This window comes from Neospora caninum, chromosome XII, assembly GCF_000208865.1.
Source record: "Neospora caninum Liverpool complete genome, chromosome XII".
Lineage (NCBI taxonomy): Eukaryota > Apicomplexa > Conoidasida > Eucoccidiorida > Sarcocystidae > Neospora > Neospora caninum.
Window position 1 is genome coordinate 1,689,361 of NC_018398.1, and position 68,771 is coordinate 1,758,131.

The window sequence follows — 68,771 nt, forward strand, 5'->3', positions numbered from 1 at the left end:
TGCAGCCGGCGTATAAACTCCAGAGAGTCTCTTCCTTTCCGTTGCCGTCTTCCTCATCTGACCGCACTGGCTCAAAACAACGCATTTACAATTCGCGGCAGTAAGGGATTGGTTCCCCTGCTGGAGACGCCACTTCATTTCGCGTATGCGGAGCTCTCCAGCACTCTTCTACAACTACGGAAAGAAGCGTACGCACCGTTGCGTTCCCCGTGGAGACCACCTGTGGCAAAAGGAAGACAGTTTTTTCTCATTTTTCTCCCCAGTTTCCCCTCATTTTTCTGCCGTGTTCTGCATCCGTCCACGGGCACGTTCATATGCATTCTCAAGCGAAAGGCGAGAGTTTTCCCACACACGTTAGTACGGGCTCAGGCATGAGCCTGCGGCAAGGGATGAATACGCAGAAACCATACTGCGAGCAGGAGTAGAGAGACAGTCCTTGAGCTCGTACGTGGCGCCTGCTTCAGCAGTCAGATAACCGCTCTCGTCCGGATACACCACCCGTCCTGCGCTGTGCACAACATAGCCCTACACAAGGCAGGCAGAAGACAGGGAAACGACCAAATTAGTGACACACTGTCGCGTTGCCAGCTCGAAAAATGCTGACAGGTCTCGAAATTCCAAAGGACCCAGACACCAGAACAAAAAAAGTGCATATAAAAGAAGAGAGAATTTGCCATGGTTTCTTTCCTTCATATGTGCCCGGGTAGGTGCCTTCACCATAAACTGGTTTATGTCTACGTCAACATCGTATGCACTGCGGTTTGAAGGATTGATCTTCTAAAAGAGAGTGTTCCCTTTGCGCAGGAAAGCTCTGGGAGTTAAGACTAGACAAGACAGCGGCTGGATGACACCGAGCGCAGATATGGAGGAGCACGAAATCGACAGAGTGCAGCGTAACTTAAACTTCAAAAGATTCAGGCTACGATGACAATGGATACCGTAGGCAAACGCGAGGCTTGCGTCGATACCTCCACATCCCCTATCTCTGTTTGTCTCATGAGTGAAGTAAACGGTGCTCTCCAATGACGAATCGAGATGCTTCTTTCTGGCGAAAGAAAATTGCACTTACCGGGTAGAGCTGTTGAACGTTGACACGAGCTCCGGCGTGGGAGGTGAACCGACTATCTCCAATCAGCCATACAGAATCTTTCTGTTGGTCGTCTTTGCTACCGTCTTGCGAAGAACGACTCACGGAACTCGACGGAGACAACGCCGGCTGCTCCACTCCGGGCTGCTTGGCGTATCTTTTGAGTTCCGTCGACGAGGGAAACGGAGGAGATGCAGATTCCATGCTTATCAATTTCGGGGTCCGTCGAGAAAAGTGTAAGCAAAGCGAAAAAGCGTTGAATTCAGTCGCCTCTGTGCTGGAAAACACCCGCAAGGTTTTCCACTCCAAGCGAGACGTGGTTTGACGCTTTACCGAGACAACGCTCGATGCGACGGCAGGCAGAGGATGCTCCGGGACTACGGGACGGGTTTCTGGAAAAAATGGAACTTAACGGGCGAGAAGGCGTGGCAGACGTAAAATGACTGCAAGGCAGACTGGCGTCTCGATTTTAAAACCTGCAGAGCTCTGCATCGAGGCGTCGCTTGTGCCGTTTGCGGGGTGCTCGTGACCACTACGTAACTCCAGTATGCTCCGCTATTCGCATGCATGACTGAACCGCCAACCGCTCAAATTTCGGAGGCAAACATCAAGGTTGTTTTGAACACCGGCATTTACTAGTCGCCAGATGTTAACGATGCAGAAATTGATAGGAACAGAAGTTCGACGGGACGACCTTGAAACGTCCCAACATGAGTTTGGTAGTGGACATAGGTATCGAATTGGAAACTGATTGAGCGCTTCAAGGTCACGATACCCGTCACGGTGCGGTCGTACGAGACACTGCTTGTTGCCGAGGGCTGTCGATTTCTCTTTCCTCGACACAGACCCATTCTCGACACAGAGACCCAACACATAGGTGGAAACGGCTTTCCACTTACTGCACAAATGCGATCGTTTGAAAGAGCGAGACAACCGTCCCAGAAAACAGCTGCAGAGGCTGGCGCCCGAAGACTGGCCGGAGGGACGGTGAGAGACACCGTTTGTGTTCGAGTTCGAGATGCTCGCTGTGCGCAGGTTTTTCCTGGCTCCTCTCGAGAACCGATGAGGAGTCAAGTTACTTCTAGGTGCGAATATTTTGGCAGCAAGTTCTGGTGTGCAATCCGGACACCTTGCTCCATCGGCCGTAATCGTTGTTTTTAGTACACGTGGCGTTTCGTCCGCCAGATCCAGTCATGCCTTGGCTCCAGCTTGGCATTTCCGGAAAGGACATCCTCAGAAACCCATGCCACAGTTTGGAAAATATACAGCTGTAGATAGAAAAACAGGTTTTGTATATATGCCTACCCGGTATAAATATACAGGGGCGTGAATCGGAAATCAGTACAGGACGAGCGTGCACTTACAGACAATTGATTCCTTAGGAAGTTGCGTATGCCTTTTCATCAAAGGCAGATACGGCATGGCTTTATGGAAAGGTTGTAGGCGCTGAGAAGGCGGTGAAGTCGTGAACTCTTACAGAACGGGAATTGATTAAATGCCAAGTCGGTCAATGTAAAACCGGCATTTTTCATGTCCCTCCAATCAGCCGCTTTCAAAAAGTAAAGAACGAAGTTATATTTCCAGGATTGGATTTCCTTTCGCGACGGGCACAGTCGTAGTGAGGTATGGTGCGGGGACAGTTGAAATGAACTCCGTATCCTGAACAAGTTCAAAGTCGAGAGCGTCGCTGTTTACCCCCAACTGTTTCAGCCGGCTTTTCATTGCTAATACAGTATCATTGTAACTCTTTGCAATCCTCTGAAGCTCAGCCCGCAGAGTCTCGATCTCGTCGTTCTTCTCACAGAAGCTCCGACGGAGAAGCTCTTCAATATGCATGGCCGCTTCGGGACTCAGTTTCAAGGTTGTGACCAGCCGTTGCCGTTCACGGAACTTCTCTTCCAGAGACGTGAGCATTTTCTTGACTTTCTGCTCGTAGAGCATGACCTTTGCTTGAGTTCTGAGGTTCGTGTCACTTTGTAAGTTCCGTAATCGCCGGGTGTATTCCCCGATATCACGTTCTAACTTGTGCTTCTGCTGTTCCACCTGATGATTATGTTGTTTTGCTGCCTTCACCTTTTCTTCCAGCTGAGTATCGATTCACAACCCCAGACCGCTTGATACCCAATCGCATGCATCATTGCGTGGGAAACGCACTGACTTTTTTCTGGTACTCATCGCTAACCTCGACAGACTATTATCCGACACCATGCCAGCCTTGCAACTAGTGAGACGATGTGTGCTCGCATTAACACACGCTGTACAGCCTTCTCCAAACATGCAGTCGTCTCATTTGAAGCTATTGCGTCCAAAAAGCATTTTGTAGACATATTCTTTGGGAAAACCAACGTCAGCCGGGGTAGTGAATACTTAGAACCGCAAAGAGAAACTTTGACTGAGGAATTCAGTTCCGTCTTTCCCTCGGTTAGCTGCGCCACGTTTGTGTCAGCTGTTGCCTACCTCGGAGCAGGACAGTATATATATATATATATATATATACCTACCTGTGTATCTCGCGCACGAATATTTTGCAGCGCCATCTTGTCTTTGACATAGAAGCGGAGTTGTTGCTCGAGTTTCACTCTGGAGAGATCAATACAGAAGCCACGGACGGCAACAGCAAACCTGGAGGTCCGTGCGCATGGCGGCGTTTCCCCTTTCCTTTGAGCTGCCTCGGTTCTTTTCATTCATCACACACACAGTTAGCACTGCGCGACAGTATCCGCCTCTGTGGCAATGCCGGCGAAGCCATTCGCATAGGACTGGAGACACGGTCCTCCGGGGAACCATCGTGCGAAAGAAGTGACCAATGCAACAGCATTCTCACTTGAGTTGTTGTTGCTGGCGGAGAGGCTCTCTCAGTTGCACGTTTTCTTGTTGTGTCTCTTGCATCTGTTTATACGTGATCTTCGCCCGAGCCTTCATTTCAGTAATGTCTTTCCGCAGCTCCTTGATGAGTTGTAAGTTATCGTGTGTAATGTCATTGTAATACGCTGCATTCGATGGCATTGGGAACTGTAGCTCAGCTTCGCATTCGATCGAAAAACGAGGCACGAGCGGGGTGAACAAGAAGACCACTGTCAACTGACATGCAAATAAGGGTCTTCTGGTCAGGACCCCGGCCAGGACTAAGCGAGATAGCGACAGCACCCGGATGACCGCGATAAACGTGGCCAGCAGACACGCGCGTGTGATCCAAGGCCGTCACATACCTTTGATCTGCTCAAACGCGCTACGATGACTAGCCATTAACTCATTGATGTGAAGGTTCTTGCGCTCCTCCACCTCGTGAACTTCGACTTTCTCTCGGAGCTCGAGAGTTTGACGTGCTTCCTGCACAACAGTCGTGGACGATGAACTCTGGTTTCAACTCTGTCATTCCCTTCTGAATTCGTGGTCCTATGCCTCTTTCAATGGACGGTAATAGAGTAACGAGTGAAGAGCATGGGGCACCAACTGCGTATGTGATCTTTCCAAGTAGCATTGTTATATAGTAACAGAAGAATGGGATTGTTTTCGCGAGATAACGTATACGTACGCGCTCACACTGTATTCGGACAGTAGAACGCGCTGTACCGCACTGCTATTCGGCAGCCTTGTTCTGTGCAGTACAGCATACAGCAGGGCCTCACTGCATACAGCGTTTCGTAGGTGTCTTAGTTCCTACATCTTATTCAACGCCGCTCTCAAAAGAGCCGCCCATACACAGGCTGGGTCTCTTTCCAGCATATACGGCCGCTCGACCTCCACTGTTTACGAACTGATTCATGTGGATCCATTGCTCTATCTCTTCTCCATCATCTGGGGAACAAGATACCGTTTCGTCGATCGTCATCACTGCAATGCACTACAGCCCGAAACGCGTCCATGTTGCCTTACCTCAAACTGTTGTTCGTATTTGTTCCTCAGCTCCTCAAAAGAGCGCTGGAACCTCTCCCCAAGCTTGGTCAAGTGCTAGGACAGCACAGGACGGGATGAGACTAATCGCAAGCGGTGAAAGGATCTCTTCTTTGAGTCGAAATACTGTTATGCGTTGCAAGTTGTGGATGAATTTGGAGGACAATCACCGAACCAGTCTCAGAGGAGAATGGAGGAAACCACGGTAGGTCTAGGACAGGTCGCTCTTGAGAATTTTCGACGACAACCTCCGTACAAAGCAAGCACTTCAGCGGCAGAGGAAACATATGTGGGCACACAGCCACAGTCAGCATCAGGGAACACCCTTTTTCATATCAGTGCCAAGGCATCTCTAGGTATATATGCGTATACGACTGAAACTGGGGATGAGGGTAAAGGTAAAAAGAAGCTCTCGGTTCTCGGCAGGTGTCTGAGAAATGCAGAGACAACTTTGCCAGTGTTGCATTCTGTCCGTTTTGCTGCTGGTGCACTCACCCTAATTCGGAAATATGGCGACAGCCGTCTACGGCTGTTGCTGGCACAGTGCTGAAGAATCAACTGAATGTCCGTAAATGCCCCACGGTGCTCCCTCCAGCACATATCCGGAGCATTTAGTTCCCAGAGAGCAGGAATGACCTCGTACCTGCTCAAACGCGTTCTCCAGGTTGGAGATTTCCTGCTCTTGGGCTTTCAGTTGTTTTGCTGCAGCTGACTCAAGTTTCGAGAGAGTTTTGTGGTGTACATTTACCACCGTATCGTCCACAAAGTCCTCTTCCAAGACCGCATCTTCCCCTTTAGTCTGAATGTCTGTCTTCACTAGCTTGTGTGCGTGTTCTAGGCTGTCAATTTTCTGCTCGTACGCTAGAATTTCTGCACGGTGTTGCCGCACGATGTTCTCTACGCGGGCGTCGTGTAGGAGCAATTTTCGGTCTAAATCGGAGCTCTTGTTTCGACACGCATCTCGAAAACGGCTGATGATGTCCTGACCGCGCATAAAGAACCACACGGATTTTGGGGAGCTCGCCATTTGGCTTTTTCGTTTGAGAAGTTCTTCGCTTTTCCGCATGTATTCCTAAGAGGCGTCATAGCACGGTGGTCACTGGAACCGAAACGTGGTCTGTTTGTTGCCTACGCACACTGGGAGGGGTGTTGTGAGAAAGGAGTCAGTAGCTCCTGTGTTTTGCAGATGTGAAAGGATTGAAAGCTGCGTGTGCTAGGTGGTGTAATATTTTTTTGTCTCGGTGCACACGCGAAGCTTTTTGAATTGTGCAGAAGTGCCAAGTTAAGTGCTCACGCAATTAACTGCGGGTAGAACAAGGTTTTGTGTAGGAGATATTCGGACTTCCGCAGGTTTTCCGTCGGCAAGCGTAGCCCCTTTAGCATATAGCCTTGTCAGAGTTGAAGACACAAATGGTGAGGTGCCGGCCGTACCCTTTCCCACATTCAAGAATGATGCGTCTTTTTACCTTCTCGAGCTGTACATAGAGGCGATCGGCTTTGCATTTTGCCAGCTGTTCTCGGGCTTGCTCCACTTCTGCTTGAAGGCTTTCTAAAGAGATCCGCGAAAGATCCTCTTCTGTCTCACCTGAGTACACCGCAACAGCATACACAGGGAAAACGACAGTTCATGTCCACACGGCCACGTGAGGATGATCGGCCGGGGCTTCTTTCTTCTCACAGAAGAGCACGTTCCGTCATACTGGCCTCGACGTCACCATACAGAAATGGATATTGTTTGCATGACGCATGTTTCGGTCGTCAATGGACGTACAGTGCCCCACCGATACTACCAGGGAGGTCTCCTGTTTCAGGGACATACCGATGCTGGAGACCACCACCGAGACGTGACAGGTGAAGTGCCGCTAGAAAAGAGAAGGAAAGAAAGGAGAATGCAGAGGAGACGGAGAACCACAAGGAGGAGGAAAGTCTAAATGGGGGGGAGAGGGAAAAGGTAGAAGGAAAGGAGGGAAAACCAATCGAAGGAACGAGCGACAGCAGCAGGGAGAACCTAGGAGTCTCTTCTTTCGTAGAATCGCCTCGCGACGCCATGCTCGAAATCTCGGATGCAAAAGGCACTACGTTTGTTCGTTCTAAAACTTTGCAAAGCGAGCTGCAGTACTTCGCCGCTTACCCGCTTTTTCCAGGTCCGGTTTGACTCCTCCGGGTCCCTTACCCGGAGGCGGCTTCCGTGTGGACATTGTTTTCCGAATCAAGTCTCGAAGAAGCGGATATGAGGTCTTTCCCTAAGGAATGTCAATCTCTGCTAAGTATCTCTTGGTTTTTTCCGACACCATGAGGTGCTAGAAAACGCACACCATTGAGGGAGAAGGCGACTCCGGTGGGGCGTTTTGTACCTCCACGCCACTGGCTGCCCAGCAATACTCGATTGCTGAAGGGCGTCTGTCAGCACGGCACATAGGAAGCGTGCCTTGTGATTGCATGTCTCTACATCGAGTTCTCTCTCCTGACGTGGGTGTCGCTGCGTACATCTGATGGAGACACACTGCTCCTGAACTCTCCCGGACCTAGATTCGTAGGTAGGTTCAGTCGACCCGGACGTGTGCAGTTGCCAGCCTGTGGAGACCGCTTGCAATAAGAGCATCATACCGTCGATGTAGAATACTCCACGCAGATGGTGTCGAGACCCCCACTGACTTTGCAATGCTCTGCTCCCCGCGTTTGTTTCATTTTGCTACATGCTGAAGAAAACGGTGAGTATGTTGACTACGGAGTGATCCAGGCCGCTGCGGATGCCCCGATCTCCTCGAACAGCCAGCCCGTCGGCCTCCTCGGTCTCGATCTAACGGGTCGTATACTCTTCTTTCATGCAACCCTATGCAATGCCTTCTTTTTTCGGAAACACGTTGATCGGTAGGCTTTCTTTGAGAAACTCAGCTCGGCGGCTGCCTCGTGCCAAGACGTTCCAAATGGCCAACTCAAAGCTTCTTCAATGGGAGAAAGTAAACAGAACATGTGAAGCACCCCTGTTTTTTCTTGAGAGCAGCAGTTGTCGGCTTCCACTACTGCACTAGGTGTTTCCCCAGTTTCGATTTCCACTGATGATCCGTGGCCCCACGTTACGAAAAAGTGTAGACAATACAGCAAAAGCGAGGAATGCGTAGCACAAGCCGAGACCAACGGCCTTCTCTCGATGTTCTTGTTGAACATGCGGATATACATGTGAACGTACTTCTTTCGCCGTCCACACCATGAGTACGATCAGTGCGCTGGCGGAAGTAGTAAAATTGCCCAAGAACTTACTGTTTCAAGCAGAAGGTTGCAAAGAAATTCCAATTTTGCACTCAGGAAAATAACCAGCCCAGGTTAGGCTGGCATGCGAACTCTGCATGCCCCACCAAAAGGACCCTTCGAGCTGAACCACTTGTAGTTGACGGGATCAACTTGTGATCTGTTTGTCGAGCAGGTCACGTGTACATTGAGGGAGCTCTAAAATCCTCCTCAAGCAAGAAACCGTCGACTGCCGAGGCAGCGGAGGGACTCTACCCTTGCTGAGGTGCAAAAAGACCGGCAGAGCTGCATTCCTCCTGCTGAGGAATGGAAAGAATGGGGATGCACGAGTCATCAGAGAACATTCAGCCTTGTCCACATATCTGAAAGGCACATGAGTGCACAGGACTACACGGTTCGACTCGGACCCAGTTTTACATCAACGCATCAACGTCTCTTCTACTGCATCCAACTGAAAGAACACCTTTCTCTTTTATGCCGACGTACTGGGGCATCATCCATGAGGAAAAGAGCAATGTCTTACTCGTCTTTCTCATTCAATGGCCCTCGCGTGTTCTGTCGAAGCGATAGTGAAGAGATTAATATCAGCAATTCTACAGGCCGAATCCGATCTACAGGGGAATTTTTAGTACTGGCTAGCCTCGAAACGTTGGCGATTTTCCGGATTTGGACAAGGGAGAGCAGAGTTAACTGGTGGTTTCTTGGCATGTTAACAGGGAAACCGTCGCCTCGTTTTCCCTGGGGCGTCGCGAACTTCCTTTGTGGAGGCAGACTGGGACTTGAGAAATAGGTGCCGAAGTCGGCTACGGCTTCTAACCGGTGGCCTGTGTCGGGGGCTCGCTGCAGCTGAACGCACATCAGTCTGTACCTCTTTGTGGATGTATTTCACTGTACCGACCCGGCCTTGTTTTCTGAAAGATAGTCAGTTTCCCTGTCTGTGTTTCTAGTTTCTGCTGTGCTGCTGTGTATGCCTGCACCTTCCACGTCCCTCGGTCTACAGAATGCCACTTTGGTACAGCGATTCCGATACTTTTCCCATATTGACCTTACGAATTCTGCCTTGATCCTCTACGGAGGAGGCTGTTCAAGGTTGAATTTTGTAGCCGGCCCTGCCGCTTCCCAAACTCACCAAGGCGTTCGCCATACATCGGCCTGTGAACTTCAGATCTTTCTCGGCCCTCTCCTCCACACGGCTTCTTGATCCGTTTGTAAACGCACAACTCTGGACAGCCATGCTGTCTCCTGTTAACCCCGTGCATCTTCTTAGCCTCATTTCTCCAGAGGCTCCAGTCCGCGTATCCGGCAACCGCTCGGAAGATTCGTGCTCTGGCGAGCTGGACGTATGAAATGCGATTTTGCCAGTGTGTGTAGTGCCTCCTCCCTGTTGGCGCGCGAGGGAACCTCATCGCATGCAATTGTCTCAATTAGTCTTCGACATACGCGGCAGAACGGGTGGACCTCGGGAAACCGCAAGCGCAAAAAGAGGGCCCCATCATGGCAGCCACAGAGACCCTCTCGAAAAAGGTGTGCAGGGTGTCTGCAGTGAGGAAGTGATGCCTCCCTCGAAGAACAGTGTCAGCCAGGCAGAAACGCATAGCCGGCACACCCTCTGGGAATTCGAATTGTAGTCATATGCGTTTTGTGCTTCGTACCACAAGTATGCTCAGACATCCTGTTAGTTTCGTGGCAAGTTCGCTTTGCTTCTCTGTTCGTTCGCGGTGACTGGACGCAGGCTAAGTGGTCCGTCGAGGAAGTGGAGCGGGTTATCCTTGAGGTGGTTGAAGGTGAGGACGAGCGCAGTTCCCCCGGTGTGTTCCGGCCTGTGTCCGTTTAACAACACCACAGCTCACGAAAGAGCGTCAGGTGCACAAGCCTTGACGTCTTCCCTTCACCCCGCACAGCGGCGTTCGAGGAGAGAACTGTACACAGCTGTTTGTTTCTCAATAATACGCGGGACACCACTGGTTGACTGGAGATGAAGAGCTGCAGGCAGCTTTGTCGCTAACGAAAACGCCGTGTCGAAGAAGTTTCCGGCATGCGACCGACGAAGACTTCCGTACTTGGTGCCGCACGACATCCAAAAGTATAGGACACAAGGGCTGCGTATCCGTTGCTGAGATGTTTTAGAGTTTTGTCTTTGGATGCACCCGCGTTGTTCTTCCGTGTCAGTCCACAGACAGTCTACGCGAGGAACTTGCTTCCTCGGAGCATCTCCTGGGCAGAAACAGCTCAGGAGGAGGGACGAATTCACCGAAAAGACGCCTGTAGAAAGGGCGTGCATCTACGTCAAGGCCCGCGTGTGCCTGTGGAGTTGGTGCTTTCTCTGTAGACCAGCTGCAGGATGTTGAGTACGACGAAGGGGTTGTCTCCCAATGGGTCAACAACATCTGCGAGGAATGTTCGCGGCGGCTTGTGGACTTGAAGATGCCGTTCAAGTATATTGGTCCGTCTCCCACAGGAAAACTCTGGAAACGCTTCGGTGTCCTCATGCATCCCGTTCCCTGTTTAAGGATGGCTGGAAGGGCTGTCTCAGCAGTGGTTCGAATGTGACCTATCCCCAAACAGTGTTTCTTTCACACCTTGCGTTTTAACCCAAACAGAAGCCTTGGCGCTGCAAAAAGAGTCGCAGCCTGCTTACTTTCCCGTATGCAGTGCTCTTAGTCATACAACTATCCAGGTAATGGTAGCCGTACCGCAGATGCCTCCCTGAATTGGCTTTCACCCGCGCTGACAATGTGCTTGCCATCTTGTCCAACAAACGCACGTTTCATGGTGTACAGCTGTTTTTCCGGCGGTCAAAGGTTTGGCAAACGATGAACCGGTTGAAGTATCCAGGCCGGGATGTCCAGTTTATCGTGCCCCAGAACACGTCTTTCTTTTCTAGATACCTAGTGCCGGTAACCGTATTCCTTTTGCCCTGTAACCCAGCAACTGGTGCTTCGGACAGAGAAGATCGCCACTGGCGTTTTGTTGTGCGCCTTTCCTTCTCTCTCTCCCAAGATATGTTTCTTGTGCTTCCGACGTGGCAGACCCGAATGCAGCGAACAAACAGCTGGCTGTTTAGGCCCCAAACCCGCTCGTATGGCAGATCACTTTTCGCGTTGCTCATTCGGGCGCCGAGCCTAGGCCGTGCAGCAGGCAACGACCAGTGCAAGCGGATTTGCATCACGGACCCCTTCACGCGTTTCCTGTCTCTCCGTGTCGGTACTTTTCCATGTTCAGTGCAAACGGCGGTTCTACAACGAACGGGCGCGGGCATTCATGCAGGCTCCTCCTGTTTCTGGGAACCTGCCGACGACGGTGGGTCTCGCGAGTTCCCTGCTGTCCAGTCAAATGAGGACAGGGACAGACACAACCACCGAAGCACCCAAGTTCTAACTTTTTCCCCAGGCAGCCGCGCGCGTGTAGCATTTGTGGGGGAGCAAGTGCGCCAAGTCGCAGTGCGAGTGCCTGCCACATTTAACGTCTCCGCCTGTCTCTGACGTGTGGCTTGTTGCGGATCCTTCAAGAGGTTGTTCAACACATCGTCCTTTACCCGTCTCTTCTTGCCGTCTCTTCGCGACTCTTCAGGCACGATCGTCTGCCTCTGGCCGCGTGAGAGGCTGCAGAGTCAAGAGAAGAAAGGCGGCGTCCAGGCCTGTGTGGTTGTCTACGTTATCAGTCTCTAACCAGCGGAACCGTTCCCTGAAGGTTTGTGTACAGAATGGACAACGGAAGAACTCACTCAAGAGAAAACACAAAACTTCCCTCTCCTAAACAACGAAAATACGATCCCGCAAAAATGACAAAGTCTCAATCTGGGGCCATAGCGGACCGCTTCAGCCACTGCCGTAGAGTAAACGTACTTTCTGAGATCGTCTTAATACGAAGCCACAAACGGCAGTCCGGAACGCCAAGGAGGCGGAGCCGATCGACCGGTGTGTCTTTCGTCTCGCTAGCGCCATGTCTTCTCTGTTTCTCCGCACGGAACGGCAGAAAACTCACACGTCTAAAATACACGGGCTTTCTGTTGTCCCTGTGCAACCTGCGGGCGACGGCCTAGGCATGTATAGGGCTAGCGTTCTGCCGAGAAACGCGTCAGCTCCTTTCCCCGAAGTGAATGCACTCGTGGCTTGGAGCACGGCATCCTCGGTGAAGGCCGTTGCGCCCTCCCGCGTTTCCACTCCCCTGTGTCGCTCCTGCCGCGTCTGTCCCTCGAGCCATGAAAGTAAAGCTGTGTCTCAGAGGGCTGTCAAAGGGGAGAGGACGGGCACTGGAGAACGCGTGCCGGCCGGGACCTCCGAGAGGCACTGTCGCGGTGACGCGTTGCCTTCGGCTCTGCGACGGGGACATCGTTGTGAGAGGAAAAATCCTGAGAGCTAGAGTGTTCCGAACGAGTCTACGAGCAGGTTTCCCATAAACTGTCTGTCTCACGGGAAAGAACGCGGGCGGCCGCGAGGGCAGTTGAGGATTTTGAGCCGCGTTCGATGTTCACATCAATCGAAAACGCGGGGCTTCCATTTGCATCTCATCGCAGCTCTTCTTGTCACAAGGTACAAAGTCGGTCCTGTTTACTCTTTCTCGCGAGTCAGTTTGTTCTCGTGTCTGCCACCGCACTACGCTCCTGTCTGTCTCTCTCACGCTCGCGGAAGACGCTGCACAGCAGACCCATCTCAGTGAATCCCGTGTCCAGTGTCCTCTCATGTCTCGAACCATTTTCGCGTGGAGTTCATTCGCGGCTCCAGGCCTTGTCTTTGGTATCCGCAACGCGATTATGCATAGAGGCGCTCTACTTGCGACAGCCAGTAGAGGCACGTGCGAGGGGGGAAGGGGCAAGAATGATCCGTGTCCTTCACCTCAATATCCGTGTAAACGAGGGACCGGAAAGAAACCCTTCTCCCGCTCTGGCTCTGTCTCAAAAAGAGACAATTCCCGTTTGAGGCGGGCCGTCTCCTGTTCTTGAAACGGCTTTGAAAACACGTCGCAAGGGAGTGCTTCCCCCTTGTGTGCAACGTTGCTCCGACTCCCAAAAGAAGTTACCCGTTCACAAGCACCTGAGTCTGTTTACATCAACCTGAAGGGTCTCGGATGCTCACACCCCGCAGTTCCAGTGTATTTCTGGCCTCGTCTTGCATGCGAGTACACCGGAACGTTCTCCTTCCCGAGTACGGTCACTGAACCCTGAATCTGCTGCTCGTTGGCAGGCCTCTGCGCTAGTAGTCAAGTCTGCATGCAACACTCTGTGCACATCAGTTGCCTACAGCTTTTTTCGAATTCGCTGCCTCTTTTGGATGAATTTTTCTGCATGCCCTTCCCGGGTTCCGTTCACCTCATCGGCAAGCAAAGGATCACCCGTTCTCGGGCCTAGGCAAGAGTACTGCAGGCGAGGACGCTGGACCTCTTCCACTGTTTTTCTTGCTTGGCTCCGCCAGTTGACAAGAAGCCAAAGGAAAATACGAACCAAGATTTTTTTATTGTCGGCAGAGGCGAGCATGAGGCAGGTGAAGACGAGGAAAGAGGAGAGGTTGGACTTCTCCAAATGAAGGCCTCGTGTAGTGCAGACGACAACGTGGTTTCAGGCTCTGCAGTCATTCACATTCTCTCTCCATGTTTTCTTCTTGATTTTTCGGAGGCAGTCGCAGCGAAACATGAAGCATGACGTCCGTCCGTCTTGTCTCGCCTCCAGTCTGCACATAAAGACACAAATGCGCGCTCACGGCAATCGCCACTTCCCTGTAACAAGCAAACAGCGCCGAACCGTCAGGCATTCGAACTGACAGGCACTGCAGCTTACCTACCCAGTTACGCGGAGGATCCGACAGCGTATTGACGCTAAACGTGACGCATTGAAGAGTGTAAGTGAAAACGGTTTCGGCATCCAAATGCGCATGCGCAACGCAGTGCAGACGCCAGCAAGTCCAAAGTAGTTCTGACGGGATATATAGGTAACCCCCGGGCGTTACCGGAGATTCCAAGAGTCGCGTAGCCACGCAAGTGGACTCAGCAGGGAGGAACCATGAGGCAGAATTCGCTCTTACGTCGAAGTCGGAGAAAAAAGAATGCTGCAGAAGACCCGGGAGTTTCCTCTTGAGGATTTCAGCGATGGACACAACTTTATCCATTCCTCCTCCTCCAACGCGCCCGCACAATTCCACGTGACCGTTCTGAGGAACACAGGCACTCCGGGAAAAACGACTGCTGGAAGGAAGCTCAGATCACACATTCAGATCTCAGCGGAATGCAGCACAGACCGAGGGGAACAAATGCACGCACACAGGAGTGGACCTACGCTTACACGAAGACTCTCACAACAGTGCTAATAGTTTTCGTGAGCGCTTGCATCTGTACACCGACGTATACCTATCTACTAGCCTGTCGCCCTCGCACTATATATATATATATATATATATATGGTGTGCATGCACTGTGCAGTTACTTATGTGGATGTAAGGCGCAGATGTGTTTCACTGTTTTGAAACAAAGACTACTACGCCACGACTTCGAAGTCTGGAGTTCCCGCAGCCTCCTCCTTCCGGAGAGAGTCTGACTGCTCCAATCGGAGAGGCCCGATGGATCCCGGCGCCCTTCCCAGAACGAGGGAGCTTTGGCCTCTGGTGTCCGTCTTCGTCCGCTACATGTGAAGGAGCCCTAGGAACCGATAAGTTTTGGTTTTTAAGCAAAAGGCTAAAATTAAAGTTGAAGCCATGGTGAAAACGAGTTATTACAATTAGTAATAGCGTTTGTATATGACCAAAAACCTGGGTTTCTTTTGGCTCAGTGATCGACCGAGTACCCGTTCAAGAGCGTCAAGGGCGTGCTGGATGGTCTTGTGCATGCGTGTGCCGCCCCTGATCTCCAGTCGCCCATCTCGTCCGCGTTCTGGTTCCTTCCCGTTTCCCCCTCCCTCTCTCCGACCCTCCCCGCCGTTTTCTTCCCGTTCCTCGCTCGTCTCGGGTGCTTTCTCTCTCTCGCCAGCGTCGCTCTGCCCCCGCTGCGACATCGGCGGAGACCCGCTGCCTCGGGAGTTTCCAGGGACTGCCTCGTCGCTGGTGGCCGCACAGGCCGTTTCCGCGGCGCTAGGATTTGCCTGGAGACGGCGGGCGGACCTGACTCTCTGGACGCCAGTGGATGCGTCCATCGCTTCAGTCCCTTCCAGACACAGTCGCCCTCCCGTCCCTCAAAGCTGAAAAAGCCTCTCCCAGAAGCATTCCACGGAGCAGAGACCGGTGAGAAGCGCGCTCCGGTTCCGGTGAGAAGCGCGCTCCGGTTCCGGTGAGAAGCGCGCTCCGGTTCCGGTGAGAAGCGCGCTCCGGTTCCGGCGATACGGAGGAGCCAGAGAGAAGAGACAGCGGAATGCAACGGTCTGCGGCTGCTGCCACCAGGGGCGGAGCCGAGCGGGCGGTGTCCGCCGAGAGCCGCGCGTCCCACTGCTAAACTCAGGCAGCGAGAGGCAGAGAGGCTCGCAAACACGCGAAGCCACTGCAGTCAAAGGTGAGTCAACGGACAAGCGGGCACCGCAAAAAGGAACAGATGCAGGAGCAGAAAGAAGAGGACGCCTCCGCAGATCTACAAAAGCTGCCCTACCATCTTTTTTTCTCGCCCTGAGAGGAAGCACATCAAAAAGCGGCATTTCTCGTGCCCGAACGCGAGCAGAGAAGGTCAATCGAGATGCATGCACACAGCCGGCGGAAAAGCATGCGGCGTCTCGCATGTGCGCCGTTAGATGCTCGCCGCGAAAAACACGGCTGCAGGTTCTTCTGTCTCTCCTCTCCACGTCCTTTTGTCTTCTCTTCGCCCGTGTGAGCTCCCAGCTGGAGATGGCAAGGAGTCGACGAGCCCAAGACGGGAATCCCCTTTTTTTCGTGGCCGGGTGGCAAGAGAGCCTCGCTCGCGGGTACCGCGCACCTTTTTTACTTTCGTGGTGTCCGCACACGGACCGCGTCGTTCCCAGTAGCGAGCTGTTGTTGGCTTTCCAGAGTCTACACTTTCTTCTCTTTTTGTTTCGTGCTCGGTCGTTTCGCCGTTGTCTCGCCCCTTCTCAATGCGGCTGCCTCCGCCGTTCGCCGGCAACTGCGGATACAGCACAAGACACGAAAAGAGGCAGCGGCGGGCAAAAGCGAAAGGACGCGGGAGCAGAAGCAACGGAGGAACAAAATCGGTGGACTCAGAGGTAGAGCCATCGAAAGGACGGCGGGGGAGGCAGCCGGTGACGCAGGGAGAGAGAGGCAAAAGAATTGACGCGCGTGTGCGCGCCGGAGAAGGACGAAGTCGGCGTGCGAGGAGAGACAGCCGAACGGACACGAGGAAGAAAAGGAGACGAAGCGTGGAACGGGAGGAGGGAAGAGGTCCCCAGGAGAGAGACGACACAGGCACGGGGAAGCAGGCCAGGAAGTTTTAGAGCCGAAGACAAGGCCGCCGGATTCGTGGCTGACGACCGAGAGCCTGTCTCCGTCGGCCGCACCGTGTCTTCTCTGGCCCCCGCGAGTCTTTCCGCATCGCCGAAATGTCAACGGAGAGCGAGGAAACGGCGCCAGGCAGTGCGGAGCCAGAGAGGAGAGAAGAATGGAGGGCAAGACAGTCCTGGCGGAGAGGGGCGAGACAACGCGACGGCGTCCGAGAACTCAACGAGCGTCATGGAGAAGAAAGTCCCGCGGTTCTCTCCAGACCGTCTCTCGAGCAGAGGGAACAGGGAGCGACTACTCGTCGCGTTGGGGCTCTTAGCAGGGACGAAGAGGCGGGCTCGCCAACAGAGGACTCGGGCAATGCCTTGACACGCGCGAGTCTCTCTCCCTTCCACAGCCAGTCGGCAGGTGCTCCGAGGCGACGACGCCGTTCTTCTCTGGCGCCGCGCGACTCTGCCTCTCCATCCCCGTTACCTGTGTCTCGCTCTGCTTCGTTTCCCTCCTCGGTCGGTGCCTGGCAGCGCAAGTTTTCCTCGGACGCGTCGTCTTCGCCTGTCTCCTCGCGGCGCGCGCGCCTGGGGGCTTCGCCCTCGCTGTCTCACTCCGCCCCGTCCCCTGCTTTTCTGTGCGCGGCGCCAGCTTCAACTTTGTCCGCGGCCTCCGGGACTCTCCCTGCCTGGGTGCCAGACAGACCCGCGCACGCCTGGCCTGTTTGTGGGGCAAGAAGGCCTCGCCCTGCTCAGGGTGCCAGAGCTCGGCGAGCCTTTTTCGCGCGGTCGTTCTTCCCCACGGAGGCGCAGGGAACCAGCTTGGAAAAAAAGGCGGACGTTTCCGCTGCCTCCGCGCTGCCTCCGTTTCGCTCGACGCGTCCTCGTGCTGCTTCTACGTCGCTTCTCCGCTGTCTCTCTCTCTGCGCGGGTTCTTCAACCTCAGTTTCGCCACCGCGTCTTCCTGCCTTCCCCCGCCGGCGCGCGTCTCAGCTTGTGCAGGCGCGGATTTCCCCTCCCAGCTCGAGACGGGCTGCTTTCGCTTGGCGTCTCGCTGCGCCTCGCTTTTTTTCTCTCAGTCCGTGCCTGCGGAAGGAAGGGGGCGTTCACATTCCTCGTGCTGCATGCTCGTGGTCCTCTCCTGCGCATCTGTGTTTGCTCGGTTTCGCGTGTGTCCTTGTCTGTTTCACCAAACCCGAGCTTTTGCTTTTGCCTGTCTTGATCTGGCGGTATCTTCTCTCGACTTGCCTCTCTTTTCCAGTCCGGTTCTCGTCCACCCCCTTAGCTTGTCCGTTTCGCACTGCTCGCGCCTCGGAAGACCTCCGCCACGCCCTCCAGCTCCCCTCGCTCTTCGCCTCCTCCGCTGTGTCTCTGTGGCTGGCTGGTGTCGTCGTGCGTCTCTCTTCGGCGCGACTTTGTCTCTTCTCCCTCGACGCGGGCCTTTTGGGGGGCCTTTGCCGCCGTGCCTCATCTCCCGCCTCACGCCAACCCTTCCCGATCGCGAGTCCAGGCGGCGAAGCAAAATGTCTCTTGTCTGTTTTGTCTGCTTCGCGCGTCTCTGTTCCTGCACTTGAAACCAAGACAAGACGCGTGAGACAGCTGAACGACCGACAACGGCGCTGGCGAACCTGTCTGCGTCTTCTCGCTTTCCTTCCTCTCGTTTGTCGAGCGGCCCCGGTCGCGGGTGGTGTCTGGCTTTCGCCTGTCGTGCCGCATGGACAACGTCCCTGCAGTCGGTTCCAAGAGGCTAGAAACGATAGCGGTTTCGTCTGCATGCAGCGCACGTCTCGCCGGCAAACAGCTGCGTTTTCGTTCCCTCCGTTTTCCTCTCCAACGCCTCTCGATGCTTCGTCTTGCTCGTCTCAGTCTCCCTTTTCGTCTCCGCCGGTCGTCTTCACGCAGGGGACGAGCGATCGACGAGCTCCCACGGGCCTCCATGCGCGGTCCGGCCAAGGCCCAGGAGCGCCGCTGTGGGGTCTCTCGCTTTCTTCTCCCTTCTCCAGACTGGCGCCGTCTCCTTCCTTTTCTCCGTCCTTCTCGGCTTGTGCTCCCGCAGCTTCGGTTTCCGTTTCTCTGCACGCGGCCACCCTGTTGCGTCCCCGGTCTCCCTCTCTGCATGTGGGGGCGAGCCGCTTCGCTTCTTGTCTGGTTTCGCCAAGAGCCGCAGGCGACGCTCTCGGCGCCGCGCCGCCTTTCTCGTCTGCTTGCCTTCTTGGGCCTTCGCGCAGCCTCGCCTCCAGTCCCGCTTTCGCCCTTCGTCCGGCGGCTTGCCAATGGGCCTCTGGCAAGAGAGACGACAGGGTGTCATTGGACGCAGCGGAGGCGCCGTCCGAGTGCGTGCGCTCCTTTGCACGCTCCCCGCAGAAACGGGCAAACCTCCAGGAGGCTGTCACCTCTTTAGGAGAGACGAGGGCGGAGGAGGCCGAGCAAACGGAGAAGGCCAAGCAAACGGAGAAGGCCAAGCAGGAAGAAGGCACAGGCGAAGGCCTGCCACGGCGACTCCTAGTTCCCCGCCGCAAGCTCGACAAAGAGCCGCACTTAAGGCAGTACCGCCCTTCAGTTGTTGATGGTAAACCTGCGTTGTTCTGTCTCCAGTCCTCGATACACAAAACGTTTCGGCTTTTCCCCCTCTCTTTCGTGCAGACAGAGTCGCACATGCATACACAAAAGTGTGTATATAGGCGCCTACTCCGCCGATATATACGCCTATGTGTTGCTATGTGACTCAAACCTATCGAGTAAATATGAAACTAATCAGTTAAGACTGCATTCACGTACAGGGTGTCTTTTGATAGAGTAGATACGGCAACAAGTTATGGCGCATGCAGTCTTGACACTCGGACTTGCAGCAATTTTCGTGAACGTCAGGCGTTCCGTGCTGTCATTGGACACGGTAGCCATTTGCCTGTAAACAGTCTTGTGGTGCTGAGGGTTTTTTTGGCTGCATATGAAAGTCGGTGCACATAGCCACATTCCTGCATCTGCCTGCATCTACATTTGTCGACAAACATCTGCAAGTATATGATCACGTATTGTCCATCAATTTATGCATATATAAATATATATATATATACACATATAGATGTATGTGTGTGCCTTCCTAAGAAGGTGGAAGGCGAACGCGGCGCAGACGTGTGGGGGGACGTGATTTCGTGAGGCCTCGTCTCGTTCCGATACGAAAACTGTTCACTTTCTGCTCGCAGCCTGTACCGTTGAAGAGTGCGAAAAGAAAGCCTCAGCAGTTCCCAGAGTCCGTGGAGCTCTCTTTGCTTCTCGGGGCGTCTCCGTTTTCTTTCGCAGGAGGCCATGGCCTGGCGGAGACTCGCCCCTATCGCGTCGTCGCCCTCTTCCGCCCGGACATGCCTCTCCCGAACATCAAGGAGGCTGTGCGCCCTTACGTGGACCAGCTTCAACAGTGGCGTTGTAAGCGCAGAGACAAGGACCCGCGGCGACGCATTGCACTCCGCACCGATTCTCCGACTTGTGCATGCGTCCGTGGATTCCCCGCAGCTCTCACCGGGTGCCTGCATTATCTGCGTCGCGAACACGTGCATGCAAGTGTGGGGTCTGCTGCGATGTGCCTAGGGCCAGACTCGGCTTCGCGACGTCGTGCACGCATGCAAGCGTGCCTGTGTGGTTTACTCCCCCTTTTTTCGCGGACTGACAGGAGTCGCTGTGTCGGATTCTGGCGCTCGGAGGGATAGCGGGCGGGCTGCAGTGTCTCGGGGCAGGCAGTTTCGTGTGCGTGTGAAGACGCTCGTTTTACCCGACACCGTTTTCCTGCGTTTTCTGTGCCGTCTCGCGCAATCTGCGACGCGCCTCGCCTGTGCCAGCATCTTCCCCATTTCCCTTCCTTTCCAGGCCGAAACCTGCGCGTCACCTATCGAGGCTACCGCCGACTGGCGTACCGGGTGAAGAAGAAGGACAGTGCTCACGTGGTGGAGATGACGTTCGATCTCCTGCCTTCTGCGGTTCACTACTTGCATGTGAAGCTGAATCTGGACGACAACATCATCAGGTAAATGGGCGACGCGGAACCGGTTTTCTCCTTAAACGTTTGAACATACACCGTGGGGTGAACCAACGACACTTCCAGCAGCCAAGAGTCGAGATACGTCACCGGATGAGCAAGCGCAGGCAGCCTCGCTGACGCCCAGAAAGAGAGACACGTTACTCCTTGTGAGATCCAGTGAGGGAACCGCTGCCGGGGGGCTTCCTTAAGTGAAGGTCACCCGGCCCTTGCGACGTGCGTGCGCGAGACAGCGGGGATCTCGCCTGTCCGATACGTGCGCAGCTTTCTGGGTGGCCACTCAATCGGAAACGCCTGTGAAACGTAGCCCGAAACACACACGTCGTTCTGTCTGAAAGCAGGAGCACGTGGATGCCTGCTCGCCCGAACTGAAAAGGCTCGTTTGTGACCTGCGTCTGTCGACATTTCCAAGCCATAAACGAGGGTTTTTTGATTTGGCATTTTCGACTGAGTGAAGCGATCGGTGCCAGGAGCGCCCAAGAGAAACGCTCTAGTGGTTGGGATACTGAATAAACGACGGCAGTTATGAGATACAGCGCAAGCAAGGTGTCTGGCCACCTTTCGGGTCGGTTTGCGTTTTAGGAGGCGTAGTATGCGGCTCGTTGCGACCGGTGAATGTGTTTAAGAGAAGTGTAGGGACGTTCGTCTAGACGCGAGGAGACGGCCTAGCGTGGCTAGTACACGCTCGTCTTGTAGGAGGGGAAAGACGGTGTGATAGGTTTTCTGAAGAAACTTCGGTGCGTCTGTGTCGATCGCGCCCGGCAGGAAATTCGGCAAAAAGGGGTGTGGAGGTTATCCACGGAGTGCTGCTCCGTTTTTGCCGACCGTCGTGTCCCGAGTCTCTGCTTTGTGGTTGGGTGGCGGCGTGTCTTCGCGGTACGTGTCGCCGCCTTTCCGGCCTGTGTGGCGAGAGTTCTTCCTTCTCAGTTGAGGGCTTTCACCCAAGCATGTTTTCGTTTTCTGCCGTCATTCACACCGCTAGCCTTTGTACGTTTTTTGGCTCGCCTCCCAGTATACACAGGCACCTTCCTGTCCTCCGTTTGCGTTTTTAGATTTATGATTTTGAAGAATCCGCCGCTTCCCCGAAGCATCGTGAAGAGACGCCACACGATTCCACCCGAGGAGTTCGAGGAGCTCGTCAGATACAGCGGCCTCCCAGAGCCCCGATCTTGAAGGTTCTTCGAGAAGCAAGCGGAAGAGCTGAGGATGGAAGAAACTCGAAGGAGGCTCCGAACGTGAAAGCGAAAGAGATGACGCATGGGGGATAGCTGCCTGTCTCTTCGTTCTTTCGTTCGAGGGCCGTCGCGAAGAGACAGACAGTAGCACACGAAACGGTCAATCACACTGTCCGTGCTGGTCCAGGACAAACAAACAAGGGAGATCACACAAATATGATCACAGTGAAGGAAACAGAGAGAGCATGGAGCAGAAAACGACGGGCGAAAAAAGAAGCAAGCTACTAAGAGTAAAGGCGGGAATTGCACGGAAAGCTATCAGTGCCGTTGATAGCGATTCGAGAAAGAGGCCGCTCATCGTTTTCGATGCCTCTCTGTCCACAAGCCTCTTCGTTTATCAGCCAAGAAGAATCTCCTTTTCTTATTGCGAAAGCGTCTCGCGAGTCCGGCTATGTCACCGCCGCGACCGTCGCTTCGGTAAACAGTGTGTGCTGTGGGACATCTGTGAAGGCTATCAGCGCCTTGTTGGTAGCGCGCTATGCACGGCCTTCACATGAAAAAAAGGGCGTGGGGCTAGTAACTTGGAATCTTTTTCCACTGACAGCAGCTGTAAAAGCATCCTACGGAAATGTGCAAGTGTAGACAGGCAGTGCTCGCAGATGCGGTATAGCTGGTCAACCCCCCGGCGGGGCAGCGGAGGCATAGCGACGGCAAATGCTTGCGTGCTACAGGTCCGAGAGGATCACAACGGAGGCTTCGCATTGCTTCTCCGAATGGTGCAGTGTCGCTGTGAACGCGAGACAAACGTATCCTTTGCCTTCGGCGACCCACAGCCGCCCGTATCGAGCGGAACTGTGCACGCCACGCGGACCCATCTTGGGAGTTACTCGTATATCCCCTTACCCTGAGTGGCAGGTGCGTTGCCGGATATCTTGCTTCGTGACACAGAAGACTTCGACTCGGCTTCGGTCCACGTCGTGGGAAGCAGTCTGTGTCTAATCGCACGGCACAGAAGCGCGATGTGAAAAAGGGAGGCGACTTTTTCCCGTTTCGAGGTGATTGCCAATAGATGCGAACGGCATCCACTCGTGTGCGGTGCGAGAAGGCCCCAGCTGCGGCTGAACGACAGGAACGTGGGGACAACTACTCGAAACAACCGACAACTTTTTGTGGCGGTCGCCGTCGGCCTCAGTCCTGCAAGCGCAGAGAAGCCCGCTCGGGGCCCGATCTCTGGCGAGCAATCCGCCGCTTCGCGTGGTTCCACGGAAACGTACGAGCGCTGGCGCTAACCTCTGTTTCGAAACCTGACTTCGAATACGTCTCAAAATAGACGAACGGACGGAGCGGTCAACGCACAGTTTCTGATGTCCTGGAGAGGACCATCAAATGAGGAATCGCTGCAAATGGCACGTCGACGATGTTCCCAAAAACCCCCGGAAGCGCCCTTCGTGCTCGCATTCCGTCCACCACGTAATAACATCTGTGTGTCCATTCAGTTGGACGTGTATCTCTATACACATTGCGTATTCATCAAAAAAAGGGAACTCCTGCCAACTTTCTCCGACTTTCTATACAGGCTTGACTTCACGAGTACCCAGAATCCCCGCACACACATTCGGAAGGAATACGATACTGAAGAGCGGTTTCGAGCCATGTAAGCAGCATACCTACAACCCACGCCACGCGATTACCAAGATCCGAATGAAGAAGAATCAGATCTCCAGAGGTCCTCTGGAGTTATCTCTCGTTACGTCACTGCACCGGAGCGTGCAAAGTAGTGTACCTCCCCGTGCCAAGCCTTGCAGCCCATCAGCGTGTCCGCCTGACCCCACGCTCCACACATTCGCCACGCTTTCCCTGGAAAACCAGTGTCTCTTCCCTCCCACTTCACAAAAAGGCTTTGTAAGGAGGCTGCGGCAACTTCTTTGTACCGATCTCTATTGGCGGTTCGGAAGCCGTTTCCCAAGAACCAGCGCGATCTCCTATTTCCCAGTGCCTTTCGGCTCCGCTTTTTCGTTGCTCAAGGCACCCTTTTCGCAAAATGTCACACGCTTCGTCCCTGCTGGCTCGTTTTCACACACTCGAACAGGCTGCGGGAGCGCGCGTTGCCCCCCTCTTTCTATTACTGCGTCTTCTTCGCCACCCTCTTCCGGGTCTTCTCGCAGAGAGAGAAAAGCTGCATCTTCCCGGCGCAACTAACATGTGTAGTGTGCCAAAGAAGGCGCGGCGCGTCGCTCCTTTTTCCTGCAGAGACGCAGGACGGATCTGCCTTCGTAAGAACAACGGCCTCACTACCGCGTGACCCACACTTGAGCGCTTATTGTCCACAGCACCCGCCCCTCCACGAGATACCCCGACAAAACGCGCCTCCAAAAATACCGTCCACACCGGCTCACAGCCGAACCGAAAGCAACAAGGAAACGTACGTGGGCTGGCCCTTGCGACACACGCGAAGCAGAGCGTTGGGGGGGGGGGGGGGGGAAGAACTCCCAACTCGCCTCGGCCGCACACCCGGGATGACCAAAAATTCAAAGAGCACAGAACGCTCCCGCAACAAATACACCCGAGCGAACGATCTCGACGTGGAAAACGGCGTCGAAGCAAGCCCCACTCTGGAGCCTGCGTTGTCCTCCTGCAGCGCACGCTCCAACCTCTACGTTTTCCGCTGCGTTCTCCTTGGGACCACCTGCTGTCGCTTCGCCTTCTCTTTTGTTGCCTCTGACTTTCCTTGTTCCGTTTTCAGCTGCATTCGCCTCCGCCCCCGGCCCTTTCTTGCCCCTTCCCGTGTCGCCTTTGCCTGTTCTAGGTCCGCCGGATCGCTGCTTCGCCCTTCATCCTAGATCTCAAATGCGGTACCAATTCACACACGCCCTAAAGCAGAGAGGAACTTTTAATTTTCGACGGCTCTCCCCGCACGAACACTCCATCTATCGGAGCGCAGCCGACGTCCGCCGCGCTGCGTGCCCACCGCCCTCTCTCGCGTCCAAACTGGACGGCGAGTGGACAGCTCTCTCCGAAAGTGGAATCACGGGCTTTTCTGCGTCTGTTCATCGGATCTCCACGTGGCCTGGAGCGAGCTCCCACCCCTTCTACGGAGTGCTGTGGTTCCTCTCTACATGGCAATCCCTCCGGCACCGCGTAGTGTGGAACCACTCGCTCCGGGAAAGGGGAACTATTGCTCCGTCTCTTCGAGGGATGGCCCTCCACCTCGTTCTCCAGAGCCGGTGGCATCTGCTGCTCGAGTGTTACAACGTCTTCTCTCGGGTTAACTCCAGGTATTTCACCATCGGCTCCAACTCTGGTTCCGCCAAAACGTAGTCCTCTGGAGCCGCTGCCTCCTGGTCCTGGGGCACCACTGTCTCCCCCGCCTGGGGCACCACTGTCTCTCCCGCCTGGGGCACTGGGGCACCACTGTTTCCCCCGCCTGGGGCATCGCCGTCTACTCATCCTGGGGCGTCGCCGTCTCCTCATCCTCGAGCACCACTGTTTCCTGATCTTCGGGCGTCACGGCCTCCTCATCCTCGGGCGTCACGGCCTCCTCATCCTCGGGCGTCACGGCCTCCTCATCCTCGGGCGTCACGGCCTCCTCATCCTCGGGCACAACTGTCTCCTCCTGGGGCATCGCTCTCGCCTCCTCCTGGGGCATCGCTCTTGCCTCCTCCTGGGGCATCGCTCTTGCCTCCTCCTGGGGCATCGCTCTTGCCTCCTCCTGGGGTATCGCTCTTGCCTCCTCCTGGGGCATCGCTCTTGCCTCCTCCTGGGGCATCACTCTTGCCTCCTCCTGGGGCATCGCTCTTGCCTCCTCCTGGGGCATCGCTCTTGCCTCCTCCCGGGGCACCACTGTCGCCTCATCCTCGGGCATCGCCGTCTCCTCCTCCTGGGGCACCACTGTCTCGTCGTCCTGGGGCATCGCTCTTGCCTCCTCCTGGGGCACCACTGTCGCCTCATCCTCGGGCATCGCCGTCTCCTCCTCCTGGGGCACCACTGTCTCGTCGTCCTGGCGCATTGCCGTCTCCTCCTCCTGGGGCATCACTGTCTCCTCACCCTCAGGCACCACCGTCTCCTCCTCCTGGGGCATCACTGTCTCCTCATCCCCGGGCACAACTGTCTCCTGCTCCTGGGGCACAACTGTCTCCTGCTCCTGGGGCACAACTGTCTCCTGCTCCTGGGGCATCACTGTCTCCTCATCCCCGGGCACAACAGTCTCCTCCTCCTGAGGCACCACTGTCGCCTCCTCCTGGGACACGACTCGCTCCGAAAGTTGTGCTTGTTCATCTTCCGCAGTGCTTTGTTGTGTTGCTGGCGATTCAGAAAGAGGCTCATCAGCCAGGTTCATTTCAGGCACGTCGGTTTTTTGGCTGGCTTCTTCTCTCTGGTTGTACGTGGCAGTAGCACCAACTATTCCACCAACAGCAGGTTCCTTATTGTTCGTCCATCTGGGCGCGTATCGGTTTTCCGCCGTGTGGTTCCTCGTGGGCATAAGATGTGCCTGCTTCCACGCCGCTTCAATCCTGTCGCCAGCAAAGAATCTCTCTCCCAGAAAAGCATGCTGATCAGTGGAAAGCACAAGCACGATTTTGCGGCCTCGCAGTTCACTGGCGTACAGCCTTGGAACGACGCGCGTCTCCATATAGGAGCCCATGCGAGTCACGATGTTCGCCGTTGTGTCGCACTCCGTAGCCGCCTCCCCCTCACCGGCTTGTACACCCTTGACGTAAAACGGGTCATCGTTGCTCCCTTTTTGTCGCTTGTCTTCCGCGACATGCACTTTCCAGAACTGCTGTCTGTCGACAGGCAACTCGTGGTCGTTGGAGTCGCTATGCCTGTTCCGGAGGGAACCGTCGATGAGTTCTATCGACGACGTGGACGTCTTCCCAAACTTCACTGTGACATGGCCGATCCAGTTGGACGCATCGCCCGCACCGGACGCCCGACCCCACAAGCCGGCTTCTGTTGTCGCGGTTTGCATGGCCGACAAGACAGGCTGGTACTGCGGAAACGCCTCTGCGGCTGCCGCCTTTGCAGTCTCTTTCAGGCGCCTGAAACGCACACAGTCGAGCGACAGGGGACTTGCATTCGAAACATCAGCCACTTCGCACGTGAACACACACGCTTTGACCTTTTCTAGCTCCAAAAAGCGAAAGACGGACGACGCGCCGAACGGAACGGCGACGAGAAATACGGCGGCGCGGCACGAGACAAAAAAACGCAAGGGTGTCCATACAGCAGGCCCAGTGACAGGATCGGCAAGAACCCCTTAGGTGGGGCTGTCTCGCGCACTCCGGCGTCCTCGCGAAAAAAGCATCGGGAAATGGAGAAAAAACAGCTAGACGACAGCGGGTGGGAAAGAGGCTGCTGCCACATCCAGAGGCATATAACCGGTCGTGACATCAAAACGTTTGAGGACAGCGAAACTAGCCGTGACAGCGCGAAAACGGAAACTCCGGGGACACTCGGCGAATCGACGTATCGGCGAGCACGCGTAAACTGGGTAGAGAGCAGTGAGCGGCGGGCCGGGAGGAAAAAAGAATGTCTCCGACTGGCAATGACACACAGCAACGAAATGCGGGCGCTGACGAGAGGCGGAGCAAAGAAGAGTGTCTATCTTATAAGCGCCACACAGAAACGCACACCTGTCTTGAAGGGTGCGTGAAAAAAGACGCGCAACGTCAGGTTACCCATTACCCCTGGAACTGCGCAACGCGCCTCCACCCAAGGACAGCACGTGTCCTTCTTGGTTCACCAGGAACGCGGGAATACCACGAACGACACCGCACACATGCCTACCGAAAACGACAAGACCAGCAGGGAAACGGTAAAAATGTTCTTACGTGAGCTTCGACTGCGTGCGCGTCGCATAACCGTACGCCGCCACCGCTGCTTGACCAGCCGCAGGATACCCGACGAGGTAAAGCGCGCGTTCGAGAACCGACACGGGCGGCACAGCGAACTCCACGACTCCGCGGGGGCGCGACGGACACGTCGCAACCTGTACACGGATCAGCAGGAAGTTTTCCCTGCGAAAAAGCACATCAAGGTAGCAACGACCGCAGAGCGGAATTTGCACACGCCGTCGGATGGAGTGAGTGGCAACGAAAAGTCGACGGTGGATTATATGATGGATTATATGGTGGATTACATGGTGGATGATTACATGGTGGATGATTAGATGGTGGAGTCCGGGGCAGTAGTCGAAGAACAGCACGCAAGACGCAGCTGCGCACCGTTGTGCATGCACAGATCCACACGCTTCTGCATCTACGTCTACGCTTGGACGTCGGCGCGGCTGCATAGAGAGGCAGAAGCAGGAGGGTGTTTCCCAGAGCGTCTTGGTGTGCGGAAGGCTGCGCAGACACACTCGTAGTCCCAGCGAAACCATGCCTTGTCACCTGTTTGCACAGGTCGAAGCCGGCTGGCCGGCGATGCGAATCAGCCACTCTCGACAACAGTGAATAGACAGAAGGTAACGCGGGAGTCCCCAGGGGACCACTGCGCACAGGTTGGTGCATGGCGCCCGTCACGCCTTGGCAGGTCATGCCGTGCCCCCTCCACCACTTTAAAAAGGACACGCGTATATATGCTATACAGCTACAACTAATCGGTAACTGAGCGTAGAAACTGCGTTATCCCGCCATCCTCAGAACTGACTTCAGCATCCATATTTGCCTCGGCACGTAAAACGTACTGGAAAAAGGAGGTGAGAGGAAGGAAGAGAGGCGGCGCTTCGGGGGCGAAAGCGGTCTCGACATAGAGCTGGTATTTGTCCAGCATTCGCTTGTCGTAGGACGTGGCCCATGCCGCCGGGTTGGATACGTACGCCTCGTGCTTCAACGCCATGAGTTGCCTCCACTCGCGGATGCCGACACGGGCATGGATGAACGAGTCCAGAGCTGTACAGCTGGTACTCGGCGACTGTTCCGGCTTTGCCTGCTTTTTCTGCTTGGCCTTTTTGCCCCTCTTCCGCGTCTCTCCCGAATCCTGGCGCGTCTTGTACGAGATATCCGCTGTGCAAAAGCCGTCCAGATTCTGGACCAGCGTCTCGACGCTACGCTGAGCCAACTGAAGACGTCGCAACTCGCCTCCGCTCCCAGCCAGGTACCGCAGCGGCAGCCCACCTGTTCGCGGACCCAGGTAGACCATAAGAACTTTTCGCTTGCCCACTGACGGCGGGAACAGAGCCGCGCGGTCCTCGCGCCTCTGCGGCAGCTGCTGTCCACTCGTCTGGCCAGTTTGCTCAGAGACTGCATGCGCTGCATGCGCCGTCGGCGTTTTCGAGTCCTCTCGGACAGACCCGCCTGCCTGCGCCTCGTCACTTCCCTTTGACGTCCCTGTCTCTCTCTCCTCCCACCCCGCACGCGAACGTGCAGCGGCTGCCGCTTCCGTTTCCCCTTCCGCATCCGGACCGTCGACGCTGCCGGCGAAGATGCCTAGGTTCGAATCGACACACCACTTTGACAGCTGCCGACTTGACTCGTTTAGGCAGCACACGAACGGATTGAAACGGCTGTACAGCCCGCTTCGCTTCTCTTCGCTGGCTTCTTCCTCAGTCTTGCCCTCGCCATCGCGATTAACCCGCTGCGCTCGTGCAAGCATGGCCAGGCCGTCCACGGCTTCAAGTTGCCCCGGCTCGCCTTCCACGTCGCCCGCATTTCCCGGTCGCGCACGTCTCTGTGGCGCCGTGCCGGCGCCTCGCTGACCGGCTTCTCGGATCTCCACGTCCAGCGGCACGGCCTGGGTCTGCTGGGGACGCGATAGGGCACCTCCGTCGCCGCCAGCCCAGCTGCTCAAGGTCGGCTGGCCGAGCCAAGCCTCGAAGTCGCTGTTCTTGCGGAAGGGGGACAGCGAGGGGAAAGGCGGCTGGAAATCTCTGTAGGCCTTGATGAACTGGGACCCGTACTCGGCGTACGACACCAGAGGGCCCAATCCTGTGACGGGCTCCGAGACAGGATAGAGCGTCGGGACTGGAGACACGTGATAGTCGCCTGAGACGTAGAACGACTCGATGACTAGGCCACTGACTCTCAAAATGTAATAGCCTCCTTTCTTAGAAACGTCCGTTTCTCTGTTCACCTTCTTCCAGGTTTCTCTCCCCCGCGCCGACCCTGCAGCCAGACGCCGGACCCGCATACGCGCCTCGGCTTCGGTCGTCCCGTCGGCGAGTTCAGACGTCGGCTTGCTTGGATCGGACGCCTCGGCTGTTTCCGCCGTTCGGGTCTGGGCTTCCGCCTCCTGGCTCGGTGCGTGCGCCACCGCCGCGTTCCCGGTCTGCGGGTCAGCGGCGGGAAGACGCACTCTGGGCCGGCCCTGGAAGTGCTCAAAGACGAGGCGCTGCAGAGTCGAGAGTGGCGGCACGAGAGCGTACCGCGCGCGATCGTCCACGGCCGCTTCTCGAATGACCGCAGGCGGGAGCATTTGCGACAGATTGATCCAGTCTTCCGGCTCAACGGATTGACTCGCTCCCTCGTACGAATAAATCACCTTCACGCTCCAGTCTCTGCCAGAATCGAGCGAGTTGGTCGCGTTTTCCTGACCGACTGAGGGCCTCGCCGCCGCGCCGTTTTGACGCGGCGCTTCTTTCGCATCCCCCTGCAAATGGCGTTTGGCGCGCCCAAAGAGACCGCCGAAAAACGAACCGCCATGTCTCGGCACTTCGTTCGAACGCTCGCCACGCGGGGGTCGACGGGTGGTCCCTTTGCGCCGGGTGTCCCCACGACCGTCCTGGCCAGGCTTCTTCTGCGCCTCGTCCTGGCCCGCGTCCGCCCCAGCTTTCTTCTCTTTCTCCACCCCTCTCCTGCTTCCTTTGTGTCTCTGCGTCGTCTGTTCCGCTGGTCCCCCTTTCGATCCTTTCCACGATTCCCGCGCTTGCCCGTCCGGGGCCCCAGGTCCGCCCTCTGGTCTCTTCCTGTCGCCGTGGGCCCGGTCGCGCGCCGAGGCCGCGGCCTTTCCGCCCCCGTCACCTGCAGCGCCTTCGTTCTGGTCCGCGCCGGCGTCAGTTGTTGGCTCGCCAACTCCTCGTCTCTGAAGGAGGTCGATTGTGTGGCTCTCGTCGCCTTCTTCATTCTGACTCCAGGCCTCTCTCTCCTTGTCCACTGCTGCGTCCGGCTTCGCCGGGGCCGCTGTGGTGACGCCGTGGTCTCCTTCGAACTCTTCAAAGGATGCGGATTCCGAGGAGTCGCTCACCTCCCCGCCGAGCAACGACATTCCGCGTGTCACGTCGACCCACAGGGGTTCAGTGTCCAGACCCGCTCCGCGTGCAGTGTCTCCATTGTTCGGCCGCCCTGCCGCAACGGCCGTCCTCAGCAACTGGTTGACTGAACGCGGTTCGACTGGAAGTGGAGCCGGCGGCGCAGTCACAAACACGATCGGAAGGCTGCACGAAGCAAGGTCCACACACCGAAACTACGATGAGCCACGGGTTCGAACCTAAGCCCATTTGCGCGTTGTTTGACTGTGAAAGCGATGCGGGCGTTGCGCTCCGCGCTCACCCCGCCCGAGTGCTCGCGCAAGGGGGAACACGACGGCTCTCAGAACAGGAAAACAGTTTCTTGCTCGCGACAGCGAAACGGCGGGCACCGCAGCCGGTTTCAGCCAGCAACGCGGGCGCTTCTCTGCCCAGTCACGCGCGGGTACACACCCCGAACCACAGACGAGACGACAAAGGCCCACAAAACAGATACACCCGAGAAAGCCACAGACGGATGCCCAACCGATAAACGAACCGCGGAGAAAGTGCACGAACGAAAAACAATGGGTTCCACTGCGAGGCAGGTTGCCGGCGCTGAACGATGCGCATGCGTCCGAACATAAATCACCCAGCGCTAGTGGGGCGACAACGCCAGCTCACGAAGCGACGTGGACCTTCACCAAAACGCCTCGCAAAACAGAGCCGGTAGAAGAGAGCACACCTGCATAGTTTTCTATGCACACGGACACGCGCGACTCGAGATACGGTCGCGGGATGCCAACTGAAAGACCTTAGAGGAAACAGGAGGCGCCCAACGGCGCGCGCCAATGACCTGCGAGGACTCCCGCTAAGCCGTGCTCCGTGCACTTACACTTCCCACGACGGGTCTTGTTGCTTGGCCAACATATAGAAGAGAAGCTCGAGAACCTTCTTGGCCTCACTGCCGCTGTATACTTCACTGATGTCGAGAACCCCAACGCCATTCCGCTCCATTTCGTGCACCGCATCCGCCACCGCCGCCGACAGGATCTGCTCTTCCAGACTGGACCGGTTGATGCGGCTTTGCTCCGTTTGTTTCAGTTCCTCGACGCTATTCCTGAGACGGAATTCTTCCGTCCGCACATCTTCTTCGTAGGCAGCTTGCCGTCGGCTTTGGAGGAGTTCCACTTCGGCGACCTAAACGGGAAAGAGGCAAAATGGGAAAACCGCCCTGACGCGAACAAAAAAAGGCAGGACGGGGCGGTCAACGCCGCCCGAAGCCGCTCGAGAACCGGAGAGTCTACGACGCCAAAAAGGACCACGAAGACCTCCTGGCCGAAGCGGTCGTCGACGTTGACGCTGCCCCCAGATGGTGCAGTTGAGCTAGAGTCGCTTTTCGGGAAAACGCCGCCGGGGGTTCAAACGGAAAGGGCATGCCTCAAGTTACATCCCAAGTGGCAGATAAATGCACGCACGCACTAACAACGAGAAACCGAGTCGCCTACGTGGAACACTCAGACATCTGGGTACCTTCGCCACTACGCAGACGCGAGCACCTCATCAAAACAAACTGGCTCTTCCGCAGCCGTGACGCCTGGTCCATATCTTCACCTGGGACACTTGCATACGCGAGAAATCGCGTCTCAAAGAGGTGACGTTTTCCTGAACCTTTCAACAGAAGCGAATCTCTCACCCACACACTAGCAGACCCGTCGTCACAAACTTACGTTGCGGGCGACGGTGCTGTTGACACCGCTGGAGACATCAACGAGCTCATTGGCCAAGGCGACCGAGCTATCTGAGGCGTTCAAGAGGGCAAACGAAAGGTCCACCATGTCCTACGAAGAACACCAACATGATGGTCATGAAAAGCACAATAGAACTTGGATGGAAGACAAAAGGTCGGATTTCACATGAAGCGCGTCGTAAGTCTCCCCCATATAAGGGCGTTCCCTCCACACAGAGTTTCTGCTGTCTCTGGCTGCTTCCAGACGTAGACTGCGGCGCAGGAAACTTCTCCCTCGTCTCCCAGGTGGTGGCTTACGCTCCGGCTCTATGCCGGTCTTGATTCCGTTCCTCGAAGCGTTCTTCCCTCTTTACTTGACAAAGACGGGGGGGGGACGGTGCACAGGTCCCACTTGGCGTTCCGGAAGAAGCCAATCGGGGTCGCGTCTTCAGTGTCTTATTTTTTCAGCCGGCCGTCTCTCTCCCCTCTATGCGCTTTCTGTTCACACAGTTACCCTTTCTCTGGAGAGTCTAAAACGCCCCGTGTACAGACAGACGCCTTCGTTCCTCTTACCCGCCTGAGAGGCGTCAACCTTTGGTCCACAGCCTCTCGCAGCTGACTCTCGAACAGTGTGCTGTTGGTGCGAACGAACGTCGCGATGCGCGAGTCCAAGACGTTAACGGCATTCTCCAGCGTCTCCAGAAGCGCTTTGTGGGGGAGACTCGGGCCTGAGCACAAACCGCCGCAGAGGTACGCGCAACGTCTTTGCATGCAGGACACCGCAAAAAAGTGAACCGAATTGTGGATCCACTCAGGCTCAGATCTACGAAACGGTACGGCGGTATACGAGCCGCGGAACAACCAGCGGAAACACCCCCGAAAAGTCGAACAAAAGACAGCCGTAGGCCGAGCGCAGTGTTTGGACAACCGGGAAAAAAACACCGGCTGCTAACGAGTGAGGTCGGGCGTTTTCCAGCGGCGGTTCCTCCGCGAAATCACGTCGCAAGCTCTCCGCTTGACACATGGGATCTTCAGGTCAAGGATCTCCGGTCAGCGGCCGGCCCAAAACATTCCCGGGCCATTTGCTGAACACCTCCCCCCGGCGTCTCTGTGTGCAGTCCTGTGACAAGACCGCCTTTTCACAATCGCGGACTCCCACGGGGGGGGGAGGGGGGGAGGACGGAAAAGCGACTAACCTCCTAATGCTATCTGCTCGAACGCCTCGACATTTCGATGAGGGCGTAAATCATGAAGACCCTCCCGGTACATTTGCATGTCGCCTAAAACGCCTTCCAATTGTGTCTGTAGCCAGTTGATGTCGCCGGTGAGTTTTGAGACTCTTTTCTCCAAAGCTGCCTCCACCTTGTGAACCACTGTTGCCTGCTTCTCCGGATCCCAGCCGTCTGCGATGACCATCTCGGGTTGTGCCGCCGCTCCGAACAGGTCCCCGTTTTCACTTCCAGTCTGAGCCGCACCCTGGGGAAGGCCGGCTTTCAGACTTTTCAACAACTGCGAGGTGTCGGCTGCGTCCGCCGGCCGCGTCTCTTGTCTCTCTGCAGCTGTTCCTTGCCCGAGCTTTACCTGAACAGAGCGACGTCGCGTGGAAAGCGCCTTGCCAGCAGAAGACGCCTGCAAGGCTCGTCCCCCCTTCTTTGCGTCACCCAAACCAGGTTTCCGGGGCGAGGGCGGGTGGTCCACGCTACTGTCAAGAGCCGACAAGAGCCATTCTTGAAACGTCATCTCCTGAGGGAGACGGCGATCCGCATATCGGCGGGAGGCACGCGAGCTGGAATCCTTCGAAGAAATGGTGACCTCTGCGTTTTGCCCCGTGACGCTCCCCGGCGAGCTCCTGCCTGCAGGAGTGTCATACACAGCAAGTCCTTGCTGAGTCACATCTCCGTTCTGTCCCGCTGCAGAGAAACCTAACCGCTGGTCTCCTTTTCCGTCCTTCTTCCCGAAGCCTCCAACCTGTTCAGTGTCCCCGGAGCTTGAAGGTTCCGGCGAAGCCGGAGCGGCGGCTGCGGCGAAAATCCCAGGAAAGGCAACAAGCGCTTCATCTGGGTACGAGACGGGCGGCCAGGAGAAAGATGAAATACAAAAGCTTACGGTCGGGCTGATATCAGGCTTCGTAGGTGACAAAAGAAAAAGCATACCAATGAGAGGAATAACACACTGCAGTGAAAACAATCCAGATTTGACACGAAACGACGCAGCAGCATCTCTCCAACTTCCCAGCCCGGACGGCTCCGGCGCGGCGGGAGACGTTCCTCCCATTCTCTCAGAGGCTACCCTTCCCAGACACAGTCCAAAAATGAAAGACAACGGAGAACTGTAGAGAGAAAACAAAGAGTGGAGTACCAACTTGCACATGCTCCGACCCTGCCGGCGCCTCTCTCGGAGCCTGTCTCCGTCCAGTTTGACGCCGGCGTATCAAATGAAGATAAACGCCCTACAGCGCACTCCCCTTTTTTCCATTGCCTCCGTTTTTCGTTCTCCAGTTGCTGAAAAGAGGTGTACTTCTCCGACATCACAAAAGGTGTCGAGATCTCCGTAGTAGGGGGCGGAAGGGATGCAGAAACACTCGAATCAAAAAACAACAGAGAGCGCTCACTTCCAAAGCACGTGTTTCTCAAAACATGGGGGTGGCCCAGAAAATGAGAAGAAAAAGAACGACACTAGCAACTCACCGATCGAGCACCCGTCGACGGGCGACTCCTGGGTTCAGTCAATCCTTATAAGCAAGTCACTATGGAGACGGAACAAGAAAAACGCGTATCACGTGCGAGACGCATCTGACATGAGTCTTCTACGGTCCTCAGTGGTGGTCCTAGGGAGTTAGAGAAGACAAGAAGAAAAATAAGTTTCTGACAAGTAAACACTCTGTTAAAGTTTATGCGCATGCATTATAACGACGCGTCGCGAGTAGGCACCGGTCCCCTGCCACAGAACCCCCGAAACGATCCAGGTTCGAGTGTTCAAGGTTCTCTTCGCGAGTCCACCTGTGCGCCTTCTGGATGGTGTCAGATTGTGAACAAACAGTTCCAGATTCCCGCTACTTTCGAAAGAAGTTTAGTGTGTCTCTATTTTATGGGGAGGTTCTCTTTGGGTATCGCGCCCGCACGGGAGTTCCTGCCACGTCCCCGATGGAAATCTTCTGCTCGGGCGTCGATGGGGTAGCGGTGAGGAACTCGCCGTGTGGGCGTGGTGATGTTTTTGGAGACGCGTATAATGTTGTGTCTGAAAATCGTCGTAGCATCAGAAAGGGGCCGACTCTGTGGCGTGCAACTGCGAGACGTGATTGTATTGGTGGTGATTTAGCGGATCGGTACAGGATCTTGTGTAGGCACGGTCCACGTCCTTCGGGGCCAGGTGGAACCTCGTTTACCAAGCGAGATTAGGCCAGGTGTCATGGGGTAAAATAAGTGGAAAATCAAACACAATTAACACGCCAACATCACGTTGATACGCGCACAACAAGGTAAACAGTTGGGGTGGATATTTCGGTCGGCACACCTGCGGCGCTGCTCCTGGTATACAGCTATAAAAGTGTGCCATCTGCTTCTGCAAACTTGTACGTGGTTTAGCCGTGAGCACCGTTTCTTCCTAGCAGTAAATTACTCGCACACCTATTACAAGTTTCCATGACAAATTTCGGTTTAACAGGTTGCGTTTGCACTCTGTATTCTGATTGGTCGCGTATAATAGAGAAATTACTTCCACTCTGCGCGACACGTCCGTACATAACGAGCTGGCTTTGCAGCGTACACTTGAAGTCCTAACTGGATAAAGAAAAATCCAGAACAGGAGAACCAACTTGGGCAAAAGTTATACGGATAAGGGTGCGAAGACGAGTGGATCCCTGTCTGTCACCCTCTTTCGAAGCGGCAGCTTCGCATCAAAAAATTGGCTGGTATACAACCAGCTAGTTCCTGCTGTCTTCACAGGCAAACTCAAAAGCAGTGTGACAGCCTCCGTCCGACGTGCGCGTGATCCATGTATTGACGGCACGATCGAATCGTATGTTCTTTTCTGTTCATGATCGAGACGACGTCCGGGGACGTCTCTTAAACCAGAGGGAGCTGGAGAGGTAGGCTGTGTCCTCGAAAATGGGTTCATATTGGGGAAGCGAGATATCCTCGTTGAAACCTGCAAATTCTGCGGGGTAGCACGTAGGCGTTGCGCTGCTCGATTCGGGGAGTGGCATACAGACTGCTCCTTTGCAGCACGGCAACGGTCCCAAACAAATCTCTCCAACGGTGACGCAGCCTCGGGGGCGCAGCGCTCTCTCGCTTCTACCAGAGTTTCGCATGTGTCCTCGATTCCCGTGCTGTGAAGTAGAAGTCATGACAAGCGTTGAGTCGCCGGTAAAGGAGCTCAACGGCGTTATCATCGGAGACTCAACTAATGTACACACTGGGAACAACGAAGGGAAGAGCGAGGGGAATGGTCGGGGCAACCAAGGATATATCCAGTCGACGCTTGGCCCAGCAAAAGAACCCATGCCACATGTCACGGTGCTGTGGTTTTTCAGGCGATTCCCCGATGGTTCTCTCTGGTCACCATGTCGGTCCTCAGCGCACGCAGCGTCGTCAGCGCCTGCGAGCCCGTCAGTGGCAGCATCGGCTCGTTCCCGCTGAAATGTACTCAAGTGCAAATCATCTGAAAAATAGTGTGAGACCAAATGGGAAAATTGTCGCGGCGGGGGGGCACTTTCGGTGTTGACCTGTCCAAATACACCGGCCTTCTGTAAGAGAAGCAATATGGCGAGTACGATGTTTGCCACTGCACACAAACAGAGTAGCGATGTCACTTTGTTTGCTGAAATAGATGTAAGAATCCATCGCCCCATAGTTAGGCAAGAAAAAGATGTACTGCAAAAAGACGGCCTTCACGCGGCGTTCAATGAAGCATCTTTGTCATACACGTGTCGACGCTTAGAGCAGTGGAACATATGGTATTCATTGGCCAAGAAACGAGGATGAATGTGTGTCTTCCTGTTTACGACTACATTACCAGTACGCTGTCCTGGATGTATGAGTCCGCTTGTTTTGCAGTCATAAGACAACGACCGTCATCTGTGACCCCCCGTCTACTGTAACTCCTGAATTTTATTCATCTGTGTGCTTCTTCCAAAGCAGCATTCCGCTTTCGGGGATCATGGAGTAATGCTTTGGCTAGACGACTCTGGGGTAGCCGACGAGCTGAGCCAACGCATCTCAATGGTCCGTGGTGAGTCAATGAAATCGTGTCAAAATAGATGAACCATATAGCACAAGGCCGACTTCGCAAAAAGGCTCCTGGGTAAACAACAATTTTCAGTCAGCTAAGCCGCCTGCACGGAATGACGCTTGTCAATATGCACTGTTGCAATCCCGAGAAACTGAAAACCCATTTCCTCGGAGGTGACCGCGCACCGAAACGAGCCAGCGGCTACTCGCAGTGTTGTTGCCAGCGACGCAGGATGCTGTCAGTTCATATCTGACTAGCAGTGGCAGAGCATCACTCTTTAAGTTTTGAGAAATCTTCGGAGCTTTGGGGAGTTCCTCATTGCTGATCGGGACATCTTCACCCTTTCTGTATATAGTGAATTGGCGCTTGTGGGTGAAGAGTCAATGAAGTTTCCAAAACTGTTCAGAATCCGAAAGCGGGGGAAAGCAGCTGGTGGGGAGCCAGTGGATAGCGGAACACAGAGGCCTCGGGACAAACAGAAGACGAATTTCATGAATTATATATGTCGGATGTGCCCAGTCGATAAACAGTACAGAGCACCTACACTCGCTATTCAGACGGAACCAGGTGTGGTCCTGAAGCTGTAATAGCGAAAGAGCTATGCTTGCTCGTTTCTTACGAGGAACTGGAATGAGCAATCTGTCTTCCACAGAAACAAGGGTCAGTGGCGACACACCAACGCTACCCCTTGAGTAATGTGAAACCTCATACTTTCAAACTCAAAAACAAGGTGTATATGGTGAGCGGCAGCAGTCGAAGCTGTCTACCGCAAAGAAAGCGTCTTCAGGCTCCTCAGCAAGGGACTGAAGGAAGAGCAAGGAACGGGCAGGAGTGGGTACCCTGTGGGAGGATGCCTGTCAACGCCATAAGCAGCGCCTCCCTACCCTCTGTACTGCCACGTATGGCAGCCGTCGCCTTTTCTAGGGAGCCCCTCCTCAACAGTGAGACACCAGCTGGTTGGAACTCAAGTCAAAAGCTTGTACACCATACTAAAACGCTCTACCTGAGGAAGAAGGCCGGAGAGACGGCAGCATCTTGGCTGTGGTGGCAAACACAGAAACGCATCTGTGCAGCCGCCCGTTCAAACTGGATTTATATAAACGGCAAGGGCATCACGATTTTAGATCGGTTGGTATATAGAATATCCAACCTAACACGAATTGACTGTTAGATAATGCAGGGTTGAACTGTGTAAATATCATGGTGTTATGGCTCTATCGCAAACCATTGAGATTACGAAGTTATGGTTGTGGACTCGTGAGCGTCTTCTATAGTGCTGATGCGGAGAGCGCCCCATCAGCAAACGCCTGCGGGATGAGTTTCATGTGGCGTGGGTAACAGATCTGCTTGGTGCGGCTCTCTGCCCCGGGTCAAGGTAGATCACACGGTGTCAGTCCAATCTTTGGTTTTACAACCGGCGATGCTGCGATTTGGATTGCTTGGCGTGGACCAAGATTTTTTTAGTAGACGATCACGTCTGTGTTTCTACAGTCCGTGAAAAACTTTGGGAGTCATACTTGGGCGTTTCAGCAAAGCGCACACAAGCTCAGCACTCAAAAATCCGGGAAAGCGCCGACGCGTGGGGCAATTATACCTAAAAGCGCGCGTATCTCTAACGCCAGGTACCGACTCCCATCGCCAGGATTTGCGCAGGATTACAGCGATGGGTATCCACTCGCACCCAAAGGGTTTCATCCTATGTAAACGGTTAGCGAAAAGCAAACCTGGCGCTTCAGGCACTGAAAAACGGCATGCTTCCAAACACCAAGAAGCAGTACGGCACTGCAACGGCCTAGACCAGAACAGAAACTATTCCTCCACCGGCCGGACTCTCCGAGTCATTCCTATTGGCTGCATTCACTTACCACGTCGCATATATCAACGGAAAAGTCGGGAGACTTTCGTCCCACATGCCACCCCCCTTGGATGCTCTAGGTTTTGTTTTGCCACATTACACATGTATATCTCCGAAAAATGGCATGGTCCTATTTGATGTATTGAGCGATACATCAAACCAGGTTACAGAGGCCCACACGGCCATGTTCATTCCATGCATCTACCTCCCCGTTTCCTCATCTCTCCCCAGGAGTTTTGTTCACTTGGTAGTCAAAGAAGGGTGCTCGCAAGGCAATCTCAAGCAATGCGAGCTTCCCAGCATCTACCACGGGAGAGTCGAACGCACCTCTCTTCCACGAAGGCCGCCCGATTGACGAAGAAGACCCTGTTTCATTTCCCGAACTCCCCGCTGTGAAGAAAGGAGATAAGTCGTAGAGAAAGTGTTGACGTAGCTTCCACAGCATTTGCTGCTTTTCTAATATTTCCTTTTCCGGAATTAACGAGAGAATAAGCGAAGTGTATGGGGCGCGGCTCAGAGGAACGAAGACGGCGATTTGGATCCAATCAAAAAGACAACCCCCAGGGAGCCAGAGCTCCTCTTCGCCTGAAGCAAAATGAACAGGGACAGGACACGTGGCACTGGCATATTACAGAGAGTAGGGAAAGTCAGGTTGAGACAAGACGAATCCGCAAAAAGTCTAAAAGTATGCGAAGCAAAAGGGACACACGAGGTAAGCGCGAGGACACGTGTCCGCTTGCTCTCTTGCCCATCCGTCCACCCGCGCGAGGCTAGCTGTTTCTCTGTTTGAGGCTCTTGGTTTCTTGACCTGTCCCTCGCGCACTGGTCAGCTTCTGCACGTTTGTCGCTTCTTGACTCACCTCCAATTATAACAGGGATGCACGCGTGGGCGAGGGCCTCAAATATACACAGTGAGGGGAGCCAGCCTTCCTGAGGACAGAGGCAGAAAGTTGCTCTTGATATGAAAAAGCTCTTCATTGCGGCGTGCATCCAGGAGCGAAACTTTCTTATGTCCTGGGGGAAGCGCCTAAACTCTCCCCTCTCTTCGTCCTCCGCGCTGTCTTGAAAGCCGGGGGCACCGCTTTTGATCAGCCTGCTCTCCTCTATTCTATCCTCTTCTTCACCTCGCTTCGCGGTGCCTTCGGTCCGGGTCCCGGAATTCCCCCGCTCGCTCGCTGGGTCGGCCGCTTTTGGGGAGGCAGGCGAGGTGCTCGCCTCGGTTGGTAACAAAAAGAGCTCAAGGTCTAGGAACTCTAAGGGGTGCCGAGGGCGGGCTTCTTTCCTTGGACTGTCCTTCGTCCCATCCGCATCTCCGCCGTCGCCACCTGCTGCGCCAGCAAAGGGTGGAAACGAACTCTCTTCCTCGTTGTTCGCTTCCGCGGCTCTGCGGAAATCCAGGACGACCTGATTGGTCAGAGGCCCTCTAGACGTTGCGGGCGAGAACAGAACCACATCGAATTCTCGTCTTCCGAACAGCAAAGCTCGGCCGCCCTTCTTTCCTTTCTCTCCCCCGAGCCCCTGATTTACGTTGTCGCTCCCTTTGGGTCCTTCCGCGTGCTCTCCCGTAGTTTTGCTTGGAGCCTGCTCTCGGCTCTTTTGCGTTCCGCGCATCCTCGGAAGAAAGCCGCTCCCACCTTTTCCTCTCTCCTTCGAGCCGAGAGTGCCTTCGTCGAGCATGAGCTCGCCCAGTTCCATCGAGGAGTGCCGAGACAGAAGCTGAGCAAACGAAGCGAAAAATGACGAATCCACAATGCCGCTGTCCACCATCTTCGCTATGAGGTGCTGCATGCGCTCGACGCGAAAACGCGACACGGGTCTGAGTGTCTCTCGGAGTTGCTCGTCGAACTGTTCAGTTGTCTCCACGCCCAAGGTTCCGTCACTGCGCGCCCAGGCTCCAACGTGATCCCTTGCCTCCTGCAGCCTCTCCTCTCTTTCCGTCCGCTTGGCGGCGTCGCGCAACTCCGAGCTTTCTCCCAGGGCGGCGAAAAACGAGAGCGGAGAAGAGGAAAGAATTTCAGGAAGAAGCACCCAAGGCACAACGTGCAACACGAACGCTGCTGCGCTCTCGCATGCTCCCTCGATCTGCGCGGCGGACCGCCGAGCCTGTTTCCCTTCCGGCAGCTTCGACGGTGCTCGTGCTTCCGGAACTGCGCTAGCGACAGTGAGAGCGGCAAGCTGAAGGACGGTCACCGGAGGCAGAGCAGTGTCCCGGACGGGATCAAAGCCCTTTGCCAGGGGTGTTTGTCGATTCGCGTCCGCCGACGCCGAAGAACGGAAACGCACTGGCGCAGCTTCGAAGAAAAGATGAAGGTCTCCACGCTTTTGACTCGACGCTGACGGGTTTTCCTCTTCCGCCAGCTCCAAGGAGGCTGCTAAAGCAGAGAGGGAGTCCCACGTCTTGAACGAAGACGGCGCTTCAAAGGCGACTGGAGGCGCGAACGAAGACGCCACCCGAGCATCCAGAGCGAGACGCACCACCGAGGCTGCCTGGCTGCCGTATTTCATCGGGTTTTTTCCGGTGCTCTGATTTGCTTCTAACTGTGGATATGGGCCGATTTGACGCCTATTCTTCGCGGTCTCTTTCCGTTTCTTAGTGTCGTCTTCTCGCAGTTGCGATGCCGTCTCGATCTGACTGGAGGGTACGTCTTGTTCGCCGAACTCTGGGACGAACGAAGTCACGACAGATACAGGGAGAGAGGTGACCCAGAAGAGGCGCTGATGGTGAGAAGACGCAGAGGCGGATGCCGCGCCCGAGACGTCCGTGTGTGCGCGCCTCCCTTCCCTTCTCAAATTCGCTGAACCGACGCCTGCAGTCGCCAGCAGAAGAGCTGAGTGCAGCGCTGCGCCTCGCAGAGCCGCGCCGAGGGCGTGACCTAAAGAGACAGCACACAAAAGCGCCGAAGCCGCGGAAAAAAAAGGCGCAAAAAGTCGGCCCCATATGAAGCAACTGCCTGGCAGACGAGTCTGGACAGAGCCTCGGAAGGTCGAGATGGCAGGAAAACCACCGGAGTTCAGTGAGCGGTACTACGTGGAGCCGGAGAGAGAGCAGTGACGGAAAGGGGGAAACGCGAGAGCGCTCAGCCCCTTGCAGGTGATATAGGCAGGTATCCCCTAAAATCCAAGGGACCCATCTTGCTTCTAGTTTCCTCGCGCACGCTTCCCTCCTGGCTTACGACGTCGACGAAGAGGGTCGGCCTTTCCTCTGTCTGAGGTGGAGCTCTTGGACACTGCCGCTGTCCCTGAAACCGGCGCCTCCCTCGACTCTGTTTCCAAGAAACATGCAAGGATCGCAGCAGCTGCAAAAGCTGGAGAGATCGGCACCGCACCAAAAGCCGCAGCGCCTCCGGGTTCCCGGTGGGGGCCGTCTCCGTCCACGTTCCCCTCCCCGGTGGCTGCGCCGTGGAAACCAGTCTCCTCTCGTCTTGGATCCTGCACGGCCCAGTTCTGGGCGAGGTGGTTAACCAGCTGAGAAACGACGGCTTCTTGTTGAATCAGGAGACCCAGCCCAGACACCGGGTGACGAGATACGCGGCCAAAGTCTGCTGACTGTGCGAGTCGCGTGGCGTCCAAGACTGCCGCAGGGTGGCACGGGTCGGATGAGGCCGAGGCCGAATCGCTGTCCTTCTCTTTGTAGGAACGGTGCAGTCGGGCCGAAAACGAAGGCAGGAATAAGTCGCGCAAGTCTTGTAGGAAGGAGGCGTGAGGAAACTCCGTTGCCGCCTCGTCCCCAGACCGCCCCTCGCCCTCGCGTCTCTCTCTTGAGCTGCGGGGCACAGCGTCCGCCTCGACGGGCTCCCAGGGAGAGCGGGGTTGCTCTGCGAGTCGCTCAGTGGCGTGCCGAAGAACCTCCGCGTTTGGCAGCGGAAAAGGCAGCACAACACTCGGCGGCGGTGGAGGAACAGGACGGAGCGGAAGGCCTGATGAACTCATCGAAGGAGAACCTTCTCTCCTGGGCTGCGAACGCGTTCTCCGTTCTTCCGACGAAGATTCGCGAGGCGAGAGCAAAGGTGACGGCGAGGGAACCTGCGACAGCGCAGCTGCTGTTCGCTCAGCTCCGCCACGGGAGGCCTTCCCGCTGGCGGCCGAGAAGGGCCAGAGACCGCCAACGGGAAACGGGTAGTGGTGTTCGAGCTCCCGGAGGAGGTCCATCACGACGCGCTGCGTCTTCTCCACTGTCCCCTTTCGGTCATTTGCGCCAAATTTTGCGGTGGTGGCGATGAAGCTGGCAGTTCCATGGGCGTCGTCTTCCTCGCTGGAACTTGACCATTCCTGCTGCTTCCCCTCTGGATCAAGTTCGCCGGTCTTCGTCTGGAGTGCAGTGCTCGCTGCCAGCTTGTTGAAATCGCCTCCGAGCGCCTTCCTCAAGTCCCCCAGGGATGCAGGATGCCGGAGACACTGCGACAGGCGCTTTGCGGGATAAAGGGACACGTCGGCGTGTGATACGAAGATGTCCCCGAGGGGGTTCAAGTGCCTCCTCCAAGCTTCCAGGTCCTCAGCCCGCGCTTCGCGTTCGTTTCTCGGCGTACCCGCCTCGCCGTGCTCGCCTCCTCGTGCTGCCTCCCCTTGGGCTCCGCCACCAGAAAGGGGCGAGGCTGTCGGTTCCTCAACCGGGTACCACACACGGCGGCGGAGAGGCGCACCGGCCGGTCGCTCCATCCACGTTTTTGCCTCTTCGTCCACGACGACAAGAAATGCGTCGTCGCTGTGGGCGTCTCCAAATCCGCGGCCGTCTCCGTCGTGTCTCGGTCTGTCTCTTTCGCGAGTTTCTCGCCTTCCACCTGCGGGAGACTCCTGCGAGACTGAGGCTCCCTCTTTTTCCCCATTGTGGCGAGGCACCCGCGGGGCGCGCCAAGCCGAGCTCACTGGGCTCTTTTGTCTGTCGCGTTCTGGGCTGTCGGCAGTCTCCACCCACTCTTCGCTGGAGAGGCGAGCGACCGAAGACGGCTCGACGACGCCCGTCCTTGGAGTCTCCTGCGTGCGCTCGGAGCCCGCGTGGGCATGCAGGTTATGAAAGACCAAGGCAGTGCCCCGCGACGACCAGCGCAGCCAGTGGGTGAGGATGGCCCAGATGCCTGAGCTTGACGAAGAGTCTGGATCGACAGGCGCGGCGTCACGCCCCGAGTCTCTGCGTTTTCTTGGCGAAGGAGCCGCAAGTTCAACTGAGGGAGCGAAGGCTCTGCGCTTCTCTGAGAAGGAAACCGGTGTGTGGAGGACCACGAAGGAGCAGAGAAGAAGAACAAGGCAGATCAGACACGTGAACAAAATGTAAGCGAGAAGGCGACCGCGTGGCGCGCTGCGCCGGGAACGGGAGGAGCGAGGCGTGGATCGCCTCGACGGCCGTGAAGAAAAGCCATCAGAGGGAGAGTGTATAGCCGGTCCTGAGGAAGGCTTCAAAGCGTCAGCTCCAGAAGAATGGCGAGAAGGCGGTCCGAGTGACGGAGGCCGCGTGGTGTCTTCCTCGCGGTGCACTCCCAGCCGAAAGGAAGTGGCGGGAGTCGCAGACGAAGACAAAAGACGAGGATCCATCGAACGCAGAGCTGAAGCAATCTGCACAAGACGAGAGGTCCGACGGGACAGCAAAGGGACGGAAAACAGAGGGGACGGAAAGGAGACGGGTTGACATCCAACACATCGAGCAGACGGTCTGAGATCGAGGAAGGCGGTGAGGCGACGAACCGAACAAGAGTCCAGGAAGAGGACGGTGAAGACGGCGACACTCAAAGACGAATCCAGTCTGCACTTCGCCTGTCCAAGCGTCTGCGGGCCCTTGCTCCAGGCGTTCTTCGCAGCACATCCACGCTTGACCAGACGCCTCGTTGGGGCGAGGCAAGCTGGTTTGCGCTTTGCCGTCTGCGGGTACGGGGGGGCGGCTGCCGAGAACGGCGTGTGTGAAACCTGGAAGTCGCTGTCTTCTCTCCTATCCGGCGAACCATCTTCTTGTGAGCCAAAGGGAGGTCCAAGAGCCTTCCCACGCAGTTCTCACGAAGTGCAGACAAGGCCGCGACACGGAGAAGCCAGGGGCTGTGTGAAGGAACCATGTAGAAGGTGAGTTCGCTGGCGAACGAAATCGAGTAGCTCAGAACGTGCGCGCCAAGGAGCGAAGAAATGTGCGGAGAGAGCGGTCAATCTGCTGGAGCGTTAGAGCAGAGAGATACAAGATGTACATACCACAGCGCATCCAGCCAGGGATCTCAGATGGCGGCGAATTTTCGAGCCAATGTCTGATCTGTCAGGCCCCGTTTTATGCCCCTGTTCTAGAGCATTTCCGTAACCCCCGCTCTCGCTCGCTGTAGTCGGTAGTAGAAACGGAAAAAGAGACGCTTTCTGTCTCGGAGACATGGCGGCAAACCGTGCGGCTACACAAACGAGTTGAAGTTGTCCCTCTTCGCAACAAGAAAGAAACACACAAAGAGCCGGCGACGAGACATGCAAAGGTAAGGGGGAGACGGCTTCCGCTGCGACAGGTTGCATGCGGATCGCTCCGCGGGCGCCAGCTGCTCAGCCAAGGCCTAAAAATAAGTTCTCGTGCGTGAGAGTCGTGCGTGAGAAAACGATGTCCAGAAAAGGAGTTTAAACTCACTCCCGGAGGCAGAACGCATTTTCCGTGGAGCTGAACTCATCGGGTCCAGTCGCGTTGGCCGTCCGGGAAAACAGGAGCGAAGCACTTTTGTGTCTTGCAGCCGGCGCACACAGTCAGCACGTCGCGTGCATCTAGACGAGTGTACCGTTTTCATTTGTGTGTGAAGGTAAGTCATTTATGTGTGTGAAGGTAAGGGAGGGCCTGCCGATCCGGTGTATCCTCAATGTACACATCAGTGAGCCGTCACAGTACGAAACGCAAAGTGGTACCGGATGAGAGCCACAAATCTGTAACAACCCAAAGAGCAGTTCTAATGGCTCGGGCACTCCACAGGCTGCTCCGAAAAAAGGAGTCACGGGGCGACTCTCTCGGTTCCTGCACCCTCTGAGCTCTCAGCGAGAGCGGAGCTTTTCTCAGGATACGCAGGCGTCTTTCCCGGCGTAGATCCCGAGCTCTCTCCCCCCGAAGGCATGGATGGAGGGGAGGAAAGCGCGCAAAGGGTCCAGTGAAGCATGGAAGCTGGTCGGACTTCCAGTGCTGAATTATGGAATAGTTCTCAAGAGCGGACGATGTGTTCCACGGGCACAAGAGAGACTCGCGATCGGTGCGGAAACCAGGACGGCTCCTAGAAGCCAACTGTCTGTTGACGTGTCGCAGTCAAACTACCGTCTCGCGTTCTGATTCTTTTCGCACATTGGGAGTAGACGGCACTTCATAAAGGGAACGGAATGTTTGGTACGGAAAATGAGCTTTGGTGGTTTATCTCAGTTTCTTGCTTGAAGCAGCGTGTGTGACCTGCACTAAGGTGCTGATGCTAAACCACCGTCTGGTGTTCAGATGCCTCCAGTGCTTCTTGGCTACATTTCCATTTTGTATTAATCTCTTGGAGCTGTATTAGCAACTATAGTCTGGGTCCGCGGCTCGGCCACAACGTGCAAGAGGAGAAATCACACCAGCAATTTTGGCACCAACCTGCCAGCTGTTTAACCACCTCGGGGTCTGTGAAAATGAGAGGAATCGACTATGTCGCGAATTTTGCCGATCCACAAAAAAATCTTCCACTACCCCACAAGCAAAGTGCCCCGTGTTTCACGGTGCTCACGAAGAGAGTGAAAAGAGTACCTCCGCGGCGAACAACAAACGTGGCGAACAGCTGGAACTCGTGCGCCTGGCATCAGTGCTTTCACTCTCTTGAGTCTGCATGCTTCCTGGTGGAAAAACCACAGCCCCTTGCCTTCTGTGGCTGATCTCGTCATTCCAGAAAACTCCTGGTACCTCCTCAGGATACTCAAAACGTTTGGGCCGGATTTTCTTGCAGTCGGCGCATTGGTCAATGCTGCGTCGAGCGACGCTCCTCCGTGTACCTCTCAATCTTCTCCGTCCCGTGCCCGGCATTTGATTCTGTGGAGACGCACCCCCCGCTACCTTCGAGACGCGTATCTTCTCGATGGACGTCTCGCTCTCCTGTACGTGCTTCCGTCTCTACGATTCACTTGAATGGTCTCCCGACCCTCCTCGGCATCGGACCCACAACAGCAGCAACAGCAACAACAGCAACAACATGGGCACTCGCCTTCGGAGTCAGCATCTTGTTTCCCTTCCTCTTTTCGGCCGTGAGCGTCTGTTTTCCTTCGTGGCTTACTCGGCCGACCTCCTCGCTCTGTCTGCTCCCCATGAGCACTGCTCCTTGTGGAAGAGACCGGATCCTTCGAGTGGTCTTTACTGCTGCCGTGAGCACTGCGTGTGTCACCATGAGTCGTACTGTGTTGTGCGTGGTCTCTGCCGACAGATCGATGGCTACGTTTCGTTTCACTCGTGTTGCACTCGTCGTCACTCAGAGAAATGCAGCTCTGCATCGACAGGCCTGTGTGGAGTGCGTCCCTGTCTCTCGGTAAACCGCGAGAAAAGGAGCCAAAGTATCCGTCTTCAGCGTCGTCATCCGTGCCAAAGTGACGGAACCCGACACTCTGAGATCCCGCCCGATGAGGGTCTCCGTTGCCCTCGGTCCCGAGTCGTGTCGGCTCATTTCCCCTTTTGTCCGTTGTCCCTTTCATCGAGAAGTTGAATAAGCTTTTCAGTCTCGACTTTGGTTGCTCCTTGGCCCTTGGCTTCTGAAGCACGATCGGGGGGGAGTTGTCCAGTGAAAACCGCATCTCGGGGTTCAACAGCCCCCGACCCCTGGCGATCTCGGGGCCCCGACTGGCAAGGAAGGCGGCGCCGGGGCTGGGAATGAACATCGAAGTATCATCGTCATCATCCTCGTAAAAGCCCGGATATTTCGAACCCAGAACTGCACACCCATTGCCCAGTCGTTCTCCTTGGTCGTCGGTTGAAGACTGCGTCGCTGGGATCTGAGAGTCCGTGTATCCTCCGTTAGCGTCCGCCTTCGTGGACACGCTGCTGTCCTCAGCAGCCTGTCCTAAAGGAAGTCCGTGGCTCTGAAACGCCTTCTGCTTGTCATCATGAGCTGAAGCATACTTGGTTCTATCGCCGGGAACGCTCAGAGTCGCGACGGTGTTCGCAGTGCTGCTACCACGCCCTCGACCTCGATTAGAGGCCGTTTCTCTGACGGCCGCAGCGGTGTCGCCGCTCTCTTGCCTTGGAGCCATCGCATGCACCGGCAACGCAATAAAAAGTGGGGGGGCGCTGCATGGCGCAGCAAAATCGGTGTAACGAGGAACGCTCGGCGGGCGGCGACAACCGCTGTCGGTGGAAAAACGATTTCTTGGTCTACGAAAGAGAGGCTGCCGAGAAGAGGAGGCAGACGAGGGAGAGCGAGAAAGCGAAGAGGCGGGAAGAACCAGCGAAGCGTCCGACACAAGAGACGGACAAGAGGCATGAAAACGTGCGGGCGAACCTGCGGAGGAAACAGCGTCGGCGCAACAGGGACACAACGAGGCACGGGAAGAAACAGCGCAATGCGTCCCGCGGGTTTTTTTCTCCCTCGGAGAGGGAGAGTCCAAACGCTCCATGGCCTGCGAGCCTGCGTCTGACCTCGAAAGGCCACCGGGATCCGCACGCGGCGGTCTTCCGGCGTTTTCCGACTCCCTACACTGCCTTAGACGAGACGGGCGGGAAGACGACGGAGACAGACAGACAGACAGAATCAGTCGCTGGGGCTGGTGCGGCCGGTCCATTCGGATCTGGAGAGCCTGGACACCGCCGCCGAGACGGAGACAAAACCCATCCCTGTGCAGAAACGCCCGCTTCGCTTGTGCAGGCTCTACTGGCATGTTCACTCCAGAAGGCTCGGGAGCAAACAAGTCCCTCCGATCTGGGTGGCAGCACACGAGTCGACAACTTGGTTCGCGGATGGGTGCACGCAGGCGAGAATGAAAACGTGAGCAACCGTGGGTTGCTGTGTCCTTGCTGGCCGCGTGAGGCTAAAAAGGCGTATCGAGAACAGCACACAGGCGCTTCGATCCAGGCCTGCACTTCGGGTCTCCCCCAAACGATCTCTGCTGCAGCCGCATGCAGTTCTTCTGCCGAAAAGGCAGAGTGTGGTAGCTGAGCAGAATCACACTTTCGTGGTGAAAAACCTGGTGTCGACGCCGCGGAGCTCCTGCATGCGGCCTTTGTCTGGGCTGCGTGTCCGCTTCGTCGGCAAGCAGAGGGGCGGGAACGCCCGCTGGTCGACAGGGACCGGCTCAGGCGCGTTTTCAGACTCGGACGGCGCTCGCGTGAGGATCTCTGAGGGCAGGGAAGGAGACAAAAGTCGTGACGCTGCAGCACAGAAAAACCGCCGGAGGAAGCCGGCAAAGGAGGACTGCTCCGGAGGCAGACGCGCCGAGAAGCCTTGAGGTCGCTCATAGGAGAAAAGGCGGGAGGCGCTTGAGAAGAGCGATGCGGCGAAGGCGGACGGCCGATGAACGAAACGGATCGGCAGCACAAGACGAACAGAAGAGGAACAAAAGTTGACGACAAAACTCGAGACGAGCCGGTTCCAGATATGGCCAGGCTGAAAGAGCAGGTGAGAGACCAAGACACGGCACAATGCGGGGCAAAGAGTACAAGAGGATCGAAAGCGTACAGGCAAGAACAAAGAGGATGACGGAGTCGGGAACGGCAGGGACCGCAACGGATGAGACGGCAGCGGCATCCGCGTGCATACGCAGCCGCGCCCCGTCAAATCTTGGATGATTTCGGATGCGTCTGGCCGCTTTCTTCCCCACAATCAAAACAAAAAAGACACGGCCCCTCAAGGGGTTCCTGAAGGATCTGACGAATGGAGTGCTTGAGAGGGAATCACGTTTCCCGGAGCTGTGCTGCGGATATACATACTGTGCTTTCAAATTTTCGTTTCGGTTCGTGTCAGCCAAGAGCGCGGCTTCTCTGCTGAAGTGGAAGAAGGTCAGAGACGATGCACAGAAAGACTGACACTCTGCACGCACGATGTCAGGGGCGTGGAAAATGCGGGAATTGGAGGTACGTTCTGATCTCAGTCACGTGGTCTGCTGGGTACCAGTTCCGGCTCGCTGAGAGAGGAAGGAACGGAGCAGAGGAGCAAGACCTATTCAGTTGTCTTATGCGCTGGTCTCAGATACGGACGTCCGGAAGAAAAAGACACGAAAGAAAAAAGGAATCCCGATGTTCTCTCCGTTAGTCGAGCCTGGGTTCTTCACACTATCGCACGACTTTGCAGTGAAGCATCGACGTACCAGCGTTTCCCCACTCCTCGAGCCTAATGTGTCCCTTGTCACCGAACAGTAAAGAATACATGCCTAGTTTTGGACACATGCAGCGGTATGCACAAGTTGCTCAGGAGCAAAGGAGGATTGAGCTGCGTCAGAGAGCACGCGAGCAGTAGACTCAATTTGGAGCGCAAGAGAACTAGGGAAAGAAGGCGAGGTGTTTCGAATGATCAGCGCCATCTATAGCACCTTTTCCTCGCTCGATGTGGCGCCTCTCGTCCTGAAAAAAGAGTCTCAATTCTTTAAAAGCATACAGGATGATTAACAGAAACCTCCAACAGACCACGAGCGCTATTGCAGATTTCCTCTGAAGGCCAAAGCCGGGAACCTTCCGGGGCTTCTGGCTCAGAACTAAGCGGCACTGCAGAAGTCATCGCCAAAAAACAGACCACGGTGCGAAAGCGGCGAAATACGTAAAGCAGAAACGAAGACAGTGAGAAGGGAAAATTGAAGGTCCGAGTGACCAACCTTTGCTGGGTGGAGCGAGCGGAAAGGAACAGCGAGACGTTCCATGGCGCTTCCACCAACCAGAAAGCTAGACCGGAACACGCAGAATTTCAAAGAAAAGAGAAATGAAACAGACTCACGAGCGTGCCGTTCAACGGGTGATATCTCGTGCGAAAAAAAGACGGTCCCTGGGACAGCTGGAAAAGAGTCGGTCTGCTGAAGCTCCACTGGAAAGGCGGGGCCGCGAAAAAGCGGTGCGCCCGAGCATCACTCCACGTACGATAGATAACAGTCCTTTTCATCTGCATATCCCAACACATTAAAATGGTAGAATGTTGGGGACTCCGAAGAACCGCATTTTTCCTGTAAGAGTGCACACGTGCGGCCAACCCAACCGCTGGGTGAGTTGCTGCTCTCAGCCGGATGCGTGGGGCCAGGAAAAGGAAGTTCACGGGCAGTACAGGGAATTTCCCTGGGAAGGACAAGGGGCGATGTGGACCACCATATCGATAAAAAATCGAGGCAAGAAACGAGGAAGAAGACTCGGTGGAAAGCTATTCCTGCTCGTGTTTTGCAAAAGGGACTCTAACTTCCATGTTGACAACGCAACTGTGTCCCGTTGCCTCGACGAGCGGTCGACGAAACGATTTGAGCTGCCGACTGTCTCTCAGTGGCCGCTAGACGGGCACAAGCTGTGGTGACTGTCGAGTCACCTACAAGAACACCGCTCAAGCACTTTTGGTGCTATCTAAGTGGTCTTTAGGACGTTCTCTTCTAACTCTGGTGTAACTTGATCCACGGGATGCCAAGGAGTTTATCACAACACACCCAGTAGTTGAAGCATACCGGTGGTGTAAGTTTTATCGATACTGAACATGTTCCCAGGCGCAGAGCGGAATCTTAGATGGTACGAACTGTGCAAACGCATGAATAACTGTAGTGGAATCAGATGGAGATCAACGGAACCAAAGAAAAATAGGTATGCTGTCGTCCCTTTGCCCGTTCATTCTACAGAGAAGTGGACATGTCTCAGCATCAGACAGCGAGTGAGCTAATCGTGAACGGGTTCGGCTCCGATCCAGAGAGGTCTCCATCTAATATGAGGATGAAAGTTCACTTCCAATTGTTTCATAGACACGCTTGGGGTACTTCCTGTAGATAGAGGGCTTTCCCAGTACAAGTTGGGTCGAGTCCTACGTTTTGGGGTGGGGTGAGGGTGTTCCGGCGGGTCCGCTAGGAACCGAAAACAACGAACGGTACTGAACGAGTACAACGCAAATAACAATCTAGCATGAGTAGCGAACAGCTCGAATGAAAATGAACTCCAAGCGCCCTCTTTTACAGATGCAAAAGCGGCAAGAAGGGATGCTCCTACAACCCTTGGTAAAGCTACCGTAAAGCTCGCTCTTCTGGTACCGTCGGTGCTGGCTCATGTTGCAAGCATGACGCTTCTTCTTGTGGACAACATTTCACAATAAGTGTGCAGTAAGGCACTTGACATATGACGCAGTAGTGGATCAGGATGATGGTGGAGCAATCTGCATGAAGTAGCTAGTTCCTCCCTCCTTCGAAGCTCTAGGCCGGGGAGTGAGTACGGATGCACAAATTTTGCGGCAAACTGTTGCCGGCAACGCAGACGACAACAGTTTGTAAGAACGATCTTTGTTGGTGATGCCAGGCCTCGGTACAGATGCGCCGAGGCTGAACCGAAGTTCTCGTGAACAGATCAGATGTGCTTTGATTCAGAGTAGGCGTTGATGTCCGGCTGCGAAGGGAACCCACCCAGTTTGGGAGGTGGATAGAAGCGCCCTAACTACTATCTGTGCAAACAACAGGCAGGTTTTTCCCGGTTGTTTTTCCCGCTGTTCACCTGGCACGGATGTTCAGTGGGCGAAGTCTGTTGCCTGTACCTTGCACAGAGGATGAGCTCGTGGAGGTCTTCAGGTGCTCTGTCTGCTGGGGCGACACATACATCTGTTGAGGAGGGAGCTTCTGAAAGAGACGCGCGCTACCTTCTTCTCATCGTCGTATTTTCTTGACTGTCAAGAAGTTTTCGTTCTCGTCATTTTTCACTCTTTCAAACAGTGTTAAAAAAAAACCGTAGGGGACAGCAGCGTTCCACATCCCCCCCACCGCACCCCTGGCGTTTGGGAGGCTATCGTAACTGCATTGCACTTCAGGCGTTGGGGAGGCTATCGTAACTGCATTGCACTTCAGGCGTTGGGGAGGCTCTTGTAACTGCAGTGGTTTAGAGTGGCAGTTGTACATATCTGGTGCACATCCTCTGGTTATGCAAAAGCTCAGTTCTTGATTGTACGAGGTAGAGGGTGTTACGGTTGCACTATCATTAGTAATCCTTCTGTTGGATGTTATTGCGTAGTGCCGCATGCTTGGTGGCATTCTTTTAAGTGACACTCTGCTTCGGTCCTCCCCTCTGTCTTGTCCCGTGGCCAAACACCATCCAGCAATGAATTCGCTGCCCTGAGTGTTGGTGCATGCCCGATCGATTGCCTCTGTAGCACGCTAGGGTGGCCATCGGTACGGCGGGATACACCAGCTACAGTTAACAGATCGGCATTGACGGAAGCTTGGACGCACCAAACGTTTCAGCACTTCCTTGTGTGGCACACATCGTGCTTGAATGATCTGATGATTTTGGCACGACGAGCCGTTATGCCCATATGCGGTAGCGTAAACGGCTCTCCAACCGCGGAACAGGTGCTCCTCGTGTGACAAAAAGCCTTCCTGGGGAAGACTACACAGTTCGTGCCTCACAGGAAAAAGCCACAACGAAGCCACGGCAGTACTCTCGATCTGAGAGAACCCAGGTTTCGGTTTTCCAGAGTTCGCCACAGAGCTGCTTTTTAAGAGAATCGACTGGTTGCAACAAGACAGATTCGAGTCACAAATCAGAAACGAAATATTACACAGCCACGTGGACAGCACGCCGAAGGTATCACTTACCTTTCTACCACAGGATCAGCTTCTGATGTAATGCCTGGACCGCCAAGTGTAAGCAATGCAGAGAAATAAACCGCCACACAGCCAGTGTTACCGTGCACTGGCTTTATACGTCGCCGCGGAACCACAGCACAGGAAGTCAAGGCACACAGTGTGTCACCCGCTGTTCTGCAAATCGCAGACATAAATTGTTCCCGAAAGAACTTTCGGGCAGGACCGTATATTAGCGGATTCCCGAGAGAAGACACGGAAGATGGATGCACACAAATTGCACAGAGAGGGCGCTGGCGGCGTAGTCGAGAAGCATCGAGAATTCCGCGAGCACGTTGTCTTCACACGGTTCGGTGGAACACATCATTTGGTGCCAAGTCCACTAAAAAGCTTCCCGCAGAAGGCGAAAACTCCAAGTTTGTGCGTGCGTTTGGACAATTGCCTATGACCAGTTACTTCGGTCTTGGGTGTCCCATATCCAATGTCGGCGATGATTCGAAGACTACACACTGTGTGCGTCCAATACGCCCCTTGTCTTTTCTGTATTGTGCTTTTCATGACCATCATGGTAAGCGCATTAAGTATAGTGGTGTCCAGCGTATATTTGAAAAACCAATATTTGTATACAAGCTGTACGAATATCATGATATTCACTTTGGTAGTCTCCTTCCTGATGTTTGCCTGTACGAAATACTCAGGTCTATCTATTTAGATTAACGATAACGGATTTGGTAATGGTCGATTTGTACTTACTGGTATACATTTCAGTCATGTCATTGTTGGTGCTATCTTGGGATTCTTTAGTCAGAATATTTATAGCTCGCTGGTTACATACTTTCCAAGAAACTGTACAACTTTGAGCAAATGCAAAGGGGACATTATGTAAGATATTCTTGGAACCATTCACAATTTTATATCTCCATTTTGTCCGAGCAGTGTGGATAATGATCAACGTCACTTTCTAACTCTAAATTATATGCCGGTCGTAAGGTACGCCGGGGATAACAGGTCAGATACTAGTGGGAGTTCTAATCGTCGGATGGTATCAGCACCTCCATGTCAGCTCATTAATCCCTTGTTACTGAACAAGATTCAGTTAGGAACGATAGGTCACCGTCAGATGTAATACGTGAGCTGGGTTAAGAACGTCTGGAGACAGTTTGTTCGCTATCTACCATTTAAAATCGTGTAAATATATTCAACAGAACTACAGTGTTCACGCTCATGGATTCAGTGTCTAGAACTACCCGGCACCCAATAACGATTCCGTCTTCCAGCTTCCAATTAAACTACATATTAAAATTGGCAACGATGAACTAGTCTTAAACACACCGCTCGTCACGTCACAAAAGGACATCTTGATTTTAGACCGGTTGGTAAAGAATAGCACACCTAACACCAATTAAGTGAGTTAAATAATACATGGTTGAAGTGTGGGTTAGTTTCAATACCCATTGCAGAGCACTGGATTGGATACCCAGGGAACTGTGCTCCCATTCATAACAATCATAAGTCACCCAGGCATGCAATACCAATCAGCTAACAACAGAAGCTAGACTCCCTGTAACACATTATAAAGTGGGATCCTAGGTTTCTACAAACTACCATTTTTTCAGCCCCAATTCATCCCCGCTGCTTCTAGGTCACGTGGGGGAAAGCCCCGTTCACACACGTCTGATGAAGGTCGAACAAGCCCGAACCCTCCGCGCGCCTCCCCCTGCACACCACCAAGCCGTTGCGTCTGTCTGTCGCTCTCCCGATAAGTGCTCACAGCGTGGCCGACGAACAAGCCTCTGTTGTACGTCCTAGGGTGTGTTTCCGCTTTGCTAAATAAAGTTTCCTGTTTTCTAGTTTCGTTCTGCTTGCCTCTTCGTAACAACTGTTTCTCGCAGCTTTGAGTCCTCCGAAGACGGATACTCCGAGGGCGTCCGTTTCCCGTCTACTTTCTAGCGATCCTGATGGGTGTGAACAAAGTGGCTTTCTCTGCAAGAGGGCATCCGACACGGTTTTGACAAAGCTTATGACTAACACATCTTTTGTCACTGCGACTTCTGGAGAAAATAGGCGTGCTCCGGTGCAACTGCTCATTCTCGGGCAGAAATAAGGACTCTGCAGACAGGCAACACACATCTTCACCAGAGGTGTGTGGACGCTCCGGCAGGGGGGGCCGGGTTTGGTTAGCCCGGGAGGGTAAGAGAAGCCTTGCCTCTCCGCCACAGCTCAGACACCTCCCCCCAGGTTCTTTTCTCCAGCAAGACATATTAGGAACGGCCCTCTTCGCCAGGATGCTGTCGTGTTTTATGGATGCCAGGCGGATTTTCCTTTTCTCCCTCTATCTCACATGCTTTTTTCATGTGCTCTTAGTCTCTGTTCGAAGAACTTAGGTTCTTCTTCTCGGTTTAACAGTGCGTTTCGTGTCCGTCCGTTGTGCGCACAATGCCACGGGGTGTACATACTCCTGTTGGCAACGTCCCGTGTCTTGACGGTCGGACGAGGGGAGTGTTCCACGGACCAACCCTGCCGTTTTTTCCTTTTTCTCGCCACATTTCCCGGCAAATCAGCTAGTTCCATCCCATATAACCCACACGTTTACATGATTCTGGCTCCTTAAAACCAGGACAGGTAGAACCTTGTCCTGCCCAGCCCCTCTCACGAGGTGTGGATAGCAGTGTGTCCGCGGTCTTTGTGCCCCTACTGAGCAGTATCGGCGCCCCCTCTCCTGCCTCTCTTTTCCTTTCCCAGGGATGAGACGTTGATTTCCGTATGTCTTCCAAGTTCCTACCCAGGTAGGCGAGCGTGTACTCTAGTATCCGCCAGTATCCGTGGTTTTATGTGGTCCCTTGCTCGCCGAGTGTGTGTGTGTGTGTGGACACACGTAGCACGTGTGGCTACACTAGCGGACACCACGCGTCTTACTCGCCCTATTCTCATATCTTGTGGTTCGGCGCTGGTTTTTTGCACTTCTGTCTCATGCTTAACTGCTGCCCTGTCGCAACTAGTGTGCGCCATTGGAGCTGACCCCGTCATGGACTCGCAGCCTCTTTGGCGACACACTCAAATGAAACCAGCCAGACCCGAGTCTCGCGAGTTTGCCTCGGCCTCGTAATCGGCCCTTTCTGTTGCTGTGCATCGTCTGACCATCGCGTCAAGCCCGTTGTCAGTGTGTACTGAGAGAATGCCAATACTGTTTCGAAACGCTATCTTTGGGTGTCTAATCGCTGCATTCGTTTTCTGAATTCGGCTCTCCGTGGCGCCTGAACAACAGCTACTTTTCCCCTCGTCGGGTTATGGCACTTCCGCATCTTTCGTCTTGGTTCCTGCCTGAGCCCTCCGGAGCATCAAACATGGCTCGGTCCAGCCTCCAAGTGCTGATTCCCTGTCCGGCTGAAGACGTCGCTCTTCCATCGCGACGGGCAGAATCTTTGGCTAGTCCTTGCACGACGTCGGACGGGCAGCAACGCAAAACAAGTTTTACCTTAAGTGTGGTGTCACAACCAGGGCCAATGGGGCCTCAAAGTGATGCATCGTTTGATATTGTTGGGACGGAAGACTCAGCCACCGCAGACAACGAACTTCCCGGTCCCCGTGTTTCGAGCCCCAGCAGATGCACAACGACCGCGAGCGTCGCACTGCTGCCTGCTTTCCCAGTCAGTGCCGATTCTGCTGCTCCAGGGACGGCGACTGGGGAAACAGGTAAACTGCAAGCTCTTGTCCAGGCAAAAACAGAAGATGGGACGATCCCGGCGCATGCGAGTGCACGGAACGTGCATCTGCCTTCTCGCGCGGAAAAGATGAACGTGCCTGATGAAGCCTGTGGAGAAGCGGAAACATGCCAACCTGAGAGTTTCTTCCCGGAAACTAGGGATCCGCTGTCTTTTCCTGAGACGTCTCGTGCTCTGCTTCACGAGACACCGGGTATCGCGAGTTTTGCAAGGCCTCGCATCGAGCCAACCGTCCCTTCGTCGGCGGCGCTCTCTGCAATGTCTCTACCTGCGAATCCTTCCCTTCTGAATTCAACTCAATCCCAAGAGTCCCCCGCTTCCTCGTGCCTGTCTCAGTGTTTTCCTGGAGCCGCCGGCGTTCCCTGCCCAACAGGGACAGGAAACCGGGGCGGTGTCTCAGCAGAAGCTCTGCAGCGGCTAATTGGCAAATCTCCTTTGCATGTCCAAGCGCTGTTGGCGACCATGCGTCAACAGTGTGACGGTCAGCTTGGAGCAACTGCGCGAGCGCTTTCACGGCAACTCTGGGCAGCGGCGGCGCGCGCGTCCCCAGCTGTCTTGCAACAGCAACTGCGTCTCCGGTCTCAACTCCTCGCGCGACTGGCACTCGAACGGAGCACCCGAGGACAGGCCTGTGCACGGTCGACTCCGGCCACTGCTCAGGCGAAAAAGGAACGCATGCTTGAGCCTACGTCCGCGGGAAGCGGGCACGACAGCTCGAGACCCGGCGCGACACAGCCAAGAGTGCAAGATCTTAACCACCAGCAGGCGCAGCGGCTCCGACAGGCCGAGGTCCAGCTGGAACGACCCGAGGTCTTCACCGTGCTCCACAACCGGTCTGCGGCAATCCTTCACTTTGTCCTTAGAGCTCTCGGCCTCCTCGCCAACTGTTGTCCGCGGTGGTCCGGAGTGTCTCCGCTCGACTCGGTGGCGGCTTCCAGTCACGGGCAAAAAGGGGGCTCGAAGCACGTGGACCTGAAGGCTGTGAATTCCGCGTTCACAGACCCCACGATGTGCCTTCGAGCTGGGTCCCTCGACTCGAAGATGCGTGACGAGTTCGGCCTGGACGTTAGAGGGCCCGTCCTGGGTGGCGCGGGGTGTGCGGGGCAAGCAGGAATCCACATTTCGGGAACAGGAGGGGGAGAAGCAGAAAGACCTCTTCCTTCCTCCTATCGCTGGCACTGGCTCCACGTTGTTTCGTTTGCTGACAAGCCAGAGCTCTTAACGATTTACTATTCCACTCTTGCTCCGTTACTCTCCTTGGTCTCTCCCTCTGTTTCGCCCTCTGGGCAACAGGTGTCGGATGCGGCTGTCTCTTCCAGTCACGTTCCGAAAGGTAGCGCCCCGTCTTTCGCTTCTCAAGGTTACGCAGCTGCCTCGCCAACCCCATCGGGGGCAAACCCCACAGCTTTATCGGAGCAGGCCGGCGCGGGGCGAAGCAACCTCTGCGGGCTGAACAGCGCCCTCGTCCTGCTGCAGGTTCTGCGAGATCTTGATGATCTACGGTCTCTCCACGACCCCGTCTTTCTCCCTTCTGGGCTGTATCCTCTGCAGCTCCTGGGGAAACAGCAAGCCGGCCTCTCTGCCCAGCTCAGCGGGACGGGAGACGCAAACCAAGATGGAGCGTGTGGGGAGGGTTGTCGCTGCACAGTGTATTCAGACTCCGTTTGTGGACTAGCCGTTCTCCGTCGTAGTCCCTTCTTTCCGTGCTTCGTCGAAGCGGCTACAGCGCTCCTCGCATGGCCTGCGGCAGGCGCAGCGGTTGCTGCTGCCAGTTTACCGCCGGGCATGCTCGACGCGACAGGCAACAGAGGTGCCTTGGAGAGCTGTCGTGCAGGGAAGGATTTTTCTCGTGAACCTCAGCCTTCCTCAAACACAGACGACTGGCGACGCCCTGTTGTTCCGTCTCAAAGTTCGGCCGTGGGCTCGACCACCAACAGGGACGCAGCTAACCATGATAGTTTGGTGGCAACCGCTCGTGGCCTGGCGGAATGTGTTCTGAAGCACGTCGACTTGAATTCTCTGGATGGCTCAGATCTCCTCGCTCTTCTTCGTCTCTCTGAGCACCTGAAGCCTTCTCTCGAAGAGGCTCCTTCAGCGCCGGCGTGCTCAAGTGGGCAACTGCCTTCCTCCGCAGATACAGCTGGTGTCGCGCATGCGGCACCTGGAAATGTGCCGGGGGCTGTCGAGGCAATTGAAGACAGATACGTGAAAGAAGCACTGGCGGCTATTTCGGGGAACTCTTTCGGTATCAACTTTGAGGAAACTGAGACGGGACAGGGCACAGTGAACTCTGTGGACACAGACGGCCGCGCAAAACTGAACTCCTTCGGAGATTCGAACCCGCTCGGGGAATCGGGCAAAGGAAAATCTCAGAGGTGCGACTCTACAGAAGGACTCCCCACTCACACAGACACCACCGCAAGAGAGATTCCAGGGGCCGGAAGCCAAGGGAGTGGGACCGTCTCTGGCGAGGCTCAGATTTTTCAGGTGTCAACTGATCTGAGCCGCCATAGCGAGAGTAGCACGGGGAGCGGTCAGACAGCGGGCGCGAACAGTTCCAAGGAGACATCCCCCCTTCGAGTTGCTCCAACGCTCGACTCTCTGGTGCTCTTGCCCGAAATGCGTGGCTCGGAGTCTCCGAGTTCGCTTGGTCCAGTGAATTGCCAATCGCAAGAACACCTTCCTCCCCACACTCTCCTTCGCTTTTCTCCCCTTTTCAGCCGCGGCGCGGGGATCGGGTCCAGCGCCGATCGTGAGAATCCGTCTTCCTGTTCATCCCTTTCTACCGGGAATGTGGGCGTCCATGGTGTCCCAGCTCCAGTCAGCCCCGTGGAGACGCTGCTCCCAGGATCCGGGCGCATGTTCGGTCTACAGGAGCCACTTCCTGAGGGTCATGCTGCCTGCAGTCTCGGCGATCTTCTGTGCCCCGCCGGAGTTGACGAAGCGTCTGGCAACCTGTTGAGCACGGAGAATGGAACTGGTGGATGTGCCACAGATCGTTCCGGAAGAGAGGGGATGGCTTTTGAGAGCCTGTTTCCGTCGGCCGCGTGTGGCTACTCGTTCAGTCGCCTTCCGTCGCAGGATGCTGAGTGTTTGCCTTCCGAAGTTTTGGCGGCGGCTGGATTTCCTGCCACGCCCCTGGAAGGATCACCCTTGACCACAGGTTTGTCTGTTCACGACGGACTGGGACATGAATGCGATTTGTCAGCTCTGGGAGGCCGACCTGATGGAACCCTGAGGCAGCCTAATGCTGGCTTCCGGACAGTGGGCGAGGCCGGTCCGGGGCGTCGCGGGGTTCGTCAGCACGCCGCTGGCAGTCGCCTGCTTGAAAAGCGAGCAGGCAAACACACTTCTCGAACGCCTGGGGCCCATCCTGCTCGTTTGCACGAGGTTCTCCCTAAAAAGAAGGACTACGGACTGCCAGCAAGTGCGTGTTGCGATGAGGCCTCTGTGGGATCCTCCCTCGCGGGGCTACAGGGAGGGATAGCCGCTGCCGCGTGCGGGATCGGCGTCAGAAACAAACGAGCGAGAACGCAAGAGCCAGTGACAGAAGGCGAACTCTCGGGGAATCGGGACGGTGCCTGGTCCGACGCTCCAGAAGGTGCAGAGAGTCTTCCAGATCTCCTGAGTCGCGGAGGAGGCAGCTTAGCCGCTGCGGCCGCAGGTCCAACCCACAGTCCATGCAAGGTGAAGCCTTCTGCACGGACTGCGGGTGGGACAGGGGCACGACGGGCGGTTGCCGTGGCGACTTCGCGCGGGCTAGCTGCCAGCACCAGTAGCAGTGTCCGGTCTGCCGTTAAAGGGATTTATTTCGACAGCTACAAAAAGCTCTGGAGGGTACAGTGGAACCGGAGTGGAAGCTCAGGAAGTGGAGGATCAGGAGGCGCCGGTCGGCGCGTGTCCCGTTCGTTCAGCTGCGCTCGCCTCGGATTCGAAGCAGCGAAGGCTCGCGCCGTCGCATGGATGCTCTCTGGGGGCCTCGTCGGCGATGGCGGTCTCCCCTCCGGCGACAGTCGCCTCGGCAGCGCAGCTGGGAACGGCACTGCAGCGAATGCGGAGGGCCTGAGCGACCGAAATGATGGGAGCTTGACGGGAAGCGCGATGACGCCAGAGCTTCTTCTCAAGGAGGAAAAGGAACGGCTTCTCTTTGCTGATCCCCGGCTCTTCTTGGAGCGTATCGAGGCCTTCTATATAAGACACAGGCTCTACGGTTTGCAGTGTAATGGCAGCGGCGCCGGAGGGTCTCAGAACGGCAGTGAAGACAGTGCGAACAGCCAGGGCGAGGCCGGCAGCAACGGCAACCGAAGAGGTAACGGAGGATCGGGAGGTCTCCGGATTGTGTCTGTTCTCTCGCTTGATGATATGCTTGCCGTTCTGAACGGAACAAAGCATGGAATGGGTGAACAAGACACAAGCGAGCCTCTTGTGGAGAGGGAAGAGGAAGTGAACGAAGATCGAAGCCGGACTGGGGACGAGGACGGGGCGTTGTGTGGCTCTGGTGCTTGCGACATGTCGCCTCTCAACCCGACCGCTCTCGTGCCCCAGCCTCAGACAGAGTCGCTGACGAGCAGAAAGAAGTTGAAACGAGAAAAGGGAGCGCCTGTAACGGGAGCTGCGGACCGGCCGTCGGCCCCGGCGCCTCTCCCTGGCCCCTTCGTGGGGGCGCTCTCGGAGGAAATGGAGAAGCATCTGCTTCGCCTTCTTCCCTCGCTAGCTCCTGTGACGGCTCAACTCAAGCTGGACCTGCAGGCCTGTCACGCCGGAAATGGAGGGACAGAGTCGTTCGTCGACGCGTTGGCCGCGGAGCTGGACGCGGCTGCTGCCGCCGGTTCCAGTGGGATCGCTCCCGAGGAGCATGGAGCCCTTGCTTCAGGTGTTCCGCCACTCAGTGGCTGACATTTAAGTGTCAGTGTAACATTTTCTATACTCATTGATTCAAGGCCGTGTCCGGGTACTGTGGTTTCCCTTGGGTGTTTCCACGGTGAAGTGAGCTCTTCCACGAGTCGGATCTTGACACGCTGCCGACAAAGATCAAGAACCAGTGACGTGCGGGGCCTGTGTATCTTTGAGAATTTTTAGGCCCTGGTCGCGAGAAAGATGCTCTGTCGAACTCTGTCACGTGGGAATCCACCCCGAGACACGAGAGCCTTCTGTGCACGCGTACGTGATGGCCGTGACGCAGTTCTTTAGGATACGGAGTCTGGGATTAAGAACGTCTCGCACCTGTCATTTGTAGCTATCAAATCATCTGTGCCCACTTTAAATCTCTGGAGCATGAGAAATTTGAAAACCTTGAGTCGAAGGTCTAGACTGTTCGGCAGCCGCACATCGGAACGGAGCCTATCTTTTGTTGTTCGGAACACCCGAGCGATCGCTAGGTGCTTGTTTCGCATGTATTTTGGGGGGGTCTACGAGTCTCATTTCCCTGACTAGCAACGCCTCTTGTTCCGCCTATATAAATAACCCAATTTGCAAGCTTGTGAACGATGGTGAATCTGAAAAATAGTATCACGGGACCAGAGGTTGTATGTGAGATTCTTATCTGGGACAACCAATGTAACTGTGGTGTCCTTAAATGTCGGTGGGACTTCGCCGCTCTACCTAATGTCAACACTGGCCAACATCGTCCTCTGCAATTTGTTTTATGGTATCGTCTTTTTCGTTCACGAATAGACGAAAACAATAACTTGACTCTAAAAGGAGTAGGTTTCCTTCGTCAGGTGGACTGGAATTACTGAAGGCCTATCGTAGCTCCACACCTGGCGCTTTTGCGGGAAAGAGCGTCTGAGGTTCCACACATTGTCCAACAGAAGGCGCTGTTACATTCCTGAAACAGCATGTGCTCCTCTCGAGCATCGGATATCCCACGAACGGTAAAAAACGCTGGATCTTTTCCAGTGAGATATCTCGTTACACAGGGGGCTGTCCCCTTTGATAATCGGTCCCATCGTGATGCGATCGATGGCCGGGTTAAAGGTCGAGAGACAGCAAAGCACATACCGCCCCACATAAGCTGAATGACGCAGAGACTTGGTATTACCCACAATCAATTCAGATGGCAGATTAAAAAAATGCAACCAGGTACCAAAGGTGACGGTAGCTTTTTTTCTAGCGAGCTCAGAATTCGTCGGACCGGCGAGAAGAGAAGCTTCTCTGAGCGGGCTGGCGCGGGAGATGTAAAAGGCTCGTGAGCACGGAAACGGCCGCTGTAGCTGCCGTTCCTGCTACGCCTCCTTCAGACATCCCCCTCAGGTCAATAGGTACCTGGCTAATCGAGCTATCGTGACTGCGCAAAGCAAGACAGAAAACATCTCTTAAACGAAGCACTGTGCGACGGAAAACTTGTGTCCCCTTTCAACACAGTTCGCACACGGTGTGAACTGCAGACCTTGAAGAAACCGTATTCTTGACAAGCCTGAACTGAACTCATCTGACACTGACGCAGGTGAGTGTGAGATACGAAAGAATAATGCATTCTCGAGGCGGTACCCCTTGTTGGTCTAGACAGGGATTGAAACCTAAAGAACTCACCTTTTGACAAAGAGTCTAGCGTACGGAAAGTGTGGCACATCTGCGCACTCGTGTTTATCTGAGGCATTTGGGAGCCAAGAGAGAAAACATTGGGACGCTCGAAGCAATGGCATGTCTCCGGATTCGTGCAAACGCCATCGAAAGGCCTCAAGAATACAAACGGAAACAAAGTCAGGCAATGCCTACTCAGGTCAAACTTCACGAAGGCTGCCTCGCCCGGAAACCCCTGCTAGGGTGGGGCGGCAAACACTTGTGCAGAATCTATTTGGAAGGAACTATTCTCGTGAGAAGTGTTACATGTCCTCTAGTGTCGCCATGGGCTCGACGCTGAACCCGTGACCGTATGTAAATAAACATAGATGGCGAGAGGTAGGGAAGAGAGACAGAGAATACGGCAGCCTCGCCTGGCCTCTGTAAAGATGCCGGGGTAAAGGTATATCTTAGATACACTAATCTGCTCCTTAACATCACAGCTGTGCAATTGTATCGTACCAAATATTCCCATTTAGTCCACACAACGCAAGCACTGTGGCGGAGAGGCCGATGGAGATCACAGCTAGACCTCGATCCGTCTTCATGCTTTCGCGTTACCAGCAAGTGCTGTCGCCGCGTTCCGAGTCACTGATGAAGAACTATAAAGGTCCATTGAGATGCATGATCCAGCAGCGCGTCGATGTCTACTATTGGTCCCGCGCCATGCCTCCCTGCCACAACAGCCATACCTCTACCCGATGTTGACTCCGAAACAAAGCAGAAGAAAACCCAACTCACCGCAGTTGACGAAAGTGATTGTCAGCCTGTCCCGAAGCTGGTGCGACACCTGTCGCAACTCCGACTTTGCTTGTCGACAGGACATGCAGGACGGTTTGTAGTAGTTGACTATCCACGCCACGTCTGCCGCTGGAACTCGCTCTACTGGAGTAGAAAACACGGAGCCGGGAGTTGACAGGAGCGAACAGAAACCTCGTGGACCAGAAAGAGCACCTCCAACTATATACGCAAATCGAACTCAGTGAGTGCGTTCTGCAGAATGTACTGTTGATGGCTTTTCACCTTCATGGAAAACGTTGTCGTAGGATTTACAGTAATCCTAGCACTACCAGTGTTCAGGGTGAAAAAAGTAACAGACTAACGGTTTTAGTCAAGAGTACCATCCTCAAAACCGAAGCTCCCAACGGAATGGTACCCCGTATCCGTTGCGAGTGTCTGTACCTCTGACAGAGGCGAGAGTAACCAGAAACATCTCAGGCGCTCTGGTGAACACAGAGAGACTCCCGGACAAGCTGAGGCTGCTTCAGGGGCCATGGTCTGGTGTCGATCCCCAACTGTAGCGGGTTCGTCAACGACTTGCCGGCTACCGGGGGAAAGTCCTCGCTCTAGGCTCACAGCTCGCAGGGCGCTTGACACCGGCGATTCCAGCTAGTTGCTTCTCCGCCGCTCGGTCGCTCTCCACCTCCTTCATGTTCGGCGCCGGAATCTGTTTTGCAGCCGCTAGGAGTGCATCTGCACGGAGAGGGCCGGTGTACTCGCGTTTGTCCCAGTAGCCTGATGAATACGGTTGAAAGACGCGCGACACAGTGTTGACTAAAACCGGTGTTCAGAAAAAAGGACGACGTTATCACCCAAGTGACATAGCCTTGGGTTTCACAGGCACGGGCAATCCGTTTGCGAGACAGGGAGAAACGACTATGGTGTTCCCGTAACAACACACACCACTTGGAATCGGGAAAGGCGATCTCGCTGCGATAAGCGCACATGCTTTTTGCGTCCGTTGCAGTTACACCGGTCTCTTAAGAGGGGAACTTTGTCTGTTTCCGAAGGCACAACTCCTTACAGCAGTCTAGCCGTTTTTGCATGGTAAATGGCCTAACGTACCACCGCCCTCCTGCTCAGGCGGCAAGAGGAAGACCTGTCCCAGATGGTGAATGCCGAAGTAGTGACACAAATTCGACATAAGGCAATTCACAACTGCCAGTCGGATGTTCTCGGTTTCCATCGTCTTTTCTCCGAGTTGCGAGTATATCGGCACCTAAGGGAATGTTTGCACAGGTGATACAGAATCGGAAAGTACCGTCTCGTCACGAGGAAGGGTAGAGCGATTGCGGGACAAACCCTGCAGAGGGCCCCCACGTGTTCTTCGTAACTATGCTACAGCTGAAACAGCCGCTGAAGAGGAAAGCCTCTTCGGAGATAAGGCCAGCCGGGACTTACATTTCTTTCACAGTTTCCGCAGCCGGGTTGCACGAAAGTAAGAATCCACGTATACTGGGATTTTGCCAGCAGCCCGTCGAGATTTCGTTCGTACAGGAGAAAGACGCCTCTTTTGTAACGGTAAAGCTCACGTCCGCCGCGTCTTGGCAACTCCTCAAAATATCCTTCCATATGCTGGAAGTTGTGCCCGTAGAGATCATACAGACGGCGGGTGTGGATCTCTGCAGCCGCACTCAGCAATCGCACTGATTGCTACATGATTTTCAAGCTCGCCTTCATGGCATAGTCTGATTCATTCAACTGTCCGAAGCATGTGAAGTCAGCTGTACGGACCTAGTTCGAGGAGCACTTCGCTGTGCACCGCACATATAATTGAATTAGAATAGGACAGAGTTTTTGCCAGAGGCGAGCTGAGCAGTCGACTGGTGATTCAAGACGGAGGAAAGAAATCAGTGTGGAGTCGGCAGAACTCAGCGAAGGGGTTGCTCATGGACACGAACATGATTCGAGCAAGCAGACTGTGGTTCTGAAGGAATCCCTTTCTTTCGTTTTGACGCATCGGCCAGCATCCATTTTCCATTTAGGCGTTAGGCATTCTCGCATACTGGATAGAACGTCGTACGCCTCGGAAATCAGGTGAAACCTTCTTGCTGCGGCTAAAGCCTCGTCTGGACTGGCCTTGTCGGGGTGGTTCTCCAGTGACCGTTTGCGGTAAGCCTTTTTTACATCGGCGGGGCTTGCATGCCTGAGAAAACGGAGAAAGGCTCCGGGGGAACCCAGGTCCCGGGATGGTGCGGTGTGATCGATTGACCGGAATCAGGTGACCTAAGCGTCTTCAGTGGATAGCGCTGCCCTCACATCGTTTCCTGAGGCCATTCCAACTCAGTGAACTTGGTATTTGCGGCACCAGCTTCGTTCGACGAAGGATCTCGTCTTTTAAAACTTTGATGGTCCATACAAAAAATTCTTGCTCTTTGGCCATCGGCTACGGTTATTCAGCGACATACACAGAATTCGGATTCACCGGCTCACACCGAGGGTTCGCCTCCCACTTACCGCGAAATTCCCAGGATAGAGTAATAATCTTCCTGCTTATCTTCTCCCGCTTCTTTTGTCTGATGGGCGGTACAACACAACGCGGACGTGATGGCAACGACGACCAACAAACGGGGCAGGCGCCGGCCGCGGAAGAGGGGTAGAGTTCTTTCCCTCATTGTCTTCCTCTTTTGTATGAGAGGATTGAGATGGTCGGATGAAACGAACAATACAACCCGGGAGGGGCGATGTCCTATTTGCCACGGACATGACAGACAAGTGAGGGCTAACGCTTTGGCAGATGTCAGAACGCACAAGGATTTGGAGTTCGCCTGCAGCCACGAAGTGCGAGTGTACAAAAATTAGACGAGGCCGGACCAGCTAGCAAGAGGATTTGATCTCGTCAGCATTCCACACAGAATCGGCTGACACTTAATACCCACAATATGCATGACGTCATGTTTTACCTAAAAAGGACTGAAGCTCTCCGCACCACCTTCACATTACGGAGATCGGCAATGCCAACGTTTAAGGGACAAGCGAAGCATATCACGTTGTTAGTTTTTTTCTGGCACTCTCGTGCCGGATTTGGCATATGTGGCAACAACTCGAGGAGACGACAACGAAGTCTGTTGTGCCTCTCACCCTGTGAGATCGCCGGTGGGCATGGGGCAAACTAACGGTTTTTGTGGTTGGGCACGTGTGGAACGAAACCTGGCTGGAGTGCATATTCTCTTTGAGACAGTAAGAGTAAACCGCAGATACACCGCTTAAGCAAGGATATTTCAGCTCCCCGAGCACCAGAAAAAAACGACGATTATTGCCA

General features: G+C 55.1%; 9 protein-coding genes across 9 annotated transcripts; 3 read left to right on the forward strand and 6 right to left on the reverse strand.

Moving 5' to 3' along the window:
- Nucleotides 1–354: 354 nt before the first annotated feature.
- Nucleotides 355–1,291, reverse strand: NCLIV_062420 (conserved hypothetical protein; the record flags this gene model as incomplete). Its single annotated transcript, XM_003885793.1, has 2 exons — nt 355–525; nt 1,070–1,291. The coding sequence occupies 2 exons, from the start codon at nt 1,289–1,291 to the stop codon at nt 355–357; spliced, it is 393 nt and encodes a 130-aa protein (XP_003885842.1).
- Nucleotides 1,292–2,659: 1,368 nt separating this feature from the next.
- Nucleotides 2,660–7,179, reverse strand: NCLIV_062430 (putative growth-arrest-specific protein 8; the record flags this gene model as incomplete). Its single annotated transcript, XM_003885794.1, has 8 exons — nt 2,660–3,172; nt 3,589–3,667; nt 3,912–4,110; nt 4,297–4,417; nt 4,964–5,038; nt 5,625–5,963; nt 6,448–6,566; nt 7,113–7,179. 8 exons carry the CDS (start codon nt 7,177–7,179, stop codon nt 2,660–2,662), a joined length of 1,512 nt encoding a protein of 503 aa, XP_003885843.1.
- Nucleotides 7,180–9,724: 2,545 nt separating this feature from the next.
- Nucleotides 9,725–11,898, forward strand: NCLIV_062440 (Dynein light chain Tctex-type 1, related; the record flags this gene model as incomplete). The annotated part of the gene is made up of 5 exons (XM_003885795.1): nt 9,725–9,754; nt 9,963–10,014; nt 10,560–10,673; nt 11,453–11,530; nt 11,801–11,898. The coding sequence occupies 5 exons, from the start codon at nt 9,725–9,727 to the stop codon at nt 11,896–11,898; spliced, it is 372 nt and encodes a 123-aa protein (XP_003885844.1).
- Nucleotides 11,899–18,371: 6,473 nt separating this feature from the next.
- On the forward strand, nt 18,372–21,801 carry NCLIV_062450 (putative ribosomal protein S6; the record flags this gene model as incomplete). The annotated part of the gene is made up of 4 exons (XM_003885796.1): nt 18,372–19,167; nt 19,899–20,021; nt 20,460–20,616; nt 21,681–21,801. 4 exons carry the CDS (start codon nt 18,372–18,374, stop codon nt 21,799–21,801), a joined length of 1,197 nt encoding a protein of 398 aa, XP_003885845.1.
- A 3,441-nt stretch (nt 21,802–25,242) lies between these two features.
- On the reverse strand, nt 25,243–34,843 carry NCLIV_062460 (conserved hypothetical protein; the record flags this gene model as incomplete). The annotated part of the gene is made up of 7 exons (XM_003885797.1): nt 25,243–26,842; nt 27,635–27,820; nt 28,489–31,173; nt 31,859–32,163; nt 32,694–32,804; nt 33,266–33,420; nt 33,889–34,843. The coding sequence occupies 7 exons, from the start codon at nt 34,841–34,843 to the stop codon at nt 25,243–25,245; spliced, it is 5,997 nt and encodes a 1,998-aa protein (XP_003885846.1).
- Nucleotides 34,844–39,993: 5,150 nt separating this feature from the next.
- NCLIV_062470 (conserved hypothetical protein) lies at nt 39,994–45,302 on the reverse strand (the record flags this gene model as incomplete). The annotated part of the gene is made up of 3 exons (XM_003885798.1): nt 39,994–40,361; nt 40,637–42,649; nt 42,950–45,302. 3 exons carry the CDS (start codon nt 45,300–45,302, stop codon nt 39,994–39,996), a joined length of 4,734 nt encoding a protein of 1,577 aa, XP_003885847.1.
- A 2,475-nt stretch (nt 45,303–47,777) lies between these two features.
- NCLIV_062480 (hypothetical protein) lies at nt 47,778–48,965 on the reverse strand (the record flags this gene model as incomplete). Its single annotated transcript, XM_003885799.1, has 1 exon — nt 47,778–48,965. The coding sequence occupies one exon, from the start codon at nt 48,963–48,965 to the stop codon at nt 47,778–47,780; it is 1,188 nt and encodes a 395-aa protein (XP_003885848.1).
- An 8,984-nt stretch (nt 48,966–57,949) lies between these two features.
- Nucleotides 57,950–63,064, forward strand: NCLIV_062490 (uncharacterized protein; the record flags this gene model as incomplete). The annotated part of the gene is made up of 1 exon (XM_003885800.1): nt 57,950–63,064. The coding sequence occupies one exon, from the start codon at nt 57,950–57,952 to the stop codon at nt 63,062–63,064; it is 5,115 nt and encodes a 1,704-aa protein (XP_003885849.1).
- A 2,359-nt stretch (nt 63,065–65,423) lies between these two features.
- NCLIV_062500 (putative DnaJ domain-containing protein) lies at nt 65,424–68,124 on the reverse strand (the record flags this gene model as incomplete). The annotated part of the gene is made up of 6 exons (XM_003885801.1): nt 65,424–65,614; nt 66,086–66,244; nt 66,575–66,728; nt 66,911–67,131; nt 67,516–67,655; nt 67,967–68,124. The coding sequence occupies 6 exons, from the start codon at nt 68,122–68,124 to the stop codon at nt 65,424–65,426; spliced, it is 1,023 nt and encodes a 340-aa protein (XP_003885850.1).
- Between the last annotated feature and the right edge of the window lie 647 nt (nt 68,125–68,771).